The sequence below is a fragment of the Oncorhynchus keta genome, unplaced genomic scaffold (assembly GCF_023373465.1).
Source record: "Oncorhynchus keta strain PuntledgeMale-10-30-2019 unplaced genomic scaffold, Oket_V2 Un_contig_2759_pilon_pilon, whole genome shotgun sequence".
NCBI lineage: Eukaryota > Metazoa > Chordata > Actinopteri > Salmoniformes > Salmonidae > Oncorhynchus > Oncorhynchus keta.
The window spans coordinates 1-72089 of record NW_026285609.1 but is presented as its reverse complement, the minus strand read 5'-3'; the positions used below and the strand labels follow the sequence as shown (position 1 = coordinate 72089).

Below are 72089 nucleotides of genomic sequence, written 5' to 3'. Positions count from 1 at the left end.
CTCTGGTGACTGGCAGACAGGAGCCTTTATCCAGGTCAGGAGAGATGGATCTCTGGTGACTGGCAGACAGGAGCCTTTATCCAGGTCAGGAGAGATGGATCTCTGGTGACTGGCAGACAGGAGCCTTTATCCAGGTCAGGAGAGATGGATCTCTGGTGACTGGCAGACAGGAGCCTTTATCCAGGTCAGGAGAGATGGATCTCTGGTGACTGGCAGACAGGCCTTTATACAGGTCAGGAGAGATGGATCTCTGGTGACTGGCAGACAGGAGCCTTTATCCAGGTCAGGAGAGATGGATCTCTGGTGACTGGCAGACAGGAGCCTTTATCCAGGTCAGGAGAGATGGATCTCTGGTGACTGGCAGACAGGAGCCTTTATCCAGGTCAGGAGAGATGGATCTCTGGTGACTGGCAGACAGGAGCCTTTATCCAGGTCAGGAGAGATGGATCTCTGGTGACTGGCAGACAGGAGCCTTTATCCAGGTCAGGAGAGATGGATCTCTGGTGACTGGCAGACAGGAGCCTTTATCCAGGTCAGGAGAGATGGATCTCTGGTGACTGGCAGACAGGAGCCTTTATCCAGGTCAGGAGAGATGGATCTCTGGTGACTGGCAGACAGGAGCCTTTATCCAGGTCAGGAGAGATGGATCTCTGGTGACTGGCAGACAGGAGCCTTTATCCAGGTCAGGAGAGAGCACTCTGCCGTACCTCACGAGACTTGCAGGGCATGACGGCACACAACTATTTTTAACCATGATGTCATCATGCCTGATGTCACCACCCCCTCCCACTCCCTCAAAACATAATCTGTACTGCATAAATACTAGTCGGTACTGCATTAATATTCAGAGGGTGTTAGCCAGGCCTGTGTTGCCTGTGTTCTTTCTTTAGTATTTGAAAGGTTTCAGAGTGCAGTGTGAGAAATTAGACGGTGTCAAAATGTGTCACATGAAGGGACATGAGGCAGTGTCATTTTGACTCTCTCTCCATGCTTTTTGAACACGAGCTTGATCAGTTCTGACTCCTGTGTGAAAGAGAGAGACTCTTAACATGAGCGATATAGTTTGTGCAGGGTAAGTAGGGGTAACTCCACCCTACTCCTAGACTTGTCCAAACGTCACAGAAATATTATAGAACAGCTCGCCTCCGATGCTGTCACCTAGAGTTTAAAGGCTCTCCTCTCTTAATGTGTCCCCCGTCCCCCTTTGGAGGCTTGGTAGAGAGGTGCCTTTTTGTCTTGGTGACAGGGATTTGATGAGGTGTGTGGCTAAGACCGTATCTTTTCTGAAACCGTCACTGAGTTATTGGTGGTGAGTTATTGCTCTAAACCAGTAGAGTTGTATGCTCACAATTGATTGATTTTGTCTGGATACTTCAGGGTACGAACTGGTTTACATCATGCTTTTCAGACTGATCTGAGGAAGATAATAGACTCACAAACATCTCCTCTACCCCCACTCCTCTGAGCCCTGACCCACACATCTTGTTTAGTGGAGTTTCTCCATATCTCTGAGGAGTTAGTGAGTCAGTCCAGTAATTATGCTCTGGCTGGCTGGCTGGCTGGCTGGCCATATGAGAGAAGGTGTCCTGACAGTCTGTTCTCACTGTGGCAGACCTCACACCTCCAACCTCGGCTGGGGCTCATTAACTCACACCTATCGACACCTGCGTACCTTTCCCCCAGTCCGCCATGAGAACAGGGGTGTATAGCAACGGATAACATTTAGCAACAAAAACAAGTGTTTCTTATTGGAGAAGTTCTGGTAGTCCCGGCCTGTTTGCTTCTGGTTGGTTCCTAGTCAATACGAACCCTGGAGAATGTTGTGGAATTGTTAATAATAAAGATCTATTCATAACAAATATAATTTTACTGCACGTTAGAGAGACATGTTCATTCTGCATAACATATTTCTATCTAAACAAGGTTGTGTCCAGCTGAATGCTGTCAGGGGTTGTTGCATCGGTCCCATACACACCACATGTGAAGTGAGGCGGACTCAGAAAAAAGGAATTGTGGCCCCAAACAGAGCCAAATTAGATTGTGCATGGTGAACGTCAATTCAATTTATCACAATTTAGCCAGAATAGTCCACTCAGTCATCAATGTTGTCCAAGGAAGTGCGTCTCGCGCCAGATAAATCAATCTGTTGTATTTGTCTTCCCTCCAAAGAAAATGTCATTAGAGCTGCTGGTTTCTTTGTGGATCTACTGTAGGTGTTTGCCTGTAAGGCTATAAGTCAAAGCTTCTGTCTAAGTCATGTGATTTATGCTAAGTTCCCTGATTGGGTGACAGTTTGAACTGAGGGGATTGCGAACACCTGGGCCATGTTCAGTTGCCAAACGTTCTTGAATGTTGCAGATAGAAATACCATGAATATAGCGGAGGTGATTCATTATTCAACATGTCAGAGAGGCATGTTTGTTCTACTTAGCTTACTTCTATCGGGAACGTTCCAAAACGTTGCGTCCTGCTGAACGTGTCCCTGTAGCGTGTATTTCAACAGCAAAGCTACAGTGGCAAGAAGAGGTATGGAAACCATTTGGAATGACCTGGATTTCTGCATAAATTGGTCATCAAATGTTATCTGATCTTCATCTAAGTCACAACAATAGACAAACATAATGTGCTTAAACTAATAACACACAAATGATTGTATTTTTATTTTCTATATTAAATACATCATTTAAACTTTCACAGTGTAGGTTGGAAAACCTATGTGAACCCCGAGGCTAATGACTTCTTCAAAAGCTAATTGAAGTCAGGAGTCAGCTAACCTGGAGTCCAATCAATGAGACGCGATTGGAGATGTTGGTTAGAGCTGCCCTGCCCTAAAAATACACTCACAAAATTAGAGTTTGCTATTCACAAGAATCATTACCTGATGTGAACAATGCCTTGAACAAAAAAACGATTGCAGAAGATCTAAGATTAATAATTGTTGACTTGCATAAAGCTGGAAAGGGTTACAAAAGTATCTCTAAAAGCCTTGATGTTCATCAGTCCACGGTAAGACAAATTGTCTATAAATGGAGGAAGTTCAGTACTGTTGTTACTCTCCCTAGGAGTGGACATCCTGCAAAGATGACTGCAAGAGCACAGCGCAGAATGTTCAATGAGGTTAAGAAGAACCCTAGAGTGTCAGCTAAAGACTTACAGCAATGTCTTGAACATGCAAACATCTCTGTTGATGAGTCTCCAATATGTAAAACACTAAACAAGAATGTTGTTCATGGGAGGACACCATGGCAGAAGCCACTGCTGTCCCCCAAAAAAACATTGCTGCATGTCTGAAGTTTGCAAATGTGCACCTGGATGTTCCACAGCGCTACTGGCAAAATATTCAGTGGACAGATGAAACTACAATTGAATTGTTTGGAAGGAGCACAGCACACCAACATCAAAACCTCATCCCAACTGTAACCTTATTGTGGCGGGAGCATCATGGTTTGGGGCTGCTTTGCAGTCTCAGAGCCTGGACAGCGTGCTATCATCTACGGATTAATTCAAATGTTTATCAAGACATTTTGCAGGAGAATGTTAAGCTATCTGTCCGCCAATTGAAGCTCAACAGAAGTTGGGTGATGCAACAGGACAATGACAAAAAACACAGAAGTAAATCAACAACAGAATGTCTTTAACAGAAGAAAATACGCCTTCTGGACTGGAGTGGCCCAGTCAGAGTCCTGACCTCAACCCGATTGAGATGCTGTGGCATGACCTCGAGAGCAGTTCACACAAGACATCCCAAGAATATTGCTTAACTGAAACAGTTTTGTAAAGAGGAATGGTCCCAATTTTCTCCACTACAGAAAACATTTGGTTGAGGTTATTACTGCCAAAGAAGGGTCAACCAGTTATTAAATCCAAGGGTTCACATACTTTTCCACCCTGCACTGTGAATGTTTACACGGTGTGTTCAATAAAGACATGAAAACATATAATTGTTTGTGTTATTAGTTTAAACACACTGTTTGTCTATTGTTGTGACCTAGATGAAGATCAGATGAAATTTGATGACCGATTTATGCAGAAATCCAGGTATTTCCAAAGGGTTCACATACTGTTTCTTGCCACTGTCACCTTATTCTGTTGTCAAGGACACTGAACTCCTGTCAGTAGCTATGACATAAATGGTAATTCAGCATCAGGTCAGGGCTACTAAAGGACAATGGCTTATACATTCATCAGTCCTATTGGAATACATGTACAACTCTTCTTCTTCTTTCTGCCTGATCTGCTGGAGAAGATGTTGAATAGGAAGCCTCGGAGCATGAAGACCTGGCACTACTCTCTTTATTGTCTACCTCTCTCTTCTCTCTCATCCCTCTTCTGTCTCTCATCCCTCTTTTCTTTATCTCCTTCCCTTTCTGAATCTCTGTTTCCTCTGAGTTTCTAGCCTTGTTTAGAGGCCTTAATGTGTGTCTTCTCTCCATCTCGTGTGTGAGTCAGATTTAAAAGTGTCAGCAGGTCCTCTGTGTGTGTGTTTAGACTGTCCTCCCCAGACCTGCAGATAATGGCTCCCCCCATCAGAGCTGCTGTGCGCTCCAGTATGGCCTTGCTCACCATAATTCATTTTCAGCCTTATCCTGCGCAGCCGACAAGTGAACCACCTTTGAATGTTCACATCTTCAAACATTTCTTTCACTTTCTTTTTTTTCTTCAGGGTTAAAGTGAATTTGATCTTGTGCTTTGTGTTGAAGGGAAACAGCTCTTCGGATGTGGAAATTGCCAAAGAATTACATTTAGGTCCCCAATCATTGGCAAGGTAAACTAGAGGTCAACGCACACCGCAGAAAACAGAAACTAAAATATAATTCATGGGCAAAAAAGCACAGCGGTGGAAATTGAATGGGAAATGTGGATTTGTTTGTGTCCATATTTCATAAATATTCATAGACAGCTCATTCATCTGTTCCCCCCTTTTCTGAAATGCCCTGCTAGCTACATACCAGTAGTGTTGATTTGACTATTTCCATGGTCCTGGCATGTAATTTAAGATATGTGACCATGCATGACAATTTAATTAGGTTGCTTTTTTTAAGTGAATTCACCCCTCATTGGAATTTAATTTGCACCAAAACTGCCCAGGGCTGCTAATTTGCGTTGCTGGCAGACAGACATATATTAAGCATGGCTCTGTGTGATATCGAGATGCACGCCTCGCTCCGCTTATCCCAGCGCCACCCTCCAGGAGAGCCATATCTCATTCACTGGCATCGCTTATCACTACTTCATTTGTATTATCAGTAAGCTGAGGCCTCAGTATCCTAAAATGAATGATCAAATCAAACGTTATTTGTCAGATGCTCTGAATACAACATGTGTAGACTTTACCGTGAAATGCTTACTTACAAGCCCTTAACCAACAGTGCAGTTCAAGAAAGAGTTAAGAAAATATTTACCAAATAAAATAAAGTAAAAAATATTCAAAGTAACACAATATAACAATAATGAGGCTATATACAGGGGGTACCGGTACCGATTCAATGTCCGGAGGTACAGGTTAGTCGTGGTCATTTGTACATGTAGGTAGGGGTGAAGTGACTATGCATAGATGATAAACAGCGAGTAGCAGCAGTGTAGAAAACAAATGGGGAGGGGTTGTCAATGTAAATAATCTGGTGGCCATTTGATTAATTGTTCAGCAGTCCCATGTCTTGGTGATAGAAACTGTTAAAGAGCCTCTTGGACCTAGACTTGGTGCTCCGGTGCCGCTTGCCGTGTGGTAGCAGAGAAAACGGTCTATGACTTGGGTGACTGGAGTCTTTAAATGATTTGCATTATTATTATTTTGTATGTAGGCTAAGACGTTTAGCTAAGTCACTATGTTGTTCCATTTCCAACACAAAGCGTTGCTATCCACCCAACATGTGAACTGAGACTAATACAGCCTTTGATAAGAGATCATAATAGATGCTTCTTTTGTTTCATGTTGAGATATTTTAGTCCCGGGGGAAGAAAGCAGCATGTTCTGCTCAACAGTGGAAAATTGATCTCTGTAGGTGGGGTTCCACCCTCCTGTACTGCCTTGCTATGGGGGAGGGGCCGTCTCCTGCACTGCCTTGCTATGGGGGAGGGGCCGTCTCCTGCACTGCCTTGCTATGGGGGAGGGGCCGTCTCCTGCACTGCCTTGCTATGGGGGAGGGGCCGTCTCCTGTACTGGGGGGGAGGGGCCGTCTCCTGCACTGCTCCCGTCTCCTGCACTGCCTTGCTATGGGGGAGGGGCCGGCCGTCTCCTGTACTGCCTTGCTATGGGGGAGGGGTCGTCTCCTGCACTGCCTTGCTATGGGGGAGGGGCCGTCTCCTGCACTGCCTTGCTATGGGGGAGGGGCCGTCTACTGTACTGCCTTGCTATGGGGGAGGGGCCGTCTCCTGCACTGCCTTGCTATGGGGGAGGGGCCGTCTCCTGCACTGCCTTGCTATGGGGGAGGGGCCGTCTCCTGTACTGCCTTGCTATGGGGGAGGGGCCGTCTCCTGTACTGCCTTGCTATGGGGGAGGGGCCGTCTCCTGCACTGCCTTGCTATGGGGGAGGGGCCGTCTCCTGTACTGCCTTGCTATGGGGGAGGGGCCGTCTCCTGTACTGCCTTGCTATGGGGGAGGGGCCGTCTCCTGCACTGCCTTGCTATGGGGGAGGGGCCGTCTCCTGCACTGCCTTGCTATGGGGGAGGGGCCGTCTCCTGCACTGCCTTGCTATGGGGGAGGGGCCGTCTCCTGCACTGCCTTGCTATGGGGGAGGGGCCGTCTCCTGCACTGCCTTGCTATGGGGGAGGGGCCGTCTCCTGTACTGCCTTGCTATGGGGGAGGGGCCGTCTCCTGCACTGCCTTGCTATGGGGGAGGGGCCGTCTCCTGCACTGCCTTGCTATGGGGAGGGGCCGTCTCCTGTACTGCCTTGCTATGGGGGAGGGGCCGTCTCCTGTACTGCCTTGCAATGGGGGAGGGGCCGTCTCCTGCACTGCCTTGCTATGGGGGAGGGGCCGTCTCCTGTACTGCCTTGCTATGGGGGAGGGGCCGTCTCCTGTACTGCCTTGCTATGGGGGAGGGGCCGTCTCCTGCACTGCCTTGCTATGGGGGAGGGGCCGTCTCCTGCACTGCCTTGCTATGGGGGAGGGGCCGTCTCCTGTACTGCCTTGCTATGGAGGGAGGGGGCATCTCCTGTACTGCCTTGCTATGGAGGGAGTGGGCATCTCCTCTACTGCCTTGCTATGGAGGGAGGGGGCGTCTCCTCTACTGCCTTGCTGTGGAGGGAGGGGGCATCTCCTCTACTGCCTTGCAGTGGAGGGAGGGGGCGTGTCCTGTACTACCTTGCTATGGAGGGAGGGGGCGTGTCCTGTACTGCCTTGCTATGGGGGAGGGGCTGTCTCCTGCACTGCCTTGCTATGGGGGAGGGGCCTTCTCCTGTACTGCCTTGCTATGGGGGAGGGGCCGTCTCCTGTACTGCCTTGCTATGGAGGGAAGGAGTTTGGCTGGAGGTGGGGATCCATTCTCCTGTACTGCCTTGCTATGGAGGGAGGGGGCATCTCCTGTACTGCCTTGCTATGGAGGGAGGTGGCATCTCCTGTACTGCCGCTGCTATGGAGGGAGGGGGCGTCTCCTCTACTGCCTTGCTATGGAGGGGAGGAGTTTGGCTGGAGGTGGGGATCCATTCTCCTGCACTGCCTTACTATGGAGGGAGGGGGCATCTCCTGTACTGCCTTGCTATGGAGGGAGGGGGCATCTCCTGTACTGCCTTGCTATGGAGGGAGGGGGCATCTCCTGTACTGCCTTGCTATGGAGGGAGGGGGCATCTCCTGTACTGCCTTGCTATGGAGGGAGGGGGCATCTCCTGTACTGCCTTGCTATGGAGGGAGGGGGCATCTCCTGTACTGCCTTGCTATGGAGGGAGGGGGCATCTCCTGTACTGCCTTGCTATGGAGGGAGGGGGCGTCTCCTGTACTGCCTTGCTATGGAGGGAGGGGGCGTCTCCTGTACTGCCTTGCTATGGAGGGAGGGGGCGTCTCCTGTACTGCCTTACTGGGGGGAGGGGGCGTCTCCTGTACTGCCTTGCTATGGAGAGAGGGGGCGTCTCCTGTACTGCCTTACTGTGGGGGGAGGGGCAGCTGTGGAAAACATCCAAATATGTCATCCCTTATGACATCCAAACCGAGTGTGCGTCCCAAATGGCACCCTATTCCCTGGGGGGCAGCGTAGCCTAGTGGTTAGAGCGTTGGACTAGTAACCGGAAGGTTGCAAGTTCAAACCCCCGAGCTGACAAGGTACAAATCTGTCGTTCTGCCCCTGAACAGGCAGTTAACCCACTGTTCCTAGGCCGTCATTGAAAATAAGAATTTGTTCTTAACTGACTTGCCTAGTTAAATAAAGGTAAAATAAATAAATAAATTATTGCACTACTTTTGACAGCCCTATGAAGCCCTATAGGGAATAGGGTGCCATTTGGGTTGTAGCAGAGCCATCTCACAATCTCACTCACTACTTATTTACCCCTCCCTTCCCCCCAACCAGGGCCACTCTGTCCCCTAAGATTGCCCTAGAGGACTACCCTCTCTTCCCCCCCAACCAGGGCCACTCTGTCCCCTAAGATTGCCCTAGAGGACTACCCTCCCTTCCCCCCAACCAGGGCCCCTCTGCTCCCCTAAGATTGTACTAAGGGACTTCCCTCCCTTCCCCCCAACCAGGGCCCCTCTGCTCCCCTAAGATTGTACTAAGGGACTACCCTCCCTTCCCCCAACCAGGGCCTCTCTGCCCCCTAAGATTGCCCTAGAGGACTACCCTCCCTTCCCCCAACCAGGGCCTCTCTGCCCCCTAAGATTGCCCTAGAGGACTACCCTCCCTTCCCCCCCAACCAGGTCCTCTCTGCCCCCTAAGATTGCCCTAGAGGACTTCACTCCCTTCCCCCCAACCAGGGCCCCTCTGCTCCCCTAAGATTGCCCTAGAGGACTACCCTCCCTTCCCCCCCAACCAGGGCCCCTCTGCCCCCTAAGATTGCCCTAGAGGACTACCCTCCCTTCCCCCAACCAGGGCCCCTCTGCCCCCTAAGATTGTACTAAGGGACTACCCTCCCTTCCCCCAACCAGGGCCCCTCTGCTCCCCTAAGATTGCCCTAGAGGACTTCACTCCCTTCCCCCCAACCAGGGCCCCTCTGCTCCCCTAAGATTGCCTAGAGGACTTCCTCCCTTCCCCCAACCAGGGCCCCTCTGCCCCCTAAGATTGTACTAAGGGACTTCCCTCCCTTCCCCCCAACCAGGGCCTCTCTGCCCCCTAAGATTGTACTAAGGGACTTCCCTCCCTTCCCCCAACCAGGGCCCCTCTGCTCCCCTAAGATTGTACTAAGGGACTTCCCTCCCTTCCCCCCAACCAGGGCCCCTCTGCTCCCCTAAGATTGTACTAAGGGACTTCCCTCCCTTCCCCCCAACCAGGGCCCCTCTGCTCCCCTAAGATTGTACTAAGGGACTTCCCTCCCTTCCCCCCAACCAGGGCCCCTCTGCCCCCTAAGATTGCCCTAGAGGACTTCCCTCCCTTCCCCCAACCAGGGCCCCTCTGCTCCCCTAAGATTGTACTAAGGGACTTCCCTCCCTTCCCCCCAACCAGGGCCCCTCTGCTCCCCTAAGATTGTACTAAGGGACTTCCCTCCCTTCCCCCAACCAGGGCCCCTCTGCTCCCCTAAGATTGTACTAAGGGACTTCCCTCCCTTCCCCCCAACCAGGGCCCCTCTGCTCCCCTAAGATTGTACTAAGGGACTTCCCTCCCTTCCCCCCAACCAGGGCCCCTCTGCTCCCCTAAGATTGTACTAAGGGACTTCCCTCCCTTCCCCCCAACCAGGGCCCCTCTGCTCCCCTAAGATTGTACTAAGGGACTTCCCTCCCATTCCTCCAGTCAAACCTCACAAACCTCCATAAGTCTGGCCAATTCATTATTGATTGGTGGTGTTTTGTGAGTGACAGCTGCAGATGAGGTTAAATGCAGCAACATCTCCTGGATGAGGTCTTGAGAGGCCCACTCAGACGTTGAATTGAATTGGATCAGAGCGTGGTTGTGTGTAAGTTGAAAGCATGTAAGTCATAATTGACTGGCTGGGTGTGTGGCTTGTATTTGCCAAGGTGTGTTAGCTGTACAGTCACCTCAGCTCTTCATATTGGATGATATCCTGTGGCTAAGGGTTTTGGAGACATTTATTTTTATTTTTTATTTTGCTGAGTAAATTGGATTCTTTAGCGTTCTGGGCCTCTGTCCCCTCTTCTCCCTTGTTGTCCTTATTTTACACTTTGCAGGGAAATCCTAATAGATGTGTGGATGTTATATCACATAGCCTGATGAGATTGAAGGTGGAGAGGGCCTTCATTGAAATTATAGCTCTTAGTCTGCTGTGACTCATTAATTGCAGTTAACATCAAAACATCTAATGCTGTTTGTTCAACAGAACAGCCAAATAAGCTCTGATTTGCTCGGAGAGGACGCAATATAGCACTTTTTTTCCGGAAGGTACAGTATTTAATGATTCATAACGAGCTAATCCTTTTCATGTCGTTTTATTTATTGTGGTTTAGTCTCTGACTCGAGGGGAAAGAGTTGGAATAAGACAGAGGTTTTCTCGTGTCATGGCGGGTTGTGGTAATTATTTTGTTAACATGTTTGTTACTGTGAAAAAACCTCCATGTTTCAATAAGAGGCTAATTAAGCAATTCCATTCCTCCCCTCAGTTACCAGGATCTTTAGGTTTTTCATAGGCACCGCCTCGTTTGAGCATACATAAATTGATCTGTTTTCTACGTGGCGCCATGACACACTCACCCGCTCAGCTAAAACGTGCACATGCAACCAAGTCGCCCAGCCTTCATTACCAGTTGAGCGTAAAAGCGTTCTCTTTACGGCACAGGCACTTTTCTATTTTCCCCTCCATTAACTATAGGGACCACATAATCTGGTCATAATTTTGCATCTTGCTAATGTTGAACACGCCCGCAATGAAAAACAAACCAAAGCACTCGGCGCCCATGTTCCCTCAGCAACAGTCCGTCTCAACCATTGCATCCCATTGAACAATTGCTCACGGAGAAAAGCAATTTACCTCAGGATATGCAGTTGCTCGTGCTGAAATTTGCGGTGTTCACTAATGTGATGCTATAAAAGATGGATGGGGGGATTTGGACACCGGTTCGAAGCAATGCTGTTGGACCAACCCAGCAAGCGTTTGGATTCTCCCTCATGCATCTGTTATCCTCTGTGTAACATTACTGAGGTAATTACCGCCCCTCTATCGTAACGCCGTCCGCATAGAGGGTGTTTAACTCCCCAGCGCGTCTCACGGCCCCGGCTCACCTTCCTCTCTACAAGGAAACTCCCTTGGCCTGCCTGGGAATATTCACTTAGCCGCGGCGTGCGGTTGTAAACGCTAACCCCTAGTGCACTCGCTGCCCACTCCATCGACGAAGCCGCTGTAATCCATCTTGCCTGTGACGCTAATTCAATCTCATTGGCCCTGACCTGGGACGGAGTGTATGTAAAGCAATGTCAACGGGTTGTCACAATGACAGAGCTATAAAAAATGGGACGTTACAATGCAATAGGGGCTGGGTTAATTGACCTCAATTGTGAATCCACCCTCTCTCCCCTCTACTCTGCTCCATTTCATCCAGTCTTCCCATTACAAAGATTGATATGTGTTTCTTCATACAGGGGGCTCACCACTCGATAGTCTCATCCCATGTCATAGCTAATGGAACGTGTCTCTGTATCATACTGAGACTGTGTTAAAGTCAGACTTATTTCATTAGTTCACTCTGAACAAACCCAATGGGGAAGACTTCGAGGAGTCCTTTTCAGAGGATCTGTCAGTCGACTCCACCGGCTCCCCAAAGCCACTGGAGGTTCAGGCATGAATGAGGACAGCAGCTTGGGACCTGGGGTAGCCTTCTCATGATGGTTAATGAAGACCACTGGAGGTTCAGGCATGAATGAGGACAGCAGCTTGGGACCTGGTGTAGCCTTCTCATGATGGTTAATGAAGACCACTGGAGGTTCAGGCATGAATGAGGACAGCAGCTTGGGACCTGGTGTAGCCTTCTCATGATGGTTAATGAAGACCACTGGAGGTTCAGGCATGAATGAGGACAGCAGCTTGGGACCTGACCTGATGGTTAATAGCCTTCCTCCTTGATGGTTAATGAAGACCACTGGAGGTTCAGGCATGAATGAGGACAGCAGCTTGGGACCTGGGGTAGCCTTCTCATGATGGTTAATGAAGACCACTGGAGGTTCAGGCATGAATGAGGACAGCAGCTTGGGACCTGGTGTAGCCTTCTCATGATGGTTAATGAAGACCACTGGAGGTTCAGGCATGAATGAGGACAGCAGCTTGGGACCTGGTGTAGCCTTCTCATGATGGTTAATGAAGACCACTGGAGGTTCAGGCATGAATGAGGACAGCAGCTTGGGACCTGGGGTAGCCTTCTCATGATGGTTAATGAAGACCACTGGAGGTTCAGGCATGAATGAGGACAGCAGCTTGGGACCTGGTGTAGCCTTCTCATGATGGTTAATGAAGACCACTGGAGGTTCAGGCATGAATGAGGACAGCAGCTTGGGACCTGGTGTAGCCTTCTCATGATGGTTAATGAAGACCACTGGAGGTTCAGGCATGAATGAGGACAGCAGCTTGGGACCTGGTGTAGCCTTCTCATGATGGTTAATGAAGACCACTGGAGGTTCAGGCATGAATGAGGACAGCAGCTTGGGACCTGGTGTAGCCTTCTCATGATGGTTAATGAAGACCACTGGAGGTTCAGGCATGAATGAGGACAGCAGCTTGGGGGGTAGCCTGATGGTTAATGCCACTGGAGGTCAGGCATGAATGAGGACATTGGGATGGTTAATGGTTAAGACCACTGGAGGTTCAGGCATGAATGAGGACAGCAGCTTGGGACCTGGTGTAGCCTTCTCATGATGGTTAATGAAGACCACTGGAGGTTCAGGCATGAATGAGGACAGCAGCTTGGGACCTGGTGTAGCCTTCTCATGATGGTTAATGAAGACCACTGGAGGTTCAGGCATTAATGAGGACAGCAGCTTGGGACCTGGTGTAGCCTTCTCATGATGGTTAATGAAGACCACTGGAGGTTCAGGCATGAATGAGGACAGCAGCTTGGGACCTGGTGTAGCCTTCTCATGATGGTTAATGAAGACCACTGGAGGTTGCAGGCTGCCTTCCCATCCATTAATTTACACTGTGGATTGGTTGCAGTGAAACAGCACAGTGTCGGAATCCGATTGGAGTCTCGTTTTGCATCTCCAATGCACAAAATGAATGAGGGGATTGCTGTCTGTGGCAATGACCTCTTACCTACCATTAAATAGAAGTTATTGTGTGTTTATTTGAATGGCTACCCCTGTAGCAGATGTACGGTGTGCTCCATGAATTCTGTTTTCTGTCAGTAAGGTGCCTGTATAAACAACAAAAGGCAGAGTTAAAATATGATGGACAGATTTCAGGGAACCCATCTTTTTTTGGCATCAGTTCAATCACTCACTTTGAAGGCCTGTGCTCCACATAGACCTGACAGACCTGTGAGCTTTCAACATGTGCATGCTAAATGTGTGTGTGTGTGTGTATATATATATATATATATATATATATATATATATATATATACACACACACACACACACATATACATACATATACACACACACACACACACACACTCCAATACCCCACTTCCCCCCCAAGCAATGGTATCCCCATTTAATCTGTGTAATTTGATATCAATATTAACCAGGTAGTAGGAGCTGGTGAAATCTATCCCCCAGCAGTTTTTCCAACCAGATGAGTTCTAATGGAGAGCATTGAAGACATGCCAAAAGACGTTTTCCAGGCAGTATACTCTGTTTGTCTAGGATGGTGCACTACATTGCCTGAAATGATGATTCCCTCTTCGTGTGATTCCCGTGCAAAGGGATGTATGCATGGCCATCACAAATCCCCTCCTTTCTGCACCTGGGAAATACTGTATCGTCCACCTCTTCAGGGCTGAACTGGCCATTGGGTAGTTTGGAGAAATGCCAGATGGGCTGGTCCATTTTTAGCCCAGTGTGCCTGTCAAAAATGGGTCTGTATAAAGCCAGCTGGAGCCTGGACATCTGGAGGCTCTACCCATATAGATTTTGTTCACATTTTTTGGGAGCTGCACCCAGCCATGTGATCGCTCGTAACTGCGGTCATATAAACCCCACCGCACCTAGACTGCTGCTAATGCCATTAATAGCCCCACAGAAAGGTATTAATGGCTTTACTGGCTCCCACATTTCCCCTGCTTACTGACGTCCCTTATCTTTCAATGAACACCGGCGTCTTCCGACCGATTCAATTAGCCTTTGTCACTACCAGCGGCCACAGTCAATGAGAGGTAAACCAGGACGGAGGGAGAGCACCAATAGCGATAAAGGGAACGGTCACCATCGGTGTCACCTGCTAATTGGATCTTTCCCCCTCCCTGCCAATCAAAGAGTTGAGAGCCCCTGTCTGTCAAAGATGTACTATGAGGAGACCTGTTATGGGGACCTCAGTGACGCCCATTATCCAAGTGTGACTTATTTTGTCTCCTCACTTAGTTGGTTTATGGCTGGTCTTCCTGGGGGGTGTATTGCGATACTAATATCATGTCACCCCTACATTGAATGGAGATTCTCCATTGAGCGTGCTTTTTAGTCCAGGATCGGGTCTTCATTTGTGTCCAGGAAACCGGCCCTTGATCAGGCCTTCCACCCTCACTGTTCTGGAGCTGTGTGTTGCACGCCACACATGTTCCCATCAGACACTTTGCTTTCTCAAGTGATTGTCAAGCTTCTCTCCCTCTAACATAATTGACTGACCTCAAAACAGCCTTGTAAAATGCCTCCACTGTTTTGTCATCATTTCATAGCACATCTCAAGTGTTTTGTTGTTGTCTCAAAAACCTCAGAGGAAATGTTCAAATGCCTCAGCAAATTTTAACGAGAACAGAAAGTGCAACTTTTGCAGACCGATCCAGTCCATTCAGTGAGAGGAATATTAGGGGTTGGAGGGGGGGGGGGGGGCAGAAACAGAGGGGTTGTTTGCCTAAGATTTAATTTAAGATGCTCCTTTTCCATTAGCCGAGAGGTAGGAGCTCATAGTCTCTCAGGTTATTGATTCAGGGAGGGGGATAACATATTGTGCAGCGCTTTGGTGGGGCGTATGTGAAGGATCAGAGCAATTTCCTCCCAAACAAAGTTGACTTTAGGAGTCTACTTTTCAAGGAACCATTTTTTGCGCTCTGAAACAAATTCAATGCAGTCTCTGTTGGTTCAACAAACCCATTGAATCATGGTAAGTTATGACTGGGAGGACCAGAGGTAAATGCAGGATTGAAGAGAGGTGGCCTAACCAATTGGTTTCAGCATTTGCAATTTGGATATTTTGCTTTGTGTCATGCATTTACATTCTTGTTTATTATTTATTCATTTAGCATACGCTCTTATCCAGAGCAACGTACAGGACCAATTAGAGTTAAGTGCCTTGCTCAAGGGCACGTCAACATATTTCACCTAGTCAGCTCGGGGATTCAAACATGCAACCTTTCGGTTACTGGCCCAACCTCTTATCCTCTACCACCCAGAACTATTTACTTTCTGCCTGAGCTACTTTCTTCCACCAGGAATTCTGCAGCACCAAGACTTGTTGCAGCAAGTACACTGAACCAAAATATAAATGCAACATGCAACAATTTCAAAGATTTTACTTATGAGTTACAGTTCATGAGTTACAGTTTATATAAGGAAATCATTCAATTAAAATACATTCATTGGGCCCTAATCTGTGGATTTCGCATGACTGGGAATACAGATATGCATCTGTTGGTCACAGATACCTTAAAAAGAGGTAGGGATCAGGATCAGAAAACCTGTCAGGATCTGGTGTGATCACCATTTGCCTCATGCAGCGCGACACATCTCCTTCGCATAGAGTGGATCAGGAGGTTGATGGTGGCCAGTGGAATGTTGTCCCACTCCTCTTCAATGGCTGTGTGAAGTTGCTGGATACAGGCGTGAACTGGAACACGCTGTAGTATACATGGATCCAGAGCATCCCAAAGAAACTCAATGGGTGACATGTCTGGTGAGAATGCAGGCCATGGAAAAACTGGGACATTTTCAGCTTCCAGGAATTGTGTACAGATCTTTGCGACATGGGGCCGTGCATTATCATAATGAAACATGAGGTTATGTCGACGGATAAATGGCACAGCAATGGGCCTCAGGATTTCGTCACAGTATCGCTGTGCATTCAAATTGCCATCTTAAAAATACAATTGTGTTCTTTGTCAAATAAAATAAAATAAAATAAAATCAAATGGTATTTGTCACATACACATGGTTAGCAGATGTTAATGCGAGTGTAGCGAAATGCTTGTGCTTCTAGTTCCGACAATGCAGTGATAACCAACAAGTAATCTAACTAACAATTCCAAAACTACTGTCTTATACACAGTGTAAGGGGATAAGGAATATGTACATAAGGATATATGAATGAGTGATGGTACAGAGCAGCATACAGTAGATGGTATCCAGTATATACATATGAGATGAGTGTGTAGACAAAGTAAACAAAGTGGCATAGTTAAAGTGGCTAGTGATACATGTATTACATAAGGATGCAGTCATGATGTAGAGTACAGTATATACATATGCATATGAGATGAATAATGTAGGGTAAGTAACATTATATAAGGTAGCATTGTTTAAAGTGGCTAGTGATATATTTACATCATTTCCCATTATTAAAATGGCTGGAGTTGGGTCAGTGTCAATGACAGTGTGTTGGCAGCAGCCACTCAATGTTAGTGGTGGCTGTTTAACAGTCTGATGGCCTTGAGATAGAAGCTGTTTTTCAGTCTCTCGGTCCCAGCTTTGATGCACCTGTACTGACCTCGCCTTCTGGATGATAGCGGGGTGAACAGGCAGTGGTTCGGGTGGTTGATGTCCTTGATGATCTTTATGGCCTTCCTGTAACAACGGGTGGTGTAGGTGTCCTGGAGGGCAGGTAGTTTGCCCCCGGTGATGCGTTGTGCAGTCCTCACTACCCTCTGGAGAGCCTTACGGTTGAGGGCGGAGCAGTTGCCGTACCAGGCGGTGATACAGCCCGCCAGGATGCTCTCGATTGTGCATCTGTAGAAGTTTGTGAGTGCTTTTGGTGACAAGCCGAATTTCTTCAGCCTCCTGAGGTTGAATAGGCGCTGCTGCGCCTTCTTCACGACGCTGTCAGTGTGAGTGGACCAATTCAGTTTGTCTGTGATGTGTATGCCGAGGAACTTAAAACTAGCTACCCTCTCCACTACTGTTCCATCGATGTGGATAGGGGGGTGTTCCCTCTGCTGTTTCCTGAAGTTCACAATCATCTCCTTAGTTTTGTTGACGTTGACTTATGCCTGCACATACCATAACCCCACTGCCACCATGGGGCACTCTGTTCACAACATTACATCAGAAAACCGCTCGCCCACACAACGCAGTCTGTCCGGTACAGTTGAAACTGGGATCCATCTGTGAAGAGCACACTTCTCCAGCACATTGAAGTCTGTTATGACGTCAAACTACTCAGGTCAAGACCCTGGTGAGGACGATAAGCACGCAAATGAGCTTCCCTGAGATGGATTCTGACAGTTGGTTCAGACATTTTTCAGTTGTGGAAACCCACAGTTTCATCAGCTGTCCGGGTGGCTGGTCTCAAACGATCCCGCAGGTGAAGAAGCCAGATGTGGAGGGCATGGCGTGGTTACACGTGGTCTGCGGTTGTGAGGCCGGTTGGAACTACTGGCAAATTCTCTAAAACAATGTTAGAGGCTGCTTATGGTAAAGAAATTAACATTAAATTCTGGCAACAGCTCTGGTGGGCATTCCGGCAGTCAGGATGCCAATTGCACTCTGATATGCCACACCTGTCAGACAGATGGATAATCTTGGCAAAGGAGAAATGCTCACTAACAGGGATATAAACAAATTTGTGCACAAAATTGTCCATATGAACATTTCTCATGAAACATGGGACCAATACTTTACATGTTGCATTTACAGTGTCAAGAAAAAATATGTGAACCCTTTGGAATTACCTGGATTTCTGCATACATTTTTCATCAAATTTGATCTGATCTTCATCTAAGCCACAACAATAGACAAAGAGTCTGCTTAAACTAATAACACACAAACAAGTATATGTTTTCATGTCTTTACTGAACACGCCGTGTAAACATTCTCAGTGCAGGGTGGGGAAAGTATGTGAACCCTTGGATTTAATAACTGTTTGACCCTCCTTTTTGCAGCAATAACCTCAACCAAACGTTTTCTGAAGTTGCGGATCAGACCTCTACAACGGTCAGGAGGAATTTTTGGACCATTCCTCTACACAGAACTATATCAGTTCAGCAATAGTCTTGGAATGTCTGGTGTGAATCGCTCTCTTGAGCTCATGCCACAGCATCTCAATCGGGTTGAGGTCAGGACTCTGACGGGGCCACTCCAGAAGGCGTATTTTCTTCCGTTGAAGCCATTCTGTTGTTCATTTACTTCTGTGTTTTTTGTCATTGTCCTGTTGCATCACCCAACTTCTGTTGAGCTTCCATTGGCAGACAGATAGCTTAACATTCTCCTGTCCAGGCCCTGAGGCAGCAAAGCAGCCCCAAACCATGATGCTCCCTCCACCATACTTTACAGTTGGGATGAGGTTTTGATGTTGGTGTGCTGTGCCTTTTTTTTCTCCACACATAATGTTGTGTGTTCCTTCCAAACAACCCAACTTTAGTTTCATCTGTTCCCAGAATATTTTGCCAGTAGCGCTGTGGAACATCCAGGTGCTCTTTTGCGAACCTCAGACATGCAATAATGTTTCTTTGCACAGCAGTGGCTTCTTCCGTGGTGTCCTCCCATGAACACCATTCTTGTTTAATTTTCTTATGTATCGTAGACTCGTCAACAGAGATGTTCGCATGTTCCAGAGATTTCTGTAAGGATTTAGCTGACACACATTCTGCGCTGTGCTCTTGCAGTCGTCTTTGTGGGACGGCCACTCCTAGGGAGAGTAGCAACAGCGCTGAACTTTCTCCATTTATAGAATGGAACATCAAAGCTTCTAGAGATACTTATGTAACCATTTTCAGCTTTATGCAACTCAACAATTCTTAATCTTAGGTCTTCTGTGATCTCTTTTGTTCAAGGCATGGTTCACATCAGGAAATGCTTCTTGTGAATAGCAAACTCAATTTTTTTTATAGGGCAGGGCATCACCAACATCTCCACTCTCGTCTCATTGATTGGACTCCAGGTTAGCGGACTCCAGACTCCAATTACCGTTTGGAGAAGTCATTAGCCTAGGGGTTCACATACTGTTTCTTGCCACTGTATTATTTTGTTCAGTAGGGCCCTTTCCTTCCCCCAGCATAAGCCTTTAGTGTTGAGAGCAAACCCACCCGCCTCTGGTCCCATGGTGATGCAGAGCATATAGAATTTTACTGTCTCTTTTCAGGACCCCTTTTGCAACGCTGTCAGCCATAATGAACGGTAAGCCACATTCAGCGACTAACAGGATTCCAGCCTATTTGCTCCTAATCCAGAGGAATCCTGTCTGTATGTACATAGTAAATTACCATCCCAGATTTATTTAGATTCATGAGCCATGTTGCTGCGAGCAACTGTGCCTGCAGATGGTTGACGAGGTTCCTGGCGGTCGTCTCCCTCTTACCGCTCGTCATCTCTTTAGTTCTTTCCACTCCAGAAGCAGAGGGTGCATAGCTGAGAGGCAGGAACCCCTTTTACGGCGTACTCCACCCCATCATGGTACTACTGGTGCCTCCACAAGCTGCCTGCCTGCTGTTTCCGCTCTTTGTTCCACACGTTGGTGTGTGTGCGCGTGCCTGTGTGTGTTTGGATGTGTACAAAGTAGTTTTTTGTGTGCATGTAAAGGTACCAACGTGTGTGTGTGTGTGTGTGTGTGTGTGTGTGTGTGTGTGTGTGTGTGTGTGTGTGTGTGTGTGTGTGTGCACCAAGAGAGCTTTTGAGGATGTGTAGAATCCCTGTCTGCTGTCCCCTCCCAGTGCTACTGACTAGTCTAGAGGAGGGGCTGTCAGTCAGTGTTTGATGTTGTGGAGTGTAAGCCCACGTGTGTGTGTGTGGGGGGTGTACAGTAGTGTCCAGCGATGTCCACACACACAAACACTTGCACAGACATACACCCCCCCCTCTCTTCCCCCCTCCCCGCCTGTTCATTATTCTTCCTGAAAGAACCATTAAAATTTCATCAGTGCAATGCAATCTCTGTTCCAGGGCGGGGTGTGTGTGCAGCGGGGGGAGGGATTGTCTCTCATTCTCCACTGCCTGCCTCTCCTCTCCCTGGCTCATCTCTGGTTTAGTGCACAAGGATGCAGACATTGAGGGGCTCGTCTCCTGTGATGTAAGTTGTTCCCCTCTCCGCACATCCCTCCATCCTCTTCCCCCATCCACCTTCGCACCAGGACAATCTGTCCTCGGGGCATCGGGAGGAAAGAATGATGGGTTAGCAAGGTGCAATTAGAATTTTCCGGACTAACCTTCTTCGCTTCAGGCTCGCTGTTTGTGGATACCTGCTGTAGGCACTGCTGTTGCTTGGGCTGGTGTTGGGAGATTAGACTCTTCTGGTCTGGGATGGCTGCTTTTAGTGAAGGGGATACGCTATAGACTGGCTTTAGGTGAGGATCTGAGGTAAGTGATATATCCTGGAGTCCTTCTTCTCCTCTCTGGTTGGTTCACATGTTAGCGACTTGTTGAAGTTGATTGATAAAGTAGATTGATTCTTTTTGATTTAAGCGACATGTCAGTGCAGTCGATTGATTATTTTGTCACCTTTTTCCCTCAAAATTGAACTGTAGATCATTTAGGAAAATAATTAATCACAACGATGTATGCATACTGTTGGTGTTTAAATGCATACTGTTGGTGTTTAAATGCATACTGTTTGTGTTTAAATGCATACTGTTGGTGTTTAAATGCATACGGTTGGTGTTTAAATGCATACTGTTGGTGTTTAAATGCATACTGTTGGTGTTTAAATGCATACTGTTGGTGTTTAAATGCATACTGTTGGTGTTTAAATGCATACTGTTGTGTTTAAATGCATACTGTTTGTGTTTAAATGCATACTGTTGGTGTTTAAATGCATACTAAATGCATACTGTTGGTGTTTAAATGCATACTGTTGGTGTTTAAATGCATACTGTTGTGTTTAAATGCATACTGTTGGTGTTTAAATGCATACTGTTGGTGTTTAAATGCATACTGTTTGTGTTTAAATGCATACTGTTGGTGTTTAAATGCATACTGTTTGTGTTTAAATGCATACTGTTGGTGTTTAAATGCATACTGTTTGTGTTTAAATGCATACTGTTGGTGTTTAAATGCATACTGTTGGTGTTTAAATGCATACTGTTTGTGTTTAAATGCATACTGTTGGTGTTTAAATGCATACTGTTGGTGTTTAAATGCATACTGTTGGTGTTTAAATGCATACTGTTTGTGTTTAAATGCATACTGTTGGTGTTTAAATGCATACTGTTGGTGTTTAAATGCATACTGTTTGTGTTTAAATGCATACTGTTGGTGTTTAAATGCATACTGTTTGTGTTTAAATGCATACTGTTGGTGTTTAAATGCATACTGTTGGTGTTTAAATGCATACTGTTTAAATGCATACTGTTTGTGTTTAAATGCATACTGTTTGTGTTTAAATGCATACTGTTGGTGTTTAAATGCATACGGTTTGTGTTTAAATGCATACGGTTGGTGTTTAACTGCATACTGTTGGTGTTTAAATGCATACTGTTGGTGTTTAAATGCATACTGTTGGTGTTTAAATGCATACTGTTGGTGTTTAACTGCATACAGTTGGTGTTTAAATGCATACTGTTGGTGTTTAAATGCATACTGTTGGTGTTTAAATGCATACTGTTGGTGTTTAAATGCATACTGTTGGTGTTTAAATGCATACTGTTGGTGTTTAACTGCATACTGTTGGTGTTTAAATGCATACTGTTGGTGTTTAAATGCATACTGTTGGTGTTTAAATGCATACTGTTGGTGTTTAAATGCATACTGTTGGTGTTTAAATGCATACTGTTGGTGTTTAAATGCATACTGTTGGTGTTTAAATGCATACTGTTGGTGTTTAAATGCATACTGTTGGTGTTTAAATGCATACTGTTTGTGTTTAAATGCATACTGTTGGTGTTTAAATGCATACTGTTTGTGTTTAAATGCATACTGTTGGTGTTTAAATGCATACTGTTGGTGTTTAAATGCATACTGTTGGTGTTTAAATGCATACTGTTGGTGTTTAAATGCATACTGTTGGTGTTTAACTGCATACAGTTGGTGTTTAAATGCATACTGTTTGTGTTTAAATGCATACTGTTGGTGTTTAAATGCATACTGTTTGTGTTTAAATGCATACTGTTTGTGTTTAAATGCATACTGTTTGTGTTTAAATGCATACTGTTGGTGTTTAAATGCATACTGTTTGTGTTTAAATGCATACTGTTTGTGTTTAAATGCATACTGTTTGTGTTTAAATGCATACTGTTTGTGTTTAAATGCATACTGTTTGTGTTTAAATGCATACTGTTTGTGTTTAAATGCATACTGTTGGTGTTTAAATGCATACTGTTTGTGTTTAAATGCATACTGTTGGTGTTTAAATGCATACTGTAAATGCATACTGTTTGTGTTTAAATGCATACTGTTGGTGTTTAAATGCATACTGTTTGTGTTTAAATGCATACTGTTTGTGTTTAAATGCATACTGTTTGTGTTTAAATGCATACTGTTGGTGTTTAAATGCATACTGTTGGTGTTTAAATGCATACTGTTGGTGTTTAAATGCATACTGTTTGTGTTTAAATGCATACTGTTTGTGTTTAAATGCATACTGTGTTTAAATGCATACTGTTTGTGTTTAAATGCATACTGTTGGTGTTTAAATGCATACTGTTTGTGTTTAAATGCATACTGTTTGTTTAAATGCATACTGTTAAATGCATACTGTTTGTGTTTAAATGCATACTGTTTGTGTTTAAATGCATACTGTTTGTGTTTAAATGCATACTGTTTGTGTTTAAATGCATACTGTTTAAAATGCATACTGTTTGTGTTTAAATGCATACTGTTGGTGTTTAAATGCATACTGTTTGTGTTTAAATGCATACTGTTTGTGTTTAAATGCATACTGTTTGTGTTTAAATGCATACTGTTTGTGTTTAAATGCATACTGTTTGTGTTTAAATGCAAATGCAAATGCATACTGTTGGTGTTTAAATGCATACTGTTTGTGTTTAAATGCATACTGTTTGTGTTTAAATGCATACTGTTTGTGTTTAAATGCATACTGTTTGTGTTTAAATGCATACTGTTTGTGTTTAAATGCATACTGTTTGTGTTTAAATGCATACTGTTTGTGTTTAAATGCATACTGTTTGTGTTTAAATGCATACTGTTTGTGTTTAAATGCATACTGTTGGTGTTTAAATGCATACTGTTGGTGTTTAAATGCATACTGTTTGTGTTTAAATGCATACTGTTTGTGTTTAAATGCATACTGTTTGTGTTTAAATGCATACTGTTGGTGTTTAAATGCATACTGTTGGTGTTTAAATGCATACTGTTTGTGTTTAATTGCATACTGTTTGTGTTTAAATGCATCACTCCGTTTGTTTGTTACTAATCATGTAGCCTACACAAGTATCCTTAAAAGACCTCTCCAATTGAGCAGCCGTTGCTGGCGTCTCGGTTCAAATTCTCCCTACACATGTTGCTTTGCTTCCCCAACACAGACAGCTGGTGCTCACTCTGCCACACTATCTGAAATGCAGGAATGAATGAATTACTTTGATGAATTACTAATTGACCCTAATTGACACTCCTTTTGCTCCTAAACATTCCTGGTTCCTTCCCCTCTCTGATGACACGCTGGTTATTCACAGGCCCATCTGTAAGGGTCTGCATGATGGATGGTGGTGGGTGGTGGAGGATGCTAGGTGTGTAGATGGGAGGGGAGGAGGAGGATGAGGATGAGGATGGGGAGGGAGGGAGGGAGGGAGAGAGAGAGAGAAAGTGTTGAGAAGAGAGGAGGGTAGCCAGCCCATCTGTGTGAGGCAGTACATCACCGACTGGCTAATGGAATACAGGGGTGTTGAAGGGTCCTTGCCCCCCTCACACACACACACACACACACACACACACACACACACACACACACACACACACACACACACACACACACACACACACACACACACACACACACACACACACACATCCCTTAGATAACTGATGCTCCTTGGCTAAGACCAGAAGCACAGATTGCTGCAGGGCCTCGCTCGCTACCCGGCGTCCACAAGAGGGGTCAGTGGATCAAAGGTGCTGGGATGGATTGATTGATTCTGCAGGCCAGCTAGTGGGATTGTCTGATCTCCTTCCCCCACTGTAGTCACACAGAGACCCCAGAGACCCAACCACAGACAGACCACTGTATCCCTTATCATCCCAAGTCACTGGGTTTAAAGTGAAGCCCTTAGATGCTGATCATGGGTCAGTTTAGCATTTTACCAGTTAATGGTTAAGGTTAGGATTGGCGGAGGGGAATCTGATCCTAGATCTGTACCTAGGTGAAAATTCACCCCAGAGCAGTCACTCTGTCACTTTAGTATTCTCTCTACTATTCCACCCTGGTGATCCATGTCTACACCACATCCCATCGTATGAGAAACAACTGAGCTAATCAGAAGGTGCTAGATGAATGCTATTCCACTGGCTTTGTAACTTTATCTGGCGTAATTACAAACTCCATTTCTATAATGACTGGTAATCTGTCTGATCTAGTGCTTCATGAAGCCTCGCCATATTTGGCATAGCTTTCCCATATAATATATAATAATAATAATATCTGGCTCCATTCAATGCTGTCATACTTTGGATGAGTGGACGTTCACTCTGCAGAAAGACAATGTTGTCAGTGAAGGATTCAGAAGACTCATCAGTCTTAGTGGAATAGAGAGGAATCGATTGTGGGATGCTTCCCAAATTGCACCCTATTCCCTACATAGTGCACTACTTTTGACCAGAGTCATATGGGTCCTGGTCAAAAGTAGTGCACTATGTAGGAAATAGGGTGCCATTTGAGATGTTGCCTGTGTTTCAACGCTGATATTCCTCTCCCAGTTACTCAATAGTGTCTGGGGATTCATCAGTGCCTTTATTAGAAACAGAATAACACCTGAATTTCTCCTCAAATGTTTACTCAAACGCCATAGGAAGGAGAGAAACCTTGAATTTCATCGAATAGAGAGAGACTCTATAATCGCTCTATTGCCCGATCTCTCCTTCCCCTCCCTAATCATAGGCAGTGTGCTGTGAAAGAACCCCTGATGCTCTTATCTAGATTTGATTGCGTTACATGTAGTCATTTCCCCACCCATTGCCTTCGCAGGTGGTCGTATAGTATCATGTATCCTGGTTGTACCAGGCAGCACAGGCCTCCCTCTGTGTTGAATAAAAAAGATGATGGATTCTGCAATCAATGATTGTAACATTGCCGTGTGGCGTTATCTCTCATTCCGGGCCCCACTCGGTGATTTAGCAGTGCAACCAAGGCTCAATAAACACAGTGTGTTGGGGGGTGTATCTGAGTGGGCTTTGAGTGGGAGTGTGGGGATAGGCTTCGGATGACTTATGATAGGGGTGGATTGGAGGATGGGAGTTGTATGTATGTGTGTATTGAGTTTGATATAAGGCGTGAAGTGTGTGCATGGTCATGTATGCTCTAGTCACAGGCACGCGTGCGTGGTCATGTATGCTCTAGTCACAGACACGCGTGCGTGGTCATGTATGCTCTAGTCACAGGCACGCGTGCGTGGTCATGTATGCTCTAGTCACAGGCACGCGTGCGTGGTCATGTATGCTCTAGTCACAGGCACGCGTGCGTGGTCATGTATGCTCTAGTCACAGGCACGCGTGCGTGGTCATGTATGCTCTAGTCACAGGCACACGTGCGTGGTCATGTATGCTCTAGTCACAGGCACACGTGCGTGGTCATGTATGCTCTAGTCACAGGCACACGTGCGTGGTCATGTATGCTCTAGTCACAGGCACGCGTGCGTGGTCATGTATGCTCTAGTCACAGGCACGCGTGCGTGGTCATGTATGCTCTAGTCACAGGCACGCGTGCGTGGTCATGTATGCTCTAGTCACAGGCACGCGTGCGTGGTCATGTATGCTCTAGTCACAGGCACACGTGTGTGGTCATGTATGCTCTAGTCACAGGCACGCGTGCGTGGTCATGTATTCTCCAGTCACAGGCACGCGTGCGTGGTCATGTATTCTCCAGTCACAGGCACGCGTGCGTGTGGTCATGTATGCTCTAGTCACAGGCACGCGTGCGTGGTCATGTATGCTCTAGTCACAGGCACGCGTGTGTGGTCATGTATGCTCTAGTCACAGGCACACGTGTGTGGTCATGTATGCTCTAGTCACAGGCACGCGTGCGTGGTCATGTATTCTCCAGTCACAGGCACGCGTGCGTGGTCATGTATGCTCCAGTCACAGGCACGCGTGCGTGGTCATGGCTCTCAGGCACGCGTGTGGTCATGTATGCTCTAGTCACAGGCACACGTGCGTGGTCATGTATGCTCTAGTCACAGGCACGCGTCATGTATGCTCTAGTCACAGGCACGCGTTCGTGGTCATGTATGCTCTAGTCACAGGCACGCGTGCGTGGTCATGTATTCTCCAGTCACAGGCACACGTGCGTGGTCATGTATGCTCTAGTCACAGGCACGCGTGCGTGGTCATGTATGCTCTAGTCACAGGCATGCGTGCGTGGTCATGTATGCTCTAGTCACAGGCACGCGTGCGTGGTCATGTATGCTCTAGTCACAGGCACGCGTGCGTGGTCATGTATGCTCTAGTCACAGGCACAAGTGCGTGGTCATGTATGCTCTAGTCACAGGCACGCGTGCGTGGTCATGTATGCTCTAGTCACAGGCACACGTGCGTGGTCATGTATGCTCTAGTCACAGGCACGCGTTCGTGGTCATGTATGCTCTAGTCACAGGCACACGTGCGTGGTCATGTATGCTCTAGTCACAGGCACACGTGCGTGGTCATGTATGCTCTAGTCACAGGCACGCGTGCGTGGTCATGTATGCTCTAATCACAGGCACGCGTGCGTGGTCATGTATGCTCTAGTCACAGGCACACGTGCGTGGTCATGTATGCTCTAGTAACAGGTACATGTGCGTGGTCATGTATGCTCTAGTCACAGGCACGCGTGCGTGGTCATGTATGCTCTAGTCACAGGCACGCGTGCGTGGTCATGTATGCTCTAGTCACAGGCACACGTGCGTGGTCATGTATGCTCTAGTCACAGGCACGCGTGCGTGGTCATGTATGCTCTAGTCACAGGCACGCGTGCGTGGTCATGTATGCTCTAGTCACAGGCACACGTGCGTGGTCATGTATGCTCTAGTCACAGGCACGCGTGCGTGGTCATGTATGCTCTCGTCACAGGCTGTTGCCTCCCCAGCCTGTCACGACAGTGGCCCGTTGGGATTTGGGGCCCTGTGTGGAAATGAGATTTTGGCCTCCGTTATTGAGTCCGAGAATGTGTTTTATTTAACAGGGCGAGGCACTCCATCAACAGCAGCAGCGCATTTAAAATGAACAGAAATCTAGGTGCGTTCCGGAGCGCGCTGTATATCATATTGGCAATCACATACGTGTATATCTTTGTGAAGAAATGGGTTTTATGTAGCGTGAACGTGCCATGTAGAAATGCTAACAGAGTAGAGGCGCTGCGTTCATTCTGATACTCCTACTCCGACCCCTGAACCCCTCTGGCTGTTCAGCCCCAACCCTGCCTTCACCCCCCCTGGTCTTTGTGGTGGCGTCGGGTGCACGTTTGTTCAAGAGCCCCGACCAGGGAATTAGCCGCTGGAGGATCAACGCCTTCCCCACATGTTAGCTGTTCACGCGAGGAAATAGAGATTTCACAGCCATGATCCAGTATCTCTCTCTCCCTCTGTATCTCTTCCCCTCTCTCGCTCTCTCGCTCTCTCGCTCTCTCTCTCTTGCTCTCTCTCTCTCGCTCTCTCTCTCTCGCTCTCTCGCTCTCTCTAGCTTTCAAGCAGTGTATTTCCTTCAGCCAGACACCCTCTGTAATGAGATTAGATTTTAATCCCAACACAATAGTACAAGATTACGTGCCTCTCTAATACACCATGCTGTTTAGAATGGGCCCTGGCTTGTGCAGGGGTTGGCCTGGTAGAAAGTGCATTAACAACGTAATCTAAGCATAATTGGGCGGTAATTCAGGTTGTATTGAGATGAATGGGAGAATGGAGGAGTTTTCTCTCCTCTGTCAGCAGAGGCTGGGGAGGGGAACAAAGCACCGGAGTGAATGGCGTTGACGATAGAGAGAGACAGGGAGTGTCACCGTGATAGAGAGAGACAGGGAGTGTCACCGTGGAGGGAGAGACAGGGAGTGTCACCGTGATAGAGAGAGACAGGGAGTGTCACCGTGATAGAGAGAGACAGGGAGTGTCACCGTGATAGAGAGAGACAGGGAGTGTCACCGTGATAGAGAGAGACAGGGAGTGTCACCGTGATAGAGAGAGACAGGGAGTGTCACCGTGATAGAGAGAGACAGGGAGTGTCACCGTGATAGAGAGAGACAGGGAGTGTCACCGTGATAGAGAGAGACAGGGAGTGTCACCGTGATAGAGAGAGACAGGGAGTGTCACCGTGATAGAGAGAGACAGGGAGTGTCACCGTGATAGAGAGAGACAGGGAGTGTCACCGTGATAGAGAGAGACAGGGAGTGTCACCGTGATAGAGAGAGACAGGGAGTGTCACCGTGATAGAGAGAGACAGGGAGTGTCACCGTGATAGAGAGAGACAGGGAGTGTCACCGTGATAGAGAGAGACAGGGAGTGTCACCGTGATAGAGAGAGACAGGGAGTGTCACCGTGATAGAGAGAGACAGAGAGAGACAGGGAGTGTCACCGTGATAGAGAGAGACAGGGAGTGTCACCGTGATAGAGAGAGACAGGGAGTGTCACCGTGATAGAGAGAGACAGGGAGTGTCACCGTGATAGAGAGAGACAGGGAGTGTCACCGTGATAGAGGGAGACAGGGAGTGTCACCGTGATAGAGAGAGACAGGGAGTGTCACCGTGATAGAGAGAGACAGGGAGTGTCACCGTGATAGAGAGAGACAGGGAGTGTCACCGTGATAGAGAGAGACAGGGAGTGTCACCGTGATAGAGAGAGACAGGGAGTGTCACCGTGGAGGGGAGATGGTGGAGACTGGAGAACAAAGACTGGTGTACTCATCCACTCCTCCACTCCACTGGCTCAAACTTGGTTTTTGGTTGACAGGCCTCAGATAATGGCCTAAGGAGTGTCTGCTCTTCATATCCTCTCCAATACACTGACCACAGAGAAGGACTGCATGTTGGAGGAGACCATTGCATCCCTGCTTAGATCATTGTGCCAAAATGTCCTTTGTAGCCACTTTCCCACTGAAAACAATTGTAAGCTTTTGTAATGGACAGTGGCTAACAGCAGGAGGCCAATGGAGGTGACTTCCCATAATTACACTATGGCCAGCCTATCAGATTCCTCTCCCGTCACTGAGGATTACAGGGTTAAAGACAAGCTCCGCTGGCTCGCTACCTGCAGCATTCAACACACACACACATACCCATTCACACACCCCGTCTGCCTTCCTCTTCCCCTGGTTACCGTGACAACGGAAAAACCAGGGTCTTTTTCTCCATGGAGCTTTCTGCACATACCAATCAAGCCGGGTGCTAAATGACGATTGCCGAGTTGGTTTTCATGGCTCTCTTTCTTTCGTTGTTGCAAGGACAACGGGGGGCTACGACCATCTTTTAGTTATTACACAGTCTAGGACTGTATGCAGCGGGCACGTTTCCAAAGGGCATCCTGTCATGATAAATTGCCAGCTATTTACGTCTGCAGTTGTGTCGCTTCATGCCCTGGCATTCTGTTCCCCTTGATCTGTCTCTCCCTGTCTGTCTACCCTCACCATCTCTGTCTCTGCCTGTCTGTCTACCCTCACCATCTCTGTCTCTCCCTGTCTGTCTACCCTCACCATCTCTGTCTCTGCCTCTCTGTCTACCCTCACCATCTCTGTCTCTGCCTGTCTACCCTCACCATCTCTCTCTCTGTCTCTGCCTGCCTGTCTGTCTACCCTCACCATCTCTGTCTCTGCCTGTCTGTCTACCCTCACCATCTCTGTCTCTGCCTGTCTGTCTACCCTCACCATCTCTGTCTCTGCCTGTCTACCATCACCATCTCTCTTTCTGTCTCTGCCTGCCTGTCTGTCTACCCTCACCATCTCTGTATCTTCATGTCTACCCTCACCATCTCTGTCTCTGCCTGTCTACCCTCACCATCTCTGTCTCTGCCTGCCTGTCTGTCTACCCTCACCATCTCTGTCTCTGCCTGTCTGTCTACCCTCACCATCTCTGTCTCTGCCTATCTGTCTACCCTCACCATCTCTGTCTCTGCCTGTCTGTCTACCCTCACCATCTCTGTCTCTGCCTGTCTGTCTACCCTCACCATCTCTGTCTCTGCCTATCTGTCTACCCTCACCATCTCTGTCTCTGCCTGTCTACCCTCACCATCTCTGTCTCTTCCTGTCTGTCTACCCTCACCATCTCTGTCTCTGCCTGTCTGTCTACCCTCACCATCTCTGTCTCTGCCTCTCTGTCTACCCTCACCATCTCTGTATCTTCATGTCTACCCTCACCATCTCTGTCTCTTCCTGTCTGTCTACCCTCACCATCTCTGTCTCTGCCTGTCTACCCTCACCATCTCTGTCTCTGCCTGTCTACCCTCACCATCTCTGTCTCTGCTTGTCTACCCTCACCATCTCTGTCTCTGCCTGTCTGTCTACCCTCACCATCTCTGTCTCTGCCTGTCTACCCTCACCATCTCTGTCTCTGCTTGTCTACCCTCACCATCTCTGTCTCTGCCTGTCTGTCTACCCTCACCATCTATGTCTCTGCCTGTCTGTCTACCCTCACCATCTCTGTCTCTGCCTGTCTGTCTACCCTCACCATCTCTGTCTCTGCCTATCTGTCTACCCTCACCATCTCTGTCTCTGCCTGTCTGTCTACCCTCACCATCTCTGTCTCTGCCTGTCTGTCTACCCTCACCATCTCTGTATCTTCATGTCTACCCTCACCATCTCTGTCTCTGCCTGTCTACCCTCACCATCTCTGTCTCTACCTGTCTGTCTACCCTCACCATCTCTGTATCTTCATGTCTACCCTCACCATCTCTGTATCTTCATGTCTACCCTCACCATCTCTGTCTCTGCCTGTCTACCCTCACCATCTCTGTCTCTGCCTCTCTGTCTACCCTCACCATCTCTGTATCTTCCTGTCTACCCTCACCATCTCTATCTCTGCCTGTCTACCCTCACCATCTCTGTCTCTGCCTGTCTACCCTCACCATCTCTGTCTCTGCCTGTCTACCCTCACCATCTCTGTCTCTGCCTGTCTGTCTACCCTCACCATCTATGTCTCTGCCTGTCTGTCTACCCTCACCATCTCTGTCTCTGCCTGTCTGTCTACCCTCACCATCTCTGTCTCTGCCTATCTGTCTACCCTCACCATCTCTGTCTCTGCCTGTCTGTCTACCCTCACCATCTCTGTCTCTGCCTGTCTGTCTACCCTCACCATCTCTGTATCTTCATGTCTACCCTCACCATCTCTGTCTCTGCCTGTCTACCCTCACCATCTCTGTCTCTACCTGTCTGTCTACCCTCACCATCTCTGTATCTTCATGTCTACCCTCACCATCTCTGTATCTTCATGTCTACCCTCACCATCTCTGTCTCTGCCTGTCTACCCTCACCATCTCTGTCTCTGCCTCTCTGTCTACCCTCACCATCTCTGTATCTTCCTGTCTACCCTCACCATCTCTGTCTCTGCCTGTCTACCCTCACCATCTCTGTCTCTGCCTGTCTGTCTACCCTCACCATCTATGTCTCTGCCTGTCTGTCTACCCTCACCATCTCTGTCTCTGCCTGTCTGTCTACCCTCACCATCTCTGTCTCTGCCTATCTGTCTACCCTCACCATCTCTGTCTCTGCCTGTCTGTCTACCCTCACCATCTCTGTCTCTGCCTGTCTGGCTACCCTCACCATCTCTGTATCTTCATGTCTACCCTCACCATCTCTGTCTCTGCCTGTCTACCCTCACCATCTCTGTCTCTGCCTGTCTACCCTCACCATCTCTGTATCTTCATGTCTACCCTCACCATCTCTGTCTCTTCATGTCTACCCTCACCATCTCTGTCTCTGCCTGTCTACCCTCACCATCTCTGTATCTTCCTGTCTACCCTCACCATCTCTATCTCTGCCTGTCTACCCTCACCATCTCTGTCTCTGCCTGTCTACCCTCACCATCTCTCTCTCTTCCTGTCTGTCTACCCTCACCACATCTCTGTCTCTGCCTGTCTACCCTCACCATCTCTCTCTCATCCTGTCTGTCTACCCTCACCATCTCTGTCTCTGCCTGTCTACCCTCACCATCTCTGTCTCTTCATGTCTACCCTCACCATCTCTGTCTCTGTCTGTCTACCCTCACCATCTCTGTATCTTCCTGTCTACCCTCACCATCTCTGTATCTTCCTGTCTACCCTCACCATCTCTGTCTCTGTCTGTCTACCCTCACCATCTCTGTCTCTGCCTGTCTACCCTCACCATCTCTGTCTCTGCCTGTCTGTCTACCCTCACCATCTCTGTATCTTCATGTCTACCCTCACCATCTCTGTCTCTGCCTGTCTACCCTCACCATCTCTGTATCTTCCTGTCTACCCTCACCATCTCTCTCTCTTCCTGTCTGTCTACCCTCACCATCTCTGTCTCTGCCTGTCTCTCCCTGTCTGTCTACCCTTACCATCTCTCTCTCTCTCTCTGTCTCTCCCTGTCTGTCTACCCTCACCATCTCTGTCTCTGCCTGTCTCTCCCTGTCTGTCTACCCTTACCATCTGACTCTCTGTCCTAAATGTGCCATTCTGTCTTCAGTAGACCCCTCTCACACTCTAACCATGTAAATATTATTTTCAGAGGAAACTTTAGCCGTAGGCACTTTTGGATCCTGTTTTTTAAATTGGTTCTGTAGGGACCTGGATGGGCTTTCTCCGGCCCAGACTGGTTCAGTTGCGTCAGTGAAGTAGACAGTACAGTAGAGGCCTCAGATTGACATAGGGAATGAAGGTTGTTCAAGGTGGTACTGAAACTGAAATGTTTGTAACCGATGCAGAACATTGTAACAGATGCATTAAAAGGCTCACAGGGACATCTGTATTCACATAACATAAAAACACTGATGCGTTTTTCAACTGGATTTTCCTTGAATTGAATTCTCCAAATGTCTTGCTGTGAACAAGTATTTTACATGCATGACAGAAGCATAGTATTACATTAAACATACACAGTCATTTGTTTTTCTATTGGTTTAGATAGATTTGTGCCCTGTTTCGATCACAACCTATTTTCCGGTCTTGTTAACAATATTTATGTTGGTTGTGTTCTATGCATCCCTCCCACACCTGCTTTAAGTGTAACAGCTGTCTGGTCAAAAGTCTCCTTATCATTGTTAAGTTGCCTGCCGTTTTCACCTTGCCTGATAGTTCTGCTTGTATTGTTTCTGCTCATTACCGCTCACCATGGTCAAGACCTCCCCCGGCAACTCCATATTAGGAAGGTGTTCCTAATGTTTGGCATACTCAGTGTATAATCAATATTATAAACTGGGTGGTTCGAGCCCTGAATGTGATTGGCTGACAGCCATGGTAGATCAGACCGTATACCACGGGTATGGCAAAACATTTATTTATACTCTTCTAATTACGTTGATAACCACTTTATAATGGCAATAAGGCACCACAGGGGTTTGTGATATATGGCCAATATACCACGGCTAAGGCACTCCGTGTTGCATCGTGGATAAGAACAGCCCTTAGCCGTGGTATATTGGCCATATACCACTCCCCCTCGGGCCTTATTCCTTAAGTATTGACCAGCATGGCTGTCATACTAGCCGCTTGGATTCTTCATACTGATGTCATCACTTCCTTTAAGTCATGTGTCTTCAGTCTCCTGCCACAGATGATGTCATTGTCTTATTATTCTCTGTCCGTGGACTGCCATCTCAACCACCTTCTGTACCAGTCCAGTCCAGTCCACTGCTACTTCTTGTGGCTGTGGTTATTAGCCAGCTGGTTGAAATAGATTGCCTTCCTGCTGGCAGTAAAGATCCATTTTATTGTTCATGAAGTTAAACTTGTCTTTTGTTTTTGGGAGATCCGGGGGGGATCGTCGCCCAGCACTGCCCTGTGATTAAAAGTTGATTATATGTTAGTGTGACGTTTGTTTTGGAACGTAGTCCTATAATCCCTGACAGACACGTGCCTGGTGCTACTGCCTGGTGCCTCTGCCTGGTGCCTGGTGCTACTGCCTGGTGCCTCTGCCTGGTGCTACTGCCTGGTGCTACTGCCTGGTGCCTCTGCCTGGTGCTACTGCCTGGTGCTACTGCCTGGTGCCTGGTGCTACTGCCTGGTGCTACTGCCTGGTGCCTGGTGCTACTGCCTGGTGCTACTGCCTGGTGCCTCTGCCTGGTGCCTGGTGCTACTGCCTGGTGCCTGGTGCTACTGCCTGGTGCCTGGTGCTACTGCCTGGTGCCTGGTGCTACTGCCTGGTGCCTGGTGCTACTGCCTGGTGCCTGGTGCTACTGCCTGGTGCCTGGTGCTGGTGCCTGGTGCCTGCCTGGTGCCTGGTGCTACTGCCTGGTGCCTCTGCCTGGTGCCTGGTGCTACTGCCTGGTGCCTGGTGCTACTGCCTGGTGCCTGGTGCTACTGCCTGGTGCCTGGTGCTACTGCCTGGTGCCTGGTGCTACTGCCTGGTGCCTGGTGCTACTGCCTGGTGCTACTGCCTGGTGCCTGGCGCCTCTGCCGAGTGTGAATAAAAACCCACAGTCCACCGTCCCCGGCTGAATGTAATTTACAATCATTCACACTTCATCACAGAGACACACCGCACCGCGCTCCAGATGCCAAATAACATTCTGCCAAGTTTTTAATCGCGAGGCAATTTCAATTTCAATTTCAAAATCCACGGCAGAGTTTGTCCTCTGGCTTTGTTTTTTTATATATCTTAACAAGCTTTTCAGATCCGTTTAAATGCGATAGGATCTGGCCATGGCACCCTCAGAGGGTCTGTATTGATTGAACGTTGTCAGTGTATTACAGTATGACGGCAGGGGTATTTTTCACGGGGAATGACCTTTTAACTTTGCCTAGATGAATAGGCATGCGTTCCTGTGGTCCTCTTGCCCTCCCTGAGGAAATCAGTGCAGATCTATCGTTTATATCTCTTCCAGTTAAACTAGCAGTGTGTAGTCAGTCCAGTCCCATGAATCATACTGTATTGACCATTGTAGAGAGTTACCGACACCCGTTGAATACCAAGTGTCACAGAAAGGGCACAGGGAGAGTAAGATGTCAAGTTATTGTCAAGATTAAGAATGTGAATCCCGGGGGCACATGGGTACAGGCCTGTGATTAAACATCTCTGACCCACTCCTCATAAATATGTTCATACTTTAGCATCATTGAACTACTGAACAAAAGCCTAAAAACAACTATGTTTAGATGTCTCTTTTAAGCATCAAATAGCATGTTTACCACCTACAGTACAACGGCCAGCCCCAGTAACACTTTACGGCTGGAAATAAGAATGAGACATTTTCATGTCTGTGTTGATAGTCAGTTTGCTCAAGTGAAGTGCCGTTCCATGAGATGATTTTCTCGGCCCCCCTGCGGATGACGAGCACTGTAATAGCTTGTTGTCTATGGCCCTGCAGCGGGGGGCTGTTATACGGATGGAGAAAATTACTGTCAGTAGCATATGATTGGTGTTAGCTTAGCGACGATCAGGCTAATCACACAGAGGGAGAGAGATGCAGAATGACTGTCAGCATCTCAAACGGCAACCTATTGTCTGTGTAGTGGACTACTTTTGACCAGAGCCCATAGAGCTCTGGTCAAAAGTAGTGCACTAGGTAGGGGATAGTGTGCTACTTGGGATGCACACGTCTGCAAAGTGCATAAAACACACGTCATTAAATGTGGGGAAAGGGAAGCAAAACACAAACAACACACCCCCTGATTTGCATTGTAGAAGCCTGTCAGGGAAACCAGGGCCCAGTATGTTTCTATGTGTGACTGTTGAATAAAATGTCTCAAGGATTGTATGGAATACTGAAGCACTCCTTTTAACTGCCAAGACACACAACGGCCCTTGTTGTTGTGCGACAGTGTCTCTGCCACAGTGTCTAGATTAGAAAGTATTCTCCCATCACATAAGACTTGTTGAGGACCAATCTCCTTACATTGCTGCGGCTTAGTCTACACGGCTGCTGATGCTGCAGTGAGAACAGGTGGGGAATAACGCCTGGATTGGATGGCCTAGTTTCAGGGGATACCCAGTACCCTGTCACTCCTAGACAGTGATACGAACAGAGGCCCCTGCCTTCCTTCCTCCTCTGTCGCTAAGAGAAAATGTGCCACGCAATTCCCAGCACATCCCGATGTTTCTTTTGTAATATTCAAGAGAAGAAAGGGGAAATTAGCGCTCATGAAATATACAGACGGTCGAGAGTCCCTTGCATGTTGCTGCCTGGGAAGTCTTGGAGCGAGGCGGTGCGTCGTATTTAGCATGTCTGGCATTCGGGGAAATGCATTTGTTGATTCCGCCAAGTTTATGTTTGTCCATTCCTCTGAGATCTCCAGCGTATTTTTACCTCGATTGTTGAAAGTCTTCAACAAATGAACAACAGTAGCTCTCTACAATGCCACTGCCACCAGGAAATATATACTGCATAATGTAATAACATTATGATTATTAACCCATGGCAGAAGTGCTTTTCACAGCTTACTGCCAGTCAGAGGAGGCTGGTGGATGGAGCTATAGGAGGGTGGGGTCATTGTAATCGCAGGAATGGAATAAATGGAACGGTATCAAACATATGGAAACCACGTTTGATGCCATTCCATTCCAGCCATTACAATAAGCCTGTCCTCCTATTGCTCCTCCCACCAGCCTCCTCTGTTGCCCGTTTCTGATCACACTCTGGAATTCAGTAGAAACCTCTGTGCCCTTGATTCATGATGTCCTCTGAGATCCAGTTCAGAGTTTCAAACATGACATGATTGCCCTGAAGTGAGGAGGCTGTGCTACATGGCCCTCTTAAGCTCCATTAGGAAGTGGGAGGCTGTGCTACATGGCCCTCTTAAGCTCCATAGGAAGTGAGGAGGCTGTGCTACATGGCCCTCTTAAGCTCCATAGGAAGTGAGGAGGCTGTGCTACATGGCCCTCTTAAGCTCCATAGGAAGTGAGGAGGCTGTGCTACATGGCCCTCTTAAGCTCCATTAGGAAGTGATGAGGCTGTGCTACATGGCCCTCTTAAGCTCCATAGGAAGTGAGGAGGCTGTGCTACATGGCCCTCTTAAGCTCCATTAGGAAATGAGGAGGCTGTGCTACATGGCCCTCTTAAGCTCCATAGGAAGTGAAGAGGCTGTGCAACATGGCCCTCTTAAGCTCCATTAGGAAGTGAGGAGGCTGTGCTACATGGCCCTCTTAAGCTCCATAGGAAGTGAGGCGGCTGTACTACATGGCCCTCTTAAGCTCTATAGGAAGTGAGGAGGCTGTACTACATGGCCCTCTTAAGCTCCATAGGAAGTGAGGAGGCTGTACTACATGGCCCTCTTAAGCTCCATAGGAAGTGAGGAGGCTGTACTACATGGCCCTCTTAAGCTCCATAGGCGTTTGGGGGGGAAATAAGGCTAGTTAGCCACTCATGAGGTTAAGAGACAAGAGCGGGGTGAACAACTCTCGCTCTCTGATGATTTTCGTTAGGGAGAGAAGAGACTTATCTAAGTGGCCTACACTTAGAACACGCCGTCCCGGGGGGTCACACTTGCCCTTTGATTGGCCCAAATCTGTCGGCAGCTGATCTGAAATGCCGGTGGGTTATTGATTCCATGGATGGTTCTATCAGAGCTTAGGTATGTGACCCTCCGGCGTCTGGTAGGAGCTATCACTACTGGATTTACTATACTCATGCCTCCCTCATGGCACCCTATTCCCTATGTAGTGCACTAAAGTAGTGCACCGAAGTCGTGCACTTCATAGGGAATAGGGTGCCATTAGGGACACACGCCTAAGAGTTGTGCGAGTCACCACTGATTAATGTTTTGGCACATCAATAAAGCTTTCAATTGAAAAGTTGTTTGAAGAAAGTAATGATTCTGATTCAGTTGGGCAGAATTACAGTTTTAATCTAATCATAATTGTGCAACAAGCACTATGAATCTTAAACTGGCGAGCTTTTGTTTCAAATCCAGGCCACGTATTGTTGCAAATGTTCTGGAGCACAATTTGAACTGTTTGTAAACCCACTGACCTCTTGAACCAAACAGCAGGCTTTGAGGCCCTCTGTACCAAAGGGGCTACGCAGGGCCAGCCATCAATTCTGTCTGTGGTCATCACTCCCTGCCTTGGACTCTTCAGAATCTCAGCTCCCCAACCTCAAGATGACTCAATCCTTCCCACTGTGCTGCCTTTGTGGAAAACATCGGAGGGATAGAAGAAAACAATCACACATGCACACACAAAATAACAAAGTGCTCGTCTTCCTAGTATGCATCCCATCTCATCTGCTATGCAGATGCCCCCTCCATATGTATTATAACTGAGGGGATTTACATTATCTAGAGAGAGAGAGAGAGAGATGACTTCTTAATTGTGATACTACTTCTGGTTGTCTTGTCTCTATTCTCTTTCTTTTGGTTTCTGAATCTTGTCTGTCTTACAGATGTGAAGAGCTGGGACTTGGAGCCGCAGTAGAAAACGCCTGAAGGTAGAAGAGCACCGAACAAGGATTATCTGGGTGGAAACCGCCGACCTGCGAGTTGGGGATCTTCGTGTGTGAGGATGTCAGTGTTTTCGCCTCGCTGACCGCAATGTGCTTCTCTGGGTAGCCCCCGGGCAGCGTTCCTCCTCTCTGAAATCGCCACCTCCCCCCCTATCCTTCCTCCTCTCCCCGTATCCCTCCCCCATCTCATTTAGTCCCACCAACCACCAGCTGCTCCATGGATCCCCTGTGTCTGAGTAATGGTGTGAGCCGGACACAGGCCCGCACCTCCGGCCAACTGTAGCCCCCCCCCACCCCAGCCCCCCTCGGTCCCATTACTTTTACATTTTTTTGTACTGGCTTATTTTTTCTCACAATCCCTGGAGTTTATTCTTGTTTGGAACCAGGGATGGATGTACCATCGGAGGCCAAGCATGGCAAGAAGACGACCAGTCAAAAGCTGGAAGACCAGAAGAAGGTAGGATCAACATCACCTTCTTCCATCTCTCCTGCTTTTTCTGGTCCTGTCTGGCTCACTTGGTAGAGCAGTGTGCATCTCTCCTGCTTTGTCTGGTCCTGTCTGGCTCACTTGGTAGAGCAGTGTGCATCTCTCCTGCTTTGTCTGGTCCTGTCTGGCTCACTTGGTAGAGCAGTGTGCATCTCTCCTGCTCTGAGTGGTCCTGTCTGGCTCACTTGGTAGAGCAGTGTGCATCTCTCCTGCTCTGAGTGGTCCTGTCTGGCTCACTTGGTAGAGCAGTGTGCTTGCAAAGTCAGTGTTGTGGTTTCGAATTCCCGTTGGCGCCACCCATACCATTTTTTATGCACACATCCATCCTGCTTTGTTTTAAAACAGTCCCATTAACAAGTGGGATAATCCTCAATGTGGGGGGACTAAACAGTTCCATTAACAAGTGGGATAATCCTCAATGTGGGGGAACTAAACAGTTCCATTAACAAGTGGGATAATCATCAATGTGGGGGAACACTAAACAGTTCCATTAACAAGTGGGATAATCATCAATACGGGGCAACACTAAACAGTCCCATTAACAAGTGGGATAATCATCAATACGGGGAAACACTAAACAGTTCCATTAACAAGTGGGATAATCCTCAATACGGGGGGGACACTAAACAGTTCCATTAACAAGTGGGATAATCATCAATACGGGGGAACACTAAACAGTTCCATTAACAAGTGGGATAATCATCAATACGGGGCAACACTAAACAGTTCCATTAACAAGTGGGATAATCCTCAATACGGGGGGGAACACTAAACAGTTCCATTAACAAGTGGGATAATCATCAATGTGGGGGAACACTAAACAGTTCCATTAACAAGTGGGATAATCATCAATACGGGGCAACACTAAACAGTCCCATTAACAAGTGGGATAATCCTCAATACGGGGGGGACACTAAACAGTTCCATTAACAAGTGGGATAATCCTCAGTACGGGGGGGACACTAAACAGTTCCATTAACAAGTGGGATAATCCTCAGTACGGGGGGGACACTAAACAGTTCCATTAACAAGTGGGATAATCCTCAATACAGGGGGACACTAAACAGTCCCATTAACAAGTGGGATAATCCTCAATGTGGGGGAACACTAAACAGTTCCATTAACAAGTGGGATAATCCTCAATACGGGGGAACACTAAACAGTTCCATTAACAAGTGGGATAATCCTCAATACGTGGGGGAACACTAAACAGTTCCATTAACAAGTGGGATAATCCTCAATACGGGGGAACACTAAACAGTTCCATTAACAAGTGGGATAATCCTCAATGTGGGGAACACTAAACAGTTCCATTAACAAGTGGGATAATCCTCAATACGGGGAACACTAAACAGTTCCATTAACAAGTGGGATAATCCTCAATATGGGGGAACACTAAACAGTTCCATTAACAAGTGGGATAATTCCTCAATGTGGGGAACACTAAACAGTTCCATTAACAAGTGGGATAATCCTTAACAATATAATCGGGGAACACTAAACAGTTCCATTAACAAGTGGGATAATCCTCAATGTGGGGAACACTAAACAGTTCCATTAACAAGTGGGATAATCCTCAATACGGGGGGACACTAAACAGTTCCATTAACAAGTGGGATAATCCTCAATACGGGGGAACACTAAACAGGTCCATTAACACGTGGGATAATCCTCAATACGGGGGAACACTAAACAGTTCCATTAACAAGTGGGATAATCCTCAATACGGGGGAACACTAAACAGTTCCATTAACAAGTGGGATAATCCTCAATACAGGGGACACTAAACAGTCCCATTAACAAGTGGGATAATCCTCAATGTGGGGAACACTAAACAGTTCCATTAACAAGTGGGATAATCCCCAATAACACTAAACGGGGGAACACTAAACAGTTCCATTAACAAGTTCCATTAACAAGTGGATAATCCTCAATGTGGGGAACACTAAACAGTTCCATTAACAAGTGGGATAATCCTCAATACGGGGAACACTAAACAGTTCCATTAACAAGTGGGATAATCCTCAATGTGGGGAACACTAAACAGTTAAACAGTTCCATTAACAAGGGATAATCCTCAATACGGGATAAACAGTTCCTCAATACACTAAACAGTTCCATTAACAAGTGGGGGGGGAACACTAAACAGTTCCATTAACAAGTGGGATAATCCTCAATACGGGGGAACACTAAACAGTTCCATTAACAAGTGGGATAATCCTCAGTTCCATTAACGGGGGAACACTAAACAGTTCCATTAACAAGTGGGATAATCCTCAATACGGGGGAACACTAAACAGTTCCATTAACAAGTGGGATAATCCTCAATACGGGGGAACACTAAACAGTTCCATTAACAAGTGGGATAATCCTCAATAAACAGTTCCATTAACAAGGGGATAATCACTAAACAAACAGTTCCATTAACAAGTGGGATAATCCTCAATACGGGGAACACTAAACAGTTCCATTAACAAGTGGGATAATCCTCAATACGGGGGAACACTAAACAGTTCCATTAACAAGTGGGATAATCCTCAATACGGGGGAACACTAAACAGTTCCATTAACAAGTGGGATAATCCTCAATGGGGAACACTGGGGGAACACTAAACAGTTCCATTAACAAGTGGGATAATCCTCAATACGGGGGAACACTAAACAGTTCCATTAACAAGTGGGATAATCCTCAATTCCATTAACAAGTGGGGAACACTAAACAGTTCCATTAACAAGTGGGATAATCTCAATACGGGGAACACTAAACAGTTCCATTAACAAGTGGGATAATCCTCAATACACTAAACAGGGGGATAATCCTCAATACGGGGGGAACACTAAACAGTTCCATTAACAAGTGGGATAATCCTCAATACGGGGGAACACTAAACAGTTCCATTAACAAGTGGGATAATCCTCAATACGGGGGGAACACTAAACAGTTCCATTAACAAGTGGGATAATCCTCAATACGGGGGAACACTAAACAGTTCCATTAACAAGTGGGATAATCCTCAATACGGGGGGAACACTAAACAGTTCCATTAACAAGTGGGATAATCCTCAATGTGGGGGAACACTAAACAGTTCCATTAACAAGTGGGATAATCCTCAATACGGGGGAACACTAAACAGTTCCATTAACAAGTGGGATAATCCTCAATACGGGGGAACACTAAACAGTTCCATTAACAAGTGGGATAATCCTCAATACGGGGGGAACACTAAACAGTTCCATTAACAAGTGGGATAATCCTCAATACGGGGAACACTAAACAGTTCCATTATAATCAAGGGGAACACTAAACAGTTCCATTAACAAGTGGATAATCCTCAATACGGGGGAACACTAAACAGTTCCATTAACAAGTGGGATAATCCTCAATACAGGGGAACACTAAACAGTTCCATTAACAAGTGGGATAATCAATGTGGGGAACACTAAACAGTTCCATTAACAAGGGGATAATCCTCAATACGGGGGAACACTAAACAGTTCCATTAACAAGTGGGATAATCCTCAATACGGGGAACACTAAACAGTTCCATTAACAAGTGGGATAATCCTCAATACGGGGGAACACTAAACAGTTCCATTAACAAGTGGGATAATCCTCAGTTCCATTAACGGGGGGGAACACTAAACAGTTCCATTAACAAGTGGGATAATCCACTCAATTAACAAGGGGAACACTATAATCCTCAATACAGTTCCATTAACAAGTGGGATAATCCTCAATACGGGGGAACACTAAACAGTTCCATTAACAAGTGGGATAATCCTCAATACGGGGGAACACTAAACAGTTCCATTAACAAGTGGGATAATCCTCAATCAGCGGGAACACTAAACAGTTCCATTAACAAGTGGGATAATCTCAATACGGAACACTAAACAGTTCCATTAACAAGTGGGATAATCCTCAATACGGGGGAACACTAAACAGTTCCATTAACAAGTGGGATAATCCTCAGTTCCATTAACAAGGGGGGGGGAACACTAAACAGTTCCATTAACAAGTGGGATAATCCTCAATACGGGGGGAACACTAAACAGTTCCATTAACAAGTGGGATAATCCTCAATACGGGGGGACACTAAACAGTTCCATTAACAAGTAATCCTCAATACGGGGGGACACTAATCCTCAAGTGGGATAATCGGGGGAACACTAAACAGTTCCATTAACAAGTGGGATAATCCTCAATACGGGGGAACACTAAACAGTTCCATTAACAAGTGGGATAATCCTCAATACGGGGAACACTAAACAGTTCCATTAACAAGTGGGATAATCCTCAATAAACAGGGGGGAACACTAAACAGTTCCATTAACAAGTGGGATAATCCTCAATACGGGGGAACACTAAACAGTTCCATTAACAAGTGGGATAATCCTCAATACGGGGAACACTAAACAGTTCCATTAACAAGTGGGATAATCCTCAATAAACAGTTCCATTAACAAGGGGATAATCCTCACTAAACAGTTCCATTAACAAGTGGGATAATCCTCAATAAACACTAAACAGTTCCATTAACAAGTGGGATAATCCAAGTCAATGGGGGAACACTAAACAGTTCCATTAACAAGTGGGATAATTCCTCAAGTGGGATAATCGGGGGAACACTAAACAGTTCCATTAACAAGTGGGATAATCCTCAATACGGGGGGAACACTAAACAGTTCCATTAACAAGTGGGATAATCCTCAATACGGGGGGGACACTAAACAGTTCCATTAACAAGTGGGATAATCCTCAATACGGGGGAACACTAAACAGTTCCATTAACAAGTGGGATAATCCTCAATACGGGGAACACTAAACAGTTCCATTAACAAGTGGGATAATCCTCAATACGGGGAACACTAAACAGTTCCATTAACAAGTGGGATAATCCTCAATACGGGGGAACACTAAACAGTTCCATTAACAAGTGGGATAATCCTCAATACGGGGGGGACACTAAACAGTTCCATTAACAAGTGGGATAATCCTCAATACGGGGGGAAAACCAACCAAATAAATGTTTGTCTTTGTTGTTTCACCAAGACGCCAATGTCTAGTTGTTTTGATCCAAATCCCAGCAGCTTGTTTGTCTATACCTCCTATCTGTTGTTTTATCTTAGTTATTTATCAACTGGGGGAAATGGGTAGGATGCCTGTTCTGTTCCCCCTAGCCCCTACAGTCTTTCATCTCAGTTTGTCTGGCATCTCTCTGGGCAGAACTCTCCCCGCCACCTGGGAATACATATTTACACACGGTTTGAGCCGCAGCCTTTTATGTCAAATACTCTGGGAATAGTGTTAAAAAAAGACTAATAGTTACTACAGAAAACAATATGGTATCCACTCTCCCACTCCTCTTCAGTTTTACAGAGTAGATAGTTAGAGGTGAGGCTAGCCGTGTGGTCTCTCTCTCTCTCTCACTCTCACTCTCACTCTCACACACACACACACACACACACACACACACACACACACACACACACACACACACACACACACACACACACACACACACACACACACACACACACACACACACACACACACACACACACACACACACACACACACACAGAGAGGGAGCGCGGCTCACAGTATTGGGCCCAATTTGGACAGCTACCCCTGACCTGATTCCTGCTAACCAAGTGCTGCCGATAAGCGCAATTATTCTCCTGCCCGGAACATCAGAGTGCAGGAGACATGCGGTCGTACATCAGATCTGACGTTTGGGGCACTATTATCATCTCATGAAAGGACATGGAGCTTCATTCTTTTTACATTTTAGGCCCACAGCCTCCTGTGAGGAGCGCTCACATTTGACCTTTAGTGGTACAACAGTATTGTGTGTGTGTGGGAGGGTGTATGGGAGGGTGTATGGGTGCATGCCTTCTTAGTTATTCTCAGAACTTGAGGCGTATTGAAGATGGAAATGGTCTCATAAGAGAACAAAGAAAGACTTGCAGAGAGAAAATATTTAAAAAGTCACGTACTTAAGAATCACCCATATATTCTTCAATTCCTCTGAAGGGAATGAACAGTTCAGCCATTAACTTTGATTATTCTTATATAAATCCATAACTGGCTTAGCATATTGAACGTCATTCAGGAAAAAAGCAACAGGACCCTTTGAGGTAAATGAAGACTAAACAAGAACGTAAATAGAAAGCAAACACTTGAAGGGAGCCTGACTTTGACCAGGCCAATATCGATCAGGATAATCTCTCTTGAACTATTAAGTCTGCTCGCTTTAGAAAACAAAATGGAAGCAGATTTCTGGCTCATGGAGCCTTCTTCGAATGCCAGCATGCGAGGGGAGGGCCAATGGGAAAAGGGTAAGGTTAAATATTCATACTTGCTCGCCGTTTGGTTTGAAAAAGTTTGCCATGCCAAGAGAGAAGTCATTTTTACTCCTGGCAAGGAAAAGTATGATTTTAAGCCAGAGATTCCATGTTTTAGATTTCAATTATATTTGGATGCTCACTTGACAAAATGGAGTTGAATAGTTGTGCAGGCCAGGCAGACCCTCAACCCAAGCATTCGTTACTTTTCTCTCTCTAGATGTATTGGTATCTGGCTGTACATTACCGGTCTGAAAAGGCTTGTCACGATTGATTGATTGTTGAGGCCCCAGAACCACTTATCAGAGCTGCTACGTCTGCCTTTGTGGGTTGCTACTTCAGAGGCACAGTCTACGTCCCAAATGGCACTATATTCCCTATTTAGTGCACTGCTTTTGACCAGGGCCCATAGTAGTGCACTATAGTAGTGGACTAATTTAGAATAGGGTACCATTTGGGACAGAACCATGTTGCTCTGTGCGGAAAAATAATGATCAATCAATCAAATTGTATTTGTCACATGCTTTGTTAACAACAGGTGAAGGCTAACAGTGAAATGTTTACTTAATGGGCCTTTTAAAGCCCTTTTCACAAATAGACTGTAGACTGACTATCATATTAAGGCCTATCACTCCTGACTATTAGTGTAAGGCTGAATACACCAGTAGAAATTAAGTGGCAGTGGTGTTGTTTAAGGGAGGGTTTCAAAGGAGAGTAGTTGCAGAACTTTGGCAGTGGGCAGCGTAGGGCAGGGCTCCCCTGTGAATACTCTGCCAAAGGGAGGAGGCATGCTGCCAGCAGAAGACTTGGTACACTCCTCACTGGGTCACAGTGTGAAGGGAGATGATCAAGCCCCACGGCTGATACACCAGTGATACCCAGAGCATGAGGATGCCCTCTCTCTCTCTGGAACACTCACTGTGTGTGTGTCTCTCCATCCTTCTCCATCTCTCCCTCTCCATCCTTCTCCATCTCCCTCTCTCTCCATCCCTCTCTCCATCCTTCTCCATCTGTCTCTCTCCCTCTCATCCTTCTCTGTCCCTCTCCTTCTCCATCCGTCCCTCTCCATCCTTCTCCATCTCCCTCTCTCTCTATCCCTCTCTCTCCATCCTTCTCCATCCGTCCCTCTCCATCCTTCTCCATCTCCCTCTCTCTCCATCCCTCTCTCCATCCTTCTCCATCTCCCTCTCTCTCTATCCCTCTCTCTCCATCCTTCTCCATCTCTCCCTCTCCATCCTTCTCCCTCTCTCTCCATCCCTCTCTCCATCCTTCTCTATCCGTCTCTCTCCCTCTCCATCCTTCTCCATCCCTCTCTCTATCCATCTCGCTCTCTCTCCATCCATCTCTCCATCCCTCTCTCTCCATCCTTCTCCATCCATCTCTCTCCCTCTCCATCCCTCTCTCTCCCTCTCCATCCATCTTTCTCTCTCTCCATTGTTCTCCATCCATCTCTCTCCCTCTCCATCCATCTTTCTCTCTCTCCATCATTCTCCATCCCTCTCTCTCCCTCTCCATCCATCTTTCTCCCTCTCCATCATTCTCCATCCCTCTCTCTCCCTCTCCATCCATCTTTCTCTCTCTCCATCATTCTCCATCTGTCTCTCTCCCTCTCCATCTGTCTCTCCATCCATCTTTCTCTCTCTCCATCGTTCTCCATCCATCTCTCTCCCTCTCCATCCATCTTTCTCTCTCTCCATCATTCTCCATCCCTCTCTCTCCCTCTCCATCCATCTTTCTCTCTCTCCATCTGTCTCTCTCCCTCTCCATCTGTCTCTCCATCATCTCTCTCCCTCTCCATCCCTCTCTCTCCCTCTCCATCATTCTCCATCCGTCTCTCTCCCTCTCCATCCCTCTCTCTCCCTCTCCATCATTCTCCATCCATCTCTCTCCCTCTCCATCCGTCTCTCTCCCTCTCCATCCGTCTCTCTCCCTCTCCATCCGTCTCTCTCTCTCTCCATCATTCTCCATCTGTCTCTCTCCACGCTGCTGTTTTTTTGTCCCCTTGAATGACCAAGCTCTGATGTGAAGCTCACCCCGCCCCAGGGATAATGATTAAAGCATCTGATTGGCTATGGGTGGCGACTGTGTGCGAAGGGTTGGTTGTACGTCTACGGCTGCTTCCCAAAAGGCACTCTAGTCCCAATATAGTGCACTAATTTCACCAGGCCCCGTGGTCAAAGGTAGTGCACTATGTAGGGAATAGGGGACGCAGTCTACCACCAATCATCAGGGGGCTCGTTGCTCTACTAGAATGCCTTTAGGCTTTTTCTTATTTCTCTTGAGCAGTAGCCTTCTTGAGGTCTAGTCGAGTTGGAATTGAAGTGGATTCCAGAGCCAGCCCTCCCGGCTCTCTCTCTCTATCTAGTGATTTTGTTTTCACACACCGATGTGTTACACGTGCGCATCTATAGGCCCACGGGGGATGGAGCTATCTCCGAACCCTGTCAAAATTAGCTGCCTAGCCCCCTGTGGTAACTAATCTATTAGGACTGGTTTTTCTTCAACTGCGGCCCCGGAGCTTGTAAATGAGCGGTGAATAATTTAGATGGTGTTATTTTGTATTTTCTGAATCTGTCCAAATCAGATCTACATGTTAATGTCAGAACAGAGGAGAACGGATGGCAGTTTGTGAGAATACGCAGCACATATATAAATCATTTACATGCCACATACCAATGCAGATGTTCTAACGGGTCTTTGGCAGCGGTGTTCAGAACAGATCTATTGTACAGAACAGTTGTTCCAAAAGATCTGGCTTAGTGAGTGTCCATTACATTTGGGGTGTTGGTTTATTTGACGGATTCTAGACATTCTTCACTATTTAATTATATTGTTCACACTACACTCTGGTCTGTGGGGCTTACAGCCCAGCACAGCTTACAGATGTTCATTGATCCAGCCGTTTGATGTTATGTGGAGCCACATGGTCAGTGATTTAGGATGCCTCGTCGATATTATGGGCGGACATGGACATCATACCATCTACAATGAGCAGGGTCTGTTCATTCGAATCATACGATGAGTACCAGGGTGTTGTTGTTGATACAGAGGGGTATGCCTAAGGGTCTCGTCATTAACGAGCTAGCTAGCCTAATCAGCCTTGGTACACTCCTACTGGTTATGCCGTCAAATATGCACAGTTTAGGGTCTCCATTTTGAAAACAGCTCCATGGGAATCGCTATTGCCCCTCCTCCCCCTACTGCTATGGTAAAAATGTTTATCTAATATTTTCATCTTGTTTACCACTTTGCTGAGAAATCGACCAACATGGCGAGGCCGATTTGAAAGGTTCTCTTGTTGGCAGCTCTTTGCCGTCCATATTCTGAGTTCCCAATAGAAAGGCCTCTGAGAATACCACACAGTGTGTAATGAATTGAATTGCCGGTGAGTGCACAGCTTCGGTTAGAGTCATGCGCTTTCAATGTAAATGATTAGGGCTCTCAGTGGTGTCCACATTTGCAATGTTCTATCAACAGACGCAACCGCCAAGGCTAATACAGTGTATTTAGTCTTTGGATGGCTTTTTTCGGGTCGCACCAGTTTAATCAAAAATAGAAAATAGACCCCCTCACCTTCATTATGGTACACCCCGCCCTCTTAAAAACCCATTATGTGGACAAATTGGTGCAGAGACACAGCGGACTCTGTTGTACACACCTGCTCTCAATTAGCTGTGTCCCCGTGGAGAGTGACATGGAACTAATGAGCCTATGATTCTGCCCGCCAACCCCTCAGGCCTGATGGAGACTGGCTGCGGACTGGGACCTGCCAGTCAAAGCACCTGCCTGCCACGCAGACAGAGCAGGGCCAACCGGTGGAGACTGGAGAGTGACAGAACTCATCTACCACCCCTGTCACACAGACAGAGCAGAGCCAACAGGTGGAGACTGGAGAGTGACAGAACTCATCTACCACCCCTGTCACACAGACAGAGCAGAGCCAACAGGTGGAGACTGGAGAGTGACAGAACTCATCTACCACCCCTGTCACACAGACAGAGCAGAGCCAACAGGTGGAGACTGGAGAGTGACAGAACTCATCTACCACCCCTGTCTCGCAGACAGAGCAGGGCCAACAGGTGGAGACTGGAGAGTGACAGGCGACAGAACTCATCTACTACCCCTGTCACGCAGACAGAGCAGGGCCAACCGGTGGAGACTGGAGAGTGACAGAACTCATCTATCACCCCTGTCACGCAGACAGAGCAGGGCCAACCGGTGGAGACTGGAGAGTGACAGAACTCATCTACCACCCCTGTCACGCAGACAGAGCAGGGCCAACAGGTGGAGACTGGAGAGTGACAGAACTCATCTACCACCCCTGTCACGCAGACAGAGCAGGGCCAACAGGTGGAGACTGGAGAGTGACAGAACTCATCTACCACCCCTGTCACGCAGACAGAGCAGGGCCAACAGGTGGAGACTGGAGAGTGACAGAACTCATCTACCACCCCTGTCACGCAGACAGAGCAGGGCCAACAGGTGGAGACTGGAGAGTGACAGAACTCATCTACCACCCCTGTCACGCAGACAGAGCAGGGCCAACAGGTGGAGACTGGAGAGTGACAGAACTCATCTCCCCTGTCCCCTGTCACGCAGACAGAGCAGGGCCAACAGGTGGAGACTGGAGAGTGACAGAACTCATCTACCACCCCTGTCACGCAGACAGAGCAGGGCCAACAGGTGGAGACTGGAGAGTGACAGAACTCATCTACCACCCCTGTCACGCAGACAGAGCAGGGCCAACAGGTGGAGACTGGAGAGTGACAGAACTCATCTACCACCCCTGTCACGCAGACAGAGCAGGGCCAACAGGTGGAGACTGGAGAGTGACAGAACTCATCTACCACCCCTGTCACGCAGACAGAGCAGGGCCAACAGGTGGAGACTGGAGAGTGACAGGCGACAGAACTCATCTACCACCCCTGTCACGCAGACAGCCTCCATCAGGAGGGTTCATCTACCCCAGGAAGTCCACATGCTATTGTGTAGACGATGGTTGTGTGAGTAGCCGACTACACTTCCTGGCAATGCGAGCCATGCTGTAACACTAACTTGTTTTGTTGTCGTAACACCTCGTGTTTGTGTGTGAGATTGGCTAGTGGTAGAGATTTGAAATTGGGGTTTTATTCGATATGAAAGACGGAGGCGTGTTATGTTTCATGGGACTGGTCATTTATAGGGCGTCTTGTAAAATCACCGTGAGGATACTTGGAGGTTGATTATGGTTCCCTCATAACTGACATACCATCTCTGACCCTGAGTGAGAGATGGATAACGCTTTGCAAAACAACCATTTCCTTTGACACAGTTGGGCTTGTAAAGGACTATTCAGATTGCTGTATTTGCTGTTTTTTAACAAGCATTCGCCCTATTAGTTGTGTGTGTGGCAGTTTGTTAGCACATTCGGTAGTATTTGTTACTGGCTGTTCAAAGAAGAAATGTCAGGTACAAGAGAACAGCTTGTGCAATCTAATCTAATCTACTGGACAGATAATGTGAATCATTTAAGATAATGTGTAAATCATTGATGACAGAAGCAGTACCATCAAACGGTAGAAAACAGTTGGTAGTAGAGTCACTGTTCTGCATACATCCCTGTTAGTCCCAAGCAGGTGTGTGTGTTGACTCCATCTCTAAACCTGTTCCACCAGCGTTGTCTTTCCCAGATGTGCACCAGTGTGTCGATGTGATGAACCCTCTCGACCTCAAGTCCTTGGTAGCTCGCGGCAGCACACTTGCTCACAGATTATGCTGAGTCTCCTCTTCGGCGGCGCTATCAGCCCTACGGAGCCGCACGGCACCCTCAGCCTCGTCCTCCACACGCCACTTGACCCCGTTATGGCTCGGCAGCTCATTCCATGTGGTATTAGTGGGCTGCTATCTCAGAATAAAGTCTGAGCGAAAACATGTCAAAACACGACAGAGTCACGGGCGAGATGCTCACAAAGCAGCCCCCCTCCCCCTCCACAGAGCTGCAGAGACTAGAGTGGAGAGTGGGCCCTGGTCCGAGAGAGAGAGAGAGAGAAAGAGGGAGGAATGAACTCAATGACATTGACATTTGAAGAAACTCAGGGAAAGACTTCGGTGGCACCCCAGAGCGATGGCGCTACTATACTTAGTGGAGCTCGTGTTGTCGGCTCTCTGCTTCTCTTTAAGGTGCTGGCTGCTGAGAGAGCGGGTGATGGGGAAGGATGAGATCAGATGGCGCTACTATACTTAGTGGAGCTCGTGTTGTCGGCTCTCTGCTTCTCTTTAAGGTGCTGGCTGCTGAGAGAGCGGGTGATGGGGAAGGATGAGATCAGATGGCGCTACTATACTTAGCGGAGCTCGTGTTAGTCTCTCGGCTCTCTGCTTCTCTTTAAGGCGCTGGCTGCTGAGAGAGCGGGTGATGGGGAAGGATGAGATCAGATGGCGCTACTATACTTAGCGGAGCTCGTGTTAGTCTCTCGGCTCTCTGCTTCTCTTTAAGGCGCTGGCTGCTGAGAGAGCGGGTGATGGGGAAGGATGAGATCAGATGGCGCTACTATACTTAGCGGAGCTCGTGTTAGTCTCTCGGCTCTCTGCTTCTCTTTAAGGCGCTGGCTGCTGAGAGAGCGGGTGATGGGGAAGGATGAGATCAGATGGCGCTACTATACTTAGCGGAGCTCGTGTTAGTCTCTCGGCTCTCTGCTTCTCTTTAAGGCGCTGGCTGCTGAGAGAGCGGGTGATGGGGAAGGATGAGATCAGATGGCGCTACTATACTTAGCGGAGCTCGTGTTAGTCTCTCGGCTCTCTGCTTCTCTTTAAGGCGCTGGCTGCTGAGAGAGCGGGTGATGGGGAAGGATGAGATCAGATGGCGCTACTATACTTAGCGGAGCTCGTGTTAGTCTCTCGGCTCTCTGCTTCTCTTTAAGGCGCTGGCTGCTGAGAGAGCGGGTGATGGGGAAGGATGAGATCAGATGGCGCTACTATACTTAGCGGAGCTCGTGTTAGTCTCTCGGCTCTCTGCTTCTCTTTAAGGCGCTGGCTGCTGAGAGAGCGGGTGATGGGGAAAGATGAGATCAGATGTGGTCGTCTCTTTGTGGATGGCCGCACATCTGTTGTCTCGTTGAAGTCTTTTCAAATGCAGTTGTTCTGTAGCATTTGAAGTGCTGAAACAGGGACTCTGGCTCCTCAAAGACGATTAGTCCAATTTAGAACCAGGGTGAAACCAGCCATCATTGATGAAAAGCATTAGTCAGAGTCGCTGTTCCACAATGTTGCTGTTCATGTGAACTATGATGAATTGAACTTTATGGGATTGGTCATTATTCTTGATATTTGACAGAGACCAGGGTTCAAATTCTCTTTCACATATCTGATCTTTTCATTGAGTCTGCTTGGAGTGCTAGATGGACACAGTGGACACTTTCCGGACCATTCCATTGGTTCCTTTGTGCCAGGAGAGAACAATCACAGCTAATTAAAGAAAATAAATGATTATATAATTATTTTTTGTCTGATTAAAACCTCTAACCAGCCTTCCCGACCACTCTGAAGCATCCGCATGGTCTTAAAGCCCTGTCTTGTATCACATTCCATTGATAAAACTGGGGGGGGTGCAATTTATGTGTCCCCCCCCCATCTTCAGTGAAAGTTGTGCCCCTGCTATCAGGGATCCCATGTGATCTTAAAATATTAGCTCTCGACTGTCCTATTTATGTCATAACCCCGGGCAGGACAATGGGGATGTAGTGTATGTGATGACTTGTGTCCCATCCGGTGATGCCACACCATCTCCAACTGGGCCACGATGAGAGCCACCGAATCTGAATCCCTCACAATCCTGTGATACCACCAGGAATAGTATCCCTCTCACCCGCTCGGTGTAGTTAATGGCAAGCTCTCTTTATCTGGTGCTGCACGTCGCCCAGATGAGATTGCTTCTCCTGCCGGCTTGAATTTCCCCATTGATTGTGCAGCCACTGAGATACAGCCACACTATACCTATTAGGTCCCTGTATTAAATCACACAGCTATAAGAGGGGTTACAGTCGGAGGGGGATTTCAAATGGATTGCCCCGGTCTGTATGGAATGTCTATGGGTACCATAAACATTAATTCAAGCCTCTCTTCACGGTATGTAATGTGCCGTGCCGATTTCCCTGAAATATCGCTGGGTCGTAAAGACGAACATATCCCAAACCAGGGTCGTATATCGTTAAATTGAAATCCCATTATTTGGGCCAGCATGGCGACATGTATCGGCGTTGCATTGTAGAGAAAGAGCGATTTGTACCCGATACAGCAGGCAATCTAAATGGTAATCATGTAAACCTAAACCTGACAGGCGCATTCTCTCAACCGGAGTGCAAGAGAGCACACACAACCAAAGCAGCACTATGGAAAGGGAGTCATGAAACCATCAGAACTCAATGTTGACGTGACAGCTGGAATGGCCCGGTAACTAAAAGTCACGTCATGGTTTATCGAACATTACAGGTGTCAAAATGTGGACATCTGTACTGTTAGAATGGCATTACAACCTCTGCATAGGGCTGAATACTAGGAGACTTCCTGCTAGGAGACTTCCTACTAGGAGACTTCCAACTAGGAGACTTCCTACTAGGAGACTTCCTACTAGGAGACTTCCTACTAGGAGACTTCCAACTAGGAGACTTCCAACTAGGAGACTTCCAACTAGGAGACTTCCTACTAGGAGACTTCCAACTAGGAGACTTCCAACTAGGAGACTTCCTACTGGAGACTTCCAACTAGGAGACTTCCTACTAGGAGACTTCCTACTGGAGACTTTCAACTAGGAGACTTTCAACTAGGATACTTCCTAGTAGGAGACTTCCAACTAGGAGACTTCCAACTAGGAGACTTCCAACTAGGAGACTTCCTACTAGGAGACTTCCTACTAGGAGACTTCCAACTAGACTTCCTACTGGAGACTTCCTACTGGAGACTTCCAACTAGGAGACTTCCTACTGGAGACTTCCAACTAGGAGACTTCCTACTAGGAGACTTCCAACTAGGAGACTTCCAACTAGGAGACTTCCTACTAGGAGACTTCCTACTGGAGACTTCCTACTAGGAGACTTCCAACTAGGAGACTTCCTACTGGAGACTTCCTGCTGGAGACTTCCAACTAGGAGACTTCCTACTGGAGACTTCCTACTGGAGACTTCCAACTAGGAGACTTCCAACTAGGAGACTTCCTACTGGAGACTTCCAACTAGGAGACTTCCTACTGGAGACTTCCAACTAGGAGACTTCCTACTGGAGACTTCCAACTAGGAGACTTCCTACTAGGAGACTTCCAACTAGGAGACTTCCTACTAGGAGACTTCCTACTAGGAGACTTCCAACTAGGAGACTTCCAACTGTATTCTGAAATCATGTGAAGTTGATGTGTGTTGGCAAGACGGTAGCCTATGTGGACACGGATGATGTTACATGCAATAAGCACGTGTGAAGCATGTGGATGGTAACATTATATATGCATGTACAGCGTATTGGCATGTAAGTACGCAGCTCAGAAGTATGATTCACAATCTCCACGAAATTCACATTAAAGCACCAGCAAGCTGTCAATTACAATTTGTACATTTGTGATATGTGTGTATTGATAAAGAACACTTTTTATTTATTTTATTTTACCTTTATTTAACCAGGCAAGTCAGTTAAGAACATTTACATTTACATTTTACATTTAAGTCATTTAGCAGACGCTCTTATCCAGAGCGACTTACAAATTGGTGCATTCACCTTATGACATCGAGTGGAACAGCCACTTTACAATAGTGCATCTAAATCTTTCTTTTAAGGGGGGTGAGAAGGATTACTTTATCCTATCCTAGGTATTCCTTAAAGAGGTGGGGTTTCAGGTGTCTCCGGAAGGTGGTGATTGACTCCGCTGTCCTGGCGTCGTGAGGGAGTTTGTTCCACCATTGGGGGCCAGAGCAGTTGGCAACAGTTTTGACTGGGCTGAGCGGGAACTGTACTTCCTCAGTGGTAGGGAGGCATGCAGGCCAGAGGTGGATGAACGCAGTGCCCTTGTTTGGGTGTAGGGCCTAATCAGAGCCTGGAGGGACTGAGGTGCCGTTCCCACAGCTCCGTAGGCAAGCACCATGGTCTTGTAGCGGATGCGAGCTTCAACTGGAAGCCAGTGGAGAGAGCGGAGGAGCGGGTGACGTGAGAGAACTTGGGAAGGTTGAACACCAGACGGGCTTGGCGTTCTGGATGAGTTGTAGGGGTTTAATGGCACAGGCAGGGAGCCCAGCCAACAGCGAGTTGCAGTAATTAGACGGGAGATGACAAGTGCCTGGATTAGGACCTGCGCCGCTTCCTGTGTGAGGCAAGGTCAATTACAATTTGTACATTTGTGGATGTTGTAGAGCATGAACCTTTTTATTTATTTTATTTTACCTTTATTTAACCAGGCAATGTTAGTTGAACAAATTCTTATTTTCAATGACGGCCTAGGAACAGTGGGTTAACTGCCTGTTCGGGGGTAGAACGACAGATTTGTACCTTGTCAGCTCGGGGTTTGAACTCGCAACCTTCCGGTTACTAGTCCAACACTCTAACCACTAGGCTACCCCCCCCCCCCCACACACACACCTACCATCAATCTGCAGTATATCCAAACAGATTACCTTTGGTACAGCCTCCCTGTATTAACGCCAATCTGACATGATGCTGGCTGGTTCCCCCTGGTTCTCGTGTACCTGCATCAACATTCTGTAAGCATGGCTGCCCCCCGTCCCTCTAATAACAGATAACAGGATTATCTGAGCAGCTGTGTTCTTAACGGGTGTCAGGGAGGGTCAGAGGAGGACGCTTGCAGGCTCGCATGCAGGCTCATACCAGCCAAAAGATGGAGTACTGCCACTGTTTCTATCTCTGTGGGTTGTGCAGTTATGGATTAGTGATGGGATAATTAGTCTAAATATATTGACTTAGATTTTCCATATCCCCTGCCCTGGCACCCCAATGGGAACTAGCTCACCTCTGAAGCTAGGACAACAGAGTCCCTTCCCATCTTCTGAAAACATTTGAAACTCTACTATCACTGACTTTGCTGATAGCTACTTTATTGAGGGAAAATGTGCTTACTATGACTGTGATAATGCACTAACTGTAAGTCATTCTGGATAAGAGCGTCTGCTAAATGACTAGAATGTAAATGTATGTCAAAAATGGTGCCCTTCCCCAGTAAGGATACAAATGCTTTGACTGTCCCTGGTCCTTTTGTCCCTGGTCCCTGGTCCTTTTGTCCCTGGTCCTTTTGTCCCTGGTCCTTTACAGAAGAAGGAAGCTCGATGAAGACATGCTTCTCTTGGTGCTAATTGTTCATGTTATCACATTAAGAAAATACAGGCCTGAAGTGCTGTCATATCACCTCACCTGACCTGATCTGATGTACATTCTTTTGAAATGGTGCACATCTTTCCCACACCTGAGACTGACAGTGGCCTGTGGGCTTTTCCACTCTGTGAAACGTTATTCGTTCATTGTTCATTGTGCTTCTGAAGTATGCAGGTGAATCGGTGAATGATGTCTTTGCAGATTTTCCCACGGTTTCCTCAAATTAACAGATAGTTGTTAACTCAAATTAACAGAGCTTTTCTCCCCCTAAATCTACTTCAAAATGTTTTCCTAGCAATTTTTGTTGAGTCTGCTTTCTTGATGTCAACAGTGTCTATGACTACTACTATTACCCGGACCCCACAGGAAATGGTGTTGACTGACTGTTACCCGGACCCCACAGGAAATGGTGTTGACTGACTGTTACCCGGACCCCACAGGAAATGGTGTTGACTGACTGTTACCCGGACCCCACAGGAAATGGTGTTGACTGACTGTTACCCGGACCCCACAGGAAATGGTGTTGACTGACTGTTACCCGGACCCCACAGGAAATGGTGTTGACTGACTGTTACCCGGACCCCACAGGAAATGGTGTTGACTGACTGTTACCCGGACCCCACAGGAAATGGTGTTGACTGACTGTTACCCGGACCCCACAGGAAATGGTGTTGACTGACTGTTACCCGGACCCCACAGGAAATGGTGTTGACTGACTGTTACCCGGACCCCACAGGAAATGGTGTTGACTGACTGTTACCCGGACCCCACAGGAAATGGTGTTGACTGACTGTTACCCGGACCCCACAGGAAATGGTGTTGACTGACTGTTACCCGGACCCCACAGGAAATGGTGTTGACTGACTGTTACCCGGACCCCACAGGAAATGGTGTTGACTGACTGTTACCCGGACCCCACAGGAAATGGTGTTGACTGACTGTTACCCGGACCCCACAGGAAATGGTGTTGACTGACTGTTACCCGGACCCCACAGGAAATGGTGTTGACTGACTGTTACCCGGACCCCACAGGAAATGGTGTTGACTGACTGTTACCCGGACCCCACAGGAAATGGTGTTGACTGACTGTTACCCGGACCCCACAGGAAATGGTGTTGACTGACTGTTACCCGGACCCCACAGGAAATGGTGTTGACTGACTGTTACCCGGACCCCACAGGAAATGGTGTTGACTGACTGTTACCCGGACCCCACAGGAAATGGTGTTGACTGACTGTTACCCGGACCCCACAGGAAATGGTGTTGACTGACTGTTACCCGGACCCCACAGGAAATGGTGTTGACTGACTGTTACCCGGACCCCACAGGAAATGGTGTTGACTGACTGTTACCCGGACCCCACAGGAAATGGTGTTGACTGACTGTTACCCGGACCCCACAGGAAATGGTGTTGACTGACTGTTACCCGGACCCCACAGGAAATGGTGTTGACTGACTGTTACCCGGTCCCCACAGAGAATGGTGTTGACTGACTGTTACCCGGACCCCACAGAGAATGGTGTTGACTGACTGTTACCCGGACCCCACAGGAAATGGTGTTGACTGACTGTTACCCGGACCCCACAGAGAATGGTGTTGACTGACTGTTACCCGGACCCCACAGGAAATGGTGTTGACTGACTGTTACCCGGACCCCACAGGAAATGGTGTTGACTGACTGTTACCCGGACCCCACAGGAAATGGTGTTGACTGACTGTTACCCGGACCCCACAGAGAATGGTGTTGACTGACTGTTACCCGGACCCCACAGAGAATGGTGTTGACTGACTGTTACCCGGACCCCACAGAGAATGGTGTTGACTGACTGTTACCAGGACCCCACAGATAATGGTGTTGACTGACTGTTACCCGGACCCCACAGATAATGGTGTTGACTGACTGTTACCCGGACCCCACAGGAAATGGTGTTGACTGACTGTTACCATGACCCCACAGAGAATGGTGTTGACTGACTACTACTATTACCCAGACCCCACAGATAATGGTGTTGACTGACTACCACTGTTACCCAGACCCCACAGGGAATGGTGTTGACTGACTACCACTGTTACCCAAACCCTACAGATAATGGTGTTAACTGACTACTACTATTACCCAGACCCCACAGATAATGGTGTTGACTGACTACCACTATTACCCAGACCCCACACAGGGAATGGTGTTGACTGACTACCACTATTACCCAAACCCCCCCACAGGGAATGGTGTTGACTGACTACCACTATTACCCAGACCCCCCCACAGGGAATGGTGTTGACTGACTACCACTATTACCCAGACCCCCCCCACAGGGAATGGTGTTGACTAACGACCACTGTTAGCCAGACCCCACACAGAGAGTGGTTTTGTGACTTTGGGGAATGGTGTGACTCTGACTCCATCCCACAATAAATGGTGTCACTGACTACCACTGACCCCCCACAGGTTTTGGGGCAGTGTTCAACATGGAGAGTTGTTGGGGGTGGGACCCCACAGGAGGTGTTGAAGACTGCCACTACAATCCCCACAGGAAATGGTGTTGACTGAGGTCTCTCCTCACAGGAACTATGGTGTTTCATCCATGCACCCAATCCCACAGGAAATGGTGTGTGACTGACTACCACTATCCCAGACCCCACAGAAATGGTGTGTTGATCCCTGCATACAATCCCACAGGAAATCTGTTGACTGAGGTCTCTCCCCATCAGAACTATGGTGTTGACTGACATCCCTGCATACAACCCCACAGGAATCTCCTGACTGAGGTCTCCAGACCCCATCAGAAATGGTGTTGATCCCTGCATACAATCCCAGAGAATGTCTCGGACCCCCACAGGAATCCTGTGAGGTCTCTCCTCATCGACCCCAACTAGGGAATGGTGTTCCATCCCTGCATACAATCCCACAGGGAATGGTGTTCTCCTGTAACTATTCCTCATCAGAAATGGTGTTTCATCCCTGCATACAATCCCACGTCTCATCTCCTGTTAAGATCTCCTCATCAGAACTATCCACTGTTTCCCATCCCCATACAATCCCACGTCTCATCTCCTGTGATAATGTATCTCCTCATCAGAACTATCCTGTGTTTCATCCCACTGCATACAATCCCACCCCTCATCTCCTGTGACTATCTCCACATCAGAACTATCCTGTGTTCCATCCCTGCATACAATCCCCCACGGTCTCATCTCCCACTGTTAAGTATCTCCTCATCAGAACTATCCTGTGTTTCATCCCTGCATACAATCCCACGTCTCATCTCCTGTGAGGTCTCTCCTCATCAAAACTATCCTGTGGTTCATCCCTGCATACAATCCCACGTCTCATCTCCTGTGAGGTCTCTCCTCATCAGAACTATCCTGTGTTTCATCCCTGCATACAATCCCACGTCTCATCTCCTGTGAGGTCTCTCCTCATCGGAACTATCCTGTGTTTCATCCCTGCATACAATCCCACGTCTCATCTCCTGTGAGGTCTCTCCTCATCAGAACTATCCTGTGTTTCATCCCTGCATACAATCCCACGTCTCATCTCCTGTGAGGTCTCTCCTCATCGGAACTATCCTGTGTTTCATCCCTGCATACAATCCCACGTCTCATCTCCTGTGAGGTCTCTCCTCATCAAAACTATCCTGTGTTCCATCCCTGCATACAATCCCACGTCTCATCTCCTGTGAAGTATCTCCTCATCAGAACTATCCTGTTTCATCCCTGCATACAATCCCACGTCTCATCTCCTGTGAGGTCTCTCCTCATCGGAACTATCCTGTGTTTCATCCCTGCATACAATCCCACGTCTCATCTCCTGTGAGGTCTCTCCTCATCGGAACTATCCTGTGTTCCATCCCTGCATACAATCCCACGTCTCATCTCCTGTGAGGTCTCTCCTCATCAGAACTATCCTGTGTTTCATCCCTGCATACAATCCCACGTCTCATCTCCTGTGAAGTATCTCCTTGTAAGAGTGAAGGCTACTGTTCAAGAACAAAGGCCCACCACCCTGGAGCCGGCGTTGAGTGTAATTCCATTTGCATTTACGTGCATTTAGCGGTGATTTGTCAACGGTTGCTATTAATCGGCACCAGTGTAGCACCAGTACGCCGGGGCTATTATCCTGACGACTGGGTGACAGGCCCTCTCTCTAGCGGGTTTCATTCCCACCAAGACATCTCTAATCTCAGAGGTATTTGTGTCAGTGCTCCCGGATTAGAAACTAATCATAAAGAATGGATCCTCCCCCTCTTTCCTCCTCCATCTCTCTCCTTGGATATAGGGCTTTATCCTCTTTCCTCCTCCATCTCTCTCCTTGGATATAGGGCTTTATCCTCTTTCCTCCCCCTCCTTAAATATAGGGCTTTATCCTCTTTCCTTCTCCATCTCTCTCCTTGGATATAGGGCTTTATCCTCTTTCCTCCTCCATCTCTCTCCTTGGATATAGGGCTTTATCCTCTTTCCTCCTCCATCTCTCTCCTTGGATATAGGGCTTTATCCTCTTTCCTCCCCCTCCTTAAATATAGGGCTTTATCCTCTTTCCTTCTCCATCTCGCTCCTTGGATATAGGGCTTTATCCTCTTTCCTCCTCCATCTCTCTCCTTGGATATAGGGCTTTATCCTCTTTCCTCCTCCATCTCTCTCCTTGGATATAGGGCTTTATCCTCTTTCCTCCCCCTCCTTAAATATAGGGCTTTATCCTCTTTCCTTCTCCATCTCGCTCCTTGGATATAGGGCTTTATCCTCTTTCCTCCTCCATCTCTCTCCTTGGATATAGGGCTTTATCCTCTTTCCTCCTCCATCTCTCTCCTTGGATATAGGGCTTTATCCTCTTTCCTCCTCCATCTCTCACCTTGGATATAGGGCTTTATCCTCTTTCCTCCTCCATCTCTCCTTGGATATAGGGCTTTATCCTCTTTCCTCCTCCATCTCTCTCCTTAGATATAGGGCTTTATCCTCTTTCCTCCTCCATCTCTCTCCTTGGATATAGGGCTTTGTCCTCTTTCCTCCTCCATCTCTCTCCTTGGATATAGGGCTTTGTCCTCTTTCCTCCTCCATCTCTCTCCTTGGATATAGGGCTTTATCCTCTTTCCTCCTCCATCTCTCACCTTGGATATAGGGCTTTATCCTCTTTCCTCCTCCATCTCTCTCCTTGGATATAGGGCTTTGTCCTCTTTGCTCCTTCATCTCTCTCCTTGGATATAGGGCTTTGTCCTCATTCTTTCTTCTTCTCTCTCCTTGGATATGGGGCTTTATCCTCATTCTTTCTTCTTCTCTCTCCTTGGATATTGGGCTTTATCCCCAGAGGCTCTGTGATTGAGTCGTTACAAGTCAGAGGCACACCCCATTTTTTCCATTCTCTGAAAAATGCATGTATGTGTTGGATAAACATGTTGGTAGGAAAAAGGAAGGAGGTGTTGGCAGTCATGCGTGTCACACTTGACAAGTTGACAGGTGAGAAATGTAGATGAGGACTTTGTGAACCTTTTCTCCAGGAGCACTGTGAGTGAAGACAACACAGTATCCTTGACGCCATCAAAGAAGCCAAAGGTTTATTTTCTCTTACGTGAGCCTTTTAATAATTCCAGTTTAATTTTTCAGATAATATTTTTATACTGGTTAATAATAATAATAATATATGAAGTCATTGAGAATAACACTTATTTAAGATATTCTATCAGCTGATGGCCTTACATATTCTATTCATCATAAAAAAGTCCCTGGTTGAAATGATGTAATCATGACTTCATTCCGTCCAGTTTTGCCTGCTGGGTTAAAACTTACAGAATGTCTAATCAATATGATATTGATCAACCCTGTGGGAGATTATGGGGCGTCTCGCTGAAATCCCAAGCTGAAACAGAACACTAATGCCCTTTTGTGTGTCTGTTTATGATCAAGCCTACTACTTTTAACAATCTAATGAAGTCAACCAATCATACGTGTACAGTATGTTCTACACTGTGTCTTCTACAGTAGCCAGCTCATCCCTGAGCCGGTGCCTCTGTGGCCTGATGTAGACGCTGCAGGGAGTCATGGTCTATAATAAGCTGCACAGCTGGGGTGCTGCTGCCTCCTCCTCACACTAGCAGTGTGACGAGCTGTGCTTGCTTGGTCTGGGATTGATGGGGTATTTTTGGCCCCTCCACTGATGAACTGCTGCATATCGCCTGCTGTAGCACCATCCCAACGGTGCACTTGTGTATTCTCTGTCAGAGATTGTTGTTGGTATTACTTGTGTAAGCCTCTGTAGCTGTCTGTAATACTTGGAGGGAGACGGAGAGAGGGAAAGACCACAAGTAATAGATATGTCCAATTCCTTATGCAGTGGGAAAGTGTTTGCAAAGGAAGCACTAAAGTGTAAGAACATCCCACAGTTTGGGAGATGGTTTCTGGCCCGGGCAGCACCTGTGGTCAGCTGTACATTTCACAGGGCCCAGTTCAGCCATGGGAAGAAATCTCAAGGTCTGGGCAGAACCACACAGTATCCATTTCCTCCCAACATGCCCAACAGATCACAGGGTTGCATACCGCTTCCCATGTCCTGGAGATGGACAGGGCTGATAGAATACAGGAGAGCTTCCCATGTCCTGGAGATGGACAGGGCTGATAGAATACAGGAGAGCTTCCCATGTCCTGGAGATGGACAGGGCCGATAGAATACAGGAGAGCTTCCCGTGTCCTGGAGATGGACAGGGCTGATAGAATACAGGAGAGCTTCCCATGTCCTGGAGATGGACAGGGCCGATAGAATACAGGAGAGCTTCCCGTGTCCTGGAGATGGACAGGGCCGATAGAATACAGGAGAGCTTCCCGTGTCCTGGAGATGGACAGGGCCGATAGAATACAGGAGAGCTTCCCGTGTCCTGGAGATGGACAGGGCTGATAGAATACAGGAGAGCTTCCCATGTCCTGGAGATGGACAGGGCTAGAATACAGGAGAGCTTCCCGTGTCCTGGAGATGGACAGGGCTGATCCCCGTGTCCTGGAGATACAGGGCTGATAGAGAGCTTCCCGTGTCCTGGAGATGGACAGGGCTGATAGAATACAGGAGAGCTTCCCATGTCCTGGAGATGGACAGGGCCGATAGAATACAGGAGAGCTTCCCATGTCCTGGAGATGGACAGGGCTGATAGAATACAGGAGAGCTTCCCATGTCCTGGAGATGGACAGGGCTGATAGAATACAGGAGAGCTTCCCGTGTCCTGGAGATGGACAGGGCTGATAGAATACAGGAGAGCTTCCCGTGTCCTGGAGATGGACAGGGCTGATAGAATACAGGAGAGCTTCCCGTGTCCTGGAGATGGACAGGGCTGATAGAATACAGGAGAGCTTCCCATGTCCTGGAGATGGACAGGGCCGATAGAATACAGGAGAGCTTCCCGTGTCCTGGAGATGGACAGGGCTGATAGAATACAGGAGCAATCCCTTTTAGAAACCCTCGTCACGAATCATCTGGTACCTTTTTTCAATCATTTGTGGGTTTTATTCCGCTCATCTGTCTGTTTTGTAGTTGTCTTTTACAGGGTCACAGGGAAGAGTGAGTTGTAAACCTTTGGTCCAGCCCTTGTTTTTGCTTTGCTTCCTGTATGGGGAAGCTCTGTTTTACTGTCTGATTCCTGTCTTCTCTGGATGAATGGATATTGAAATGCATGTCCAGAATTTAACATGCAACGAAGATTTACATCGATATCTAACACTAAGACAATGATCCCTAACGTGTCCAGTAACTACTCCAAAATACATTTGTAGTTACTGAATAGTTGATCTCTTTACAGAAAGCTTTGACCTGTTAATGACCAGTAATAGACCTGTGAACTATCATACAGTTCGGCGACTCGCATGGAGAGTTTTATTACATTGAGCAGACATCCATCCATTTCCTGCAGGGATCAGTATGAAAAAGACACCCAGATCTCAGGGCAGTTGTGGCACACAGGAATCCCTCTGCTGCTTCACCACAGGCCAAGGTCAAAGGTCAGACTCCACCCTCAGCGACTGGAGCCGTCCGCCAGACACTACCTAGTAGTCAGACAAGCTTCTGGCTAGCCAGGCTGCTGCTAGCATAAAGGGACTGGTGGAGATAGAGGGAGAACAGAGAGAGAGAGAAATGGAGAAAGAACAGCCTGGCACAAGGGAAGGGTGACATTATCAAAGCCTTGTCGAAATTAGCGGCGCCTGGTTTATCACATTAAACATGACCATGTCTACACTAATGGATTTTTTTTGAGGCGACGGAAAAGGTGCCATTTTGAATCTCATTGACAAACTCCTGAGGGACTGCAGGGGGCTCAGTTGGATATGTTAATTGGATGTGATTTTCTAATTTTGCCCCTTCTCATATTCAGGTCTCTCTCTCTGGTGTCTAGTACCGTGGCAAGGGGCGCCGCCCAACTGGCTCTGCACCTCAGATTAATTGAGAGATCAAGGCATGATTACTTTTGGAATGTCATTGTACTCAACTAGTAGGCCTGTATAACATAAGATGGGTATCATATACTTATTTATTAGCATAACATATACTAATTATTCTTATAGTGTGGTATACTTATTTATAAAATATGTAAAAAGGAAATATTTTAACAATTTATGTAAATATGCTGGCATATATTATAGTAGCGTCCAGCAAATGGTTAATAAATGAAATAAAATGCGTAACGTAGTTCATCATATGTCAAATATGTTAATATAGCAGAGGTGTTTGCGGTGCCTATGCAGGTCTAGGAGACCAGTCTACAACTACTCATCCTCCATCCCCAGAACACGTCTTCTCCGAGAGCACTTTGCACTCGCTCCTTTTAAAAGCTCCCTGCCAGTTGGCTATAAATAGCATTTAGCTCCAATCAAGCGAGAACGGTACCTTAGTCACTTCCAACATCTGGCTACGTTTTGTTAATTGCTCATTTCTAGTAAATGTTTTTTTTTAAGGTAACCAATCCGGCAAGATATACGCTTGTCGACACAGACAGGAAGAGTTTAATAGTGGTGTGTGACTGAGTTCATCGGAGAGGTCACCAAATGAGTGGCTCACTGGCTCTTCATTAGCCAAGCTCAAAGGGACTTGCCGCGCTGCATGTCATTCTGACAACTATTCTGGAAGGAAATAACGGAATAACGTGGAGGCTAATTAGCATCTGAGAAATGCAGCCTTCTCATTCAGGATTGGTGGAGAAATCAGTTTCCATTTCTTCAATCTAATGATACCTGATGTCCCCGTTGCAATTTGTGGCTAACAAATGAATGATGGGAAAATAAAATGTGTGCTGGCAGAGGCTTGTGTTTTCCATTATAGACCTGTTTTTAGAGGGGGAGGAGGGTATTCATCATTTAAATGGAAACGACAGCTTATATAGAGCTGTAATTCTATGGAAAACAGCTGTAGTCCTGTGTCATTTGGCTTTGAATCCAACCCAAGGCAGTAACGGGGGATACCTCTATGCAGATACCAGAGAGAAGCTTCGGGTTTGGAATAGAAACTCCAGAGGAATGGCATATTTTCTATTTTTTTCCGTAGGTGGAGTGAGGCTACGAAAGATATTGAGGAAGCAGTTCTCCTCTTTGATGAAATCATTCTGGATGGCTTTCCATTCACTTAAGGTAATAGGTGGATCAAGAGTAGTATTCAAGATGACAAGAGTCTGCAACAGGTTCATACTTGATCAGTTTTCCGACTGTCATCATCAATTCCTTTAACAGAATGCAGTTGTCACGGTTCATGAATCCACTACCTCTCTTTCTCTTTCTCTTTCTCTCTCTCTCTCTCTCTCTCTCTCTCTCTCTCTCGTGTTTGTGTGGGCGTGGTTCCCAATCTCGGCCTGATTGTCTGCGCCAGCTGGAACCACTTATCTTCCCTTTATATGTTCTGTAACCAGTGTTTCTTGTTGTCAGATCGTTGTTACTTCCCTGAGGTTGTGTCGTGTGTCTGTGCTCTTCTCTCGCCGCCCTTGTGTGGATATTCTGCTGTGCTCCTTCCTACCCATCCGGACACACTCCCTGGATTTCAGAGCACGCTATCATTGGAGGATGCGCCCTAGTCCCTGGGTCGGATTCCGTCTGAGTACAGTCTGTCTGTCCTGTTGCTGTTGTAAACTGTATTCATTAAACCATCGTTGCTTGCATCTTGCATCCGCCTCTGTATTGTCACAGAACGATCTGACCATACCATGGATGCAGCGAGTTCAACGAGTCTGACCGAATTCATTTCCCGCAGTATCACGAGAATGGATCAACAAGAGGAGAACATCTCCAGCACAGATCGGGCAGTACAAGCCCTTGCGACGCAGGTATCCCAGCTGATCCAACAATTACAACATCTGAGGGGTTCCGCTGCGCCACCTACACCGGCAGTTCAACCCGCCCGCCAGAGCCGGATTCCCAGCTAGAGCCACGGCTACCGACACCAGAGGGTTATTCAGGTGATCCTGACTATTGCAGAGCCTTTCTTACGAGATGTTCCATGCATTTCTCGTTGCAGCCACGGACCTTCAACCGTGAACAGTCTAAGGTAGCATTCATACTCACACTGCTATCAGGCAAAGCGGCTCTTTGGGGAACGGCGGTGTGGGCGAACCAGGACCCATGCTGCACCTCTTTCCAGACACTCTCCGAGGAGATGAGAAGGGTCTTCGATCGGGCCGTGGCGGGTAGGGAGGCGGCCAGACTACTCGCTGACCTTCGCCAAGGAGACCGTTCAGTATCGGAATACTCCATCCAATTCCGCACTCTGGCCGCAGAGTGTCAGTGGAACGAGGAGGCGCAGTGGGACATGTTCCTGCATGGGCTGGAGGACCGGATCCAGAAGGAGATTTATGTTCTGGACCTTCCCAGGAGTTTAAATGGACTAGTGGAACTAGCCTTGAGGGTCGACGCTCGTCTGAGTCGTATTGGCCGCCGAGCATGCCCTAACAGACCGTATAACGACACGGAGGGCGGGCATGCCAGCGGCGGGAACACGGCCAGTTCAGCCTTCGCTCACGAACCCATGCAGCTGGGAGAGCTCGCCTCTCCCGGGAAGAGAGGAGAGGCGGAGATCCCAAGGACTCTGTCTCTACTGTGGTAGAGCGGGCCACTTTATCCACTCCTGCCCGGTAAAAGATCAGGCCCGGTAGTAAACATGAGGCTACTATCGGGTGGTGTCACCACAGAGAAGACCTCATCATCTACTCTCCTCCCGGTAAGACTAAGATGGGCCACCCACACGCACGACAACCAAGCCTTACTGGACTCAGGAGCAGAGGGTAATTTCATGGACTTCAAGCTCGCTCACAAACTCCAGATTCCTATCACCTCACTCACGCACAAGATATCCGTCAACGCTCTCAATGGTCAAGAACTCCCCAACATTTCTCACACCACTGAACCTATCACACTCATCACTTCTGGCAATCACACTGAGACACTATCATTTCTACTCATGGACTCACCCCTTACACCATTAGTTCTCGGCCACCCTTGGCTCACCCAACACAACCCCAGAGTTGACTGGGGTCATAATTCTATATCCATGTGGAGTAACAAGTGTCTTGAGTCCTGTTTAGTGTCTGCCTGTTCGTCTGTGTCTGATTCTGTGTTTCTAGAGGAGGCAGTGGATTTGTCTAACGTGCCCGTTGAATACCTCGACCTGAAGGAGGTGTTCAGTAAGTCCCGTGCTGCTTCTCTTCCTCCGCATCGTCCCTATGACTGTGCAATAGAATTATTGCCAGGTGAGTCTCCGCCTAAAGGCAAGTTATATTCACTCTCTGTTCCTGAGAGGGAGGCTATGGAGAGATACATCTCTGATTCTCTGGCATCTGGATTCATTCGTCCTTCCTCTTCTCCAGCGGGGCGGGGTTCTTCTTTGTGGGAAAGAAGGACGGATCTCTGCGTCCTTGCGTTGATTACCGTGGGTTGAATAACATCACAGTGAAGAATACCTATCCCTTACCGTTGATGTCCTCAGCCTTTGAAAGGTTACAGGGAGCATCCGTGTTCACTAAGTTGGATTTACGTAATGCATATCATTTGGTTCGCATAAGGGGGGACGAATGGAAGACCGCGTTTAACACCCCAGAGGGCACTTCGAATATTTGGTCATGCCTTTTGGGCTATCCAACTCCCCAGCGGTTTTCCAGGCACTCGTCAATGACGTGCTGAGAGATATGATTGATCAGTTCATATATGTTTACCTGGATGACATACTGATTTTTCTTCTTCTCTCCAGGAACACGTTCAGCACGTCAGACGAGTGCTTCAGAGGTTGTTGGAGAATGGACTTTTTGTCAAGACGGAGAAATGCATTTTTCATGCACAATCCGTTCCATTCCTAGGTTACATCGTCTCGACTGAAGGTATTCGCATGGATCCTGACAAGGTGAAGGCTGTGGTGGATTGGCCAAGCCCAGATTCCCGTAAGGCCCTACAGAGGTTTCTGGGATTCGCCAATTTCTACCGGCGTTTCGTTCGCAACTTTAGTCAGATAGTCGCTCCTCTTACCGCCTTAACCTCCCCCAGAGTGCCGTTCAGGTGGTCCGATACAGCCGAGGCTGCATTCGCCAAACTCAAGAGCCGCTTTGTTTCGGCTCCCATCCTCATAGCTCCCAAGATCCTCGCGTCAGTTCATAGTAGAGGTGGACGCTTCAGAGGTGGGGGTAGGTGCGGTACTTTCCCAACGTTCCTCTTCTGACGACAAGATGCACCCTTGTGCATTCCTTTCCCATCGGTTATCACCTGCGGAACGCAACTACGACATTGGCAACAGAGAGTTGTTGGCAGTGAAGTTAGCACTGGAGGAGTGGCGCCATTGGTTAGAGGGTTCGGGGGTACCTTTTATAGTTTGGACCGATCACAAAAATTTGGAATATATCAGAACCGCTAAGCGACTCAACTCCAGACAGGCGCGGTGGGCACTCTTTTTCGGACGTTTTGACTTCTCTCTCTCGTATCGCCCGGGTTCCAAGAATGTCAAACCCGATTCCCTTTCTCGCATTTTTGACCATTCCGAACGCCCATCCACTCCCGAGTACATCCTACCTGGGACCCTAGTGGTATCCACACTCACATGGGAGGTTGAATCGAGGGTCAAAACGGCCTTAGAAGGGGTAACGCCTCCGCCCGGTTGCCCGCCTAATCGGTTGTTTGTGCCGGAGGGGTGTCGGTCCGATGTTATTCGGTGGGGCCATTGCTCCAACGTAGCGTGTCATCCAGGAGTCAGCCGCACTAGCTTTTTGGTTAAGCAACGCTTTTGGTGGCCACTGATGGCTCGTGACATTCACAGTTTTGTCTTGGCTTGCTCGGTTTGTGCCACTGGGAAGACTTCTAATCGACCCCAGATGGGTTACTCCAACCGCTGTCGGTCCCTTCGAGACCCTGGTCCCACATCGCGCTAGATTTTGTTACCGGCCTCCCGCCCTCCCAGGGCAAGACGGTGGTGTTGACCGTGGTGGACCGGTTCTCGAAGGCGGCTCATTTTATTCCCTTGCCTAAATTACCATCTGCCAAGGAGACAGCGGTAGCTGTCGTGGATCACGTCTTTCGCTTACATGGCCTGCCGATGGACGTAGTTTCTGACAGGGGGCCCCAATTTGTGTCCAAGTTTTGGCAAGAGTTTTGTAGGTTACTGGGAGCGAGTGTCAGCCTGTCTTCAGGGTTTCATCCCCAGAGCAACGGTCAAACGGAGAGGGCCAACCAAGATTTGGAGAGAGTGTTGCGATGTTTGGTTTCTAAGAATCCCTCTTCCTGGAGTCAACAACTCTCTATGGTTGAGTACGCCACAATTCGTTGCCAGTGGCAGCTACGGGTCTCTCTCCGTTTGAGTGTAGTTTAGGTTACCAGCCACCTATCTTTCCCAGTACGGAGTCCGAGGTCACTGTTCCTTCCGCTCACGCTTTCATCCAGAGGTGCCGTCACGCATGGAGCAGAGCCCGTGAGACTCTTCTCCGGGTGGGGGCGCGCACCAAGGCTAAGGCCGATCGCCACCGGTCGAAGCCTCCGGTATACGTCGTTGGCCAAAGAGTGTGGCTTTCTACTAAGAACATTCCACTCCGATCCGTTTCGAACAAACTTGCCCCCAAATTTATCGGCCCGTTCAGAGTCACCAGGATCATTAGTCCGGTGGCGGTCCGGCTCAAGCTTCCTCCGGCGTATAGGAGAATTCATCCTACCTTTCATGTGTCTAAAATAAAACCTGTGTTTCAGGCACGCATTAACCCGCCGGTCCCGGTTCCCCGCCGCCACGACTTGTTGATGGGGAACCCACCTTTTCTGTCAATTGTATTTTGGACTCTAGAAGGAGGGGACGCGGATTCCAGTACCTGGTGGACTGGGAGGGTTACGGCCCGGAGGAGAGAAGTTGGGTACCTGCTAGGGACATTCTGGATCACTCCCTTATCGATGATTTCAATCGACAGGTAAATTCGCCTGGGAACGCCAAGAGGCGTTCCTAGGGGGTATTGTCACGGTTCATGAATCCACTACCTCTCTTTCTCTTTCTCTTTCTCTCTCTCTCTCTCTCTCTCTCTCTCTCTCTCTCTCTCGTGTTTGTGTGGGCGTGGTTCCCAATCTCGGCCTGATTGTCTGCGCCAGCTGGAACCACTTATCTTCCCTTTATATGTTCTGTAACCAGTGTTTCTTGTTGTCAGATCGTTGTTACTTCCTGAGGTTGTGTCGTGTGTCTGTGCTCTTCTCTCGCCGCCCTTGTGTGGATATTCTGCTGTGCTCCTTCCTACCCATCCGGACACACTCCCTGGATTTCAGAGCACGCTATCATTGGAGGATGCGCCTAGTCCCTGGGTCGGATTCCGTCTGAGTACAGTCTGTCTGTCCTGTTGCTGTTGTAAACTGTATTCATTAAACCATCGTTGCTTGCATCTTGCATCCGCCTCTGTATTGTCA

General features: G+C 47.5%; 1 long non-coding RNA gene across 1 annotated transcript; it reads left to right on the top strand.

Annotated features, from left to right (window-relative positions):
* Positions 1–60529: 60529 nt before the first annotated feature.
* On the top strand, positions 60530–61145 carry LOC127922896 (uncharacterized). The gene is made up of 3 exons (XR_008112761.1): positions 60530–60636; positions 60705–60772; positions 61111–61145. It is a non-coding gene; the product is annotated as an uncharacterized LOC127922896 (long non-coding RNA).
* The last annotated feature ends 10944 nt before the right edge of the window (positions 61146–72089 follow it).